The sequence below is a fragment of the Dipteris shenzhenensis genome, chromosome 1, assembly GCF_047967505.1.
Source record: "Dipteris shenzhenensis isolate YYH24624 ecotype China chromosome 1, Dip_SZ_1.0, whole genome shotgun sequence".
In the NCBI taxonomy this organism is placed as follows: domain Eukaryota; kingdom Viridiplantae; phylum Streptophyta; class Polypodiopsida; order Gleicheniales; family Dipteridaceae; genus Dipteris; species Dipteris shenzhenensis.
In genome coordinates this window covers 67,676,664-67,748,752 of record NC_141596.1, presented here as the reverse complement: position 1 = coordinate 67,748,752, position 72,089 = coordinate 67,676,664, and the positions used below count along the sequence as shown (strand labels likewise).

General features: G+C 42.0%; 2 protein-coding genes across 3 annotated transcripts; one reads left to right on the top strand and one right to left on the bottom strand.

Annotated features, from left to right (window-relative positions):
* Nucleotides 1-13,567: 13,567 nt before the first annotated feature.
* LOC147906265 (Tetrapyrrole (Corrin/Porphyrin) Methylase) lies at nt 13,568-44,401 on the bottom strand. The gene is made up of 9 exons (XM_087383862.1): nt 44,017-44,401; nt 28,281-28,348; nt 15,560-15,656; nt 15,229-15,357; nt 15,005-15,113; nt 14,709-14,853; nt 14,361-14,403; nt 14,111-14,284; nt 13,568-13,955 (listed from the first exon to the last, which is right to left on the bottom strand). The coding sequence occupies exons 1-9, from the start codon at nt 44,359-44,361 to the stop codon at nt 13,872-13,874; spliced, it is 1,194 nt and encodes a 397-aa protein (XP_087239988.1). The 5' UTR covers nt 44,362-44,401; the 3' UTR covers nt 13,568-13,871.
* Nucleotides 44,402-58,537: 14,136 nt separating this feature from the next.
* On the top strand, nt 58,538-67,184 carry LOC147906264 (ubinuclein-1-like). 2 transcript variants are annotated; one of them, XM_087377551.1, is made up of 13 exons: nt 58,538-59,122; nt 59,261-59,341; nt 59,423-59,518; nt 59,612-59,688; nt 63,123-63,723; nt 64,116-64,212; nt 64,343-64,443; nt 64,538-64,621; nt 65,698-65,823; nt 65,924-66,064; nt 66,177-66,224; nt 66,334-66,435; nt 66,547-67,184. In XM_087377551.1, the coding sequence occupies exons 1-13, from the start codon at nt 58,868-58,870 to the stop codon at nt 67,012-67,014; spliced, it is 2,277 nt and encodes a 758-aa protein (XP_087233677.1). In that variant the 5' UTR covers nt 58,538-58,867; the 3' UTR covers nt 67,015-67,184. The 2 variants fall into 2 exon arrangements, with proteins under 2 accessions (XP_087233677.1, XP_087233669.1); XM_087377543.1 differs by having other exon boundaries at nt 64,535-64,621.
* Nucleotides 67,185-72,089: the final 4,905 nt, after the last annotated feature.

Below are 72,089 nucleotides of genomic sequence, written 5' to 3'. Positions count from 1 at the left end.
GCACTCGGATTTCAAACCCAATGAATTTGATCAAGTTAATCCAAAATGTCATCCATTATGGGCTCTCATCCTTTGCTATGACCTTGTTCAAGCATTGGAAATCAACACAGAACTTGAATGTGTTATCCATTTTCATAACCAACTGAGGCTCAGGCCCATGGGCTTTTGGAATAGTTGATGATGTTTTCTTTCAACATCATTTCAACCTACTATTCTATTTCCTTGATTTGTGGGTGATTGCCACCACTGTGCCGTTGAAAATGGTCTTGTATCAACTATAGGGACCTCATGAATGAGGTTAACAATAGTGGCTGTTGGCATGCTTGTGGGTATTTTGCCAAAAGCTGGTTTTTTTCCCCCAAACCCACAAGTCTGACAATTGTTGGCTTAGAGAGCCGTCGAGAAGAAATCCACTCTATGGGCTGCAAATGTGGCATCAAAAGAACCCTGTTCTGGAAATCAATCTCAACTTTATTGGCATCCAACCAGTCACATCCAAGCTTGATTAGAACAACAAGTAGCATGACCCATCTACAATGGGTTAGAGAGCCTCTCCGTTGGGTCTCAAGGTGGGATTTTAAAATGTCTTGAATTGATTTTAGGACCTTGTAAGCACTACTTGCCTTGGCTCTATGCTTAGCTTACTCTATGCATGAGTATTTTATCTTGAGTACCTCTCACACTTATCACATGTACAATCTCTCTCTCTCTCTCTCTATACACACACACACACACACACACACACATATATGTACGTACATATGTATGTATGTATGTATGTATGTATGCATGTATGTGTGTAGGTATGTATATTATATTTATATCTATCTATCTATCTATCTACCACACACACACTCTCTCTCTCTTAGTGCACATATCATATTTCTCTCTTGATCACACACCCACGTGTGCTCTCTCTTCCTTGATTATCTTCCTTACATGCATATGCACATGAAAACTCAAACATATGAGATCCCTCCCCATTCTTCTCTTTCTCACGTACTGCCCACACATATGTGCACATAGTCTTGTTACATGCACACTCTTGTTACAAACACTCTCTCTCTCATACACAAAGAAATTCTCTCTTGTGAATACGCGTGCGTGCATGCATTCCAAGTAGGAGAGCTAAGACGTTCAATAGACATAATCTTTGTAAGTTATCAAAAAAGATTCCCAAAATTTGTGGAGCTTAAGCTCCTTCAAAGAGGACCTCTATACTCTAAGAGATGTGATCCTCCAAATATGTAAGAACTATAAGAAAGTTTATGGAAATGTAGGATGCCAGATTTATCCCCCTAAGGTGGGTATTGAATCAAACTATTACATAAGTATCTACTCCTTACCAAAGAAAAATTAGCTTAATTAATTTACCCATGCATCATGCTTTTTGAATTTATACTCTCACGGCACATTGGATTGAGATTGGGCTCCACCTAATTGAACCAATTTTTGAGTTTTTCCCACAATTTCCAAATGGATATTTCAACAATCCAGACCCTAATTTAAAAGAACCGAATAAATTCTTAAGGCTCATCTATCTATAGGTGATGTATAGAGGTCAACCTTCAACTTTAGATAGATGGGCTTTCCATATATATATATATATAAAGAGAGAGAGAGAGGGGGGGGGTTGTTATGCCTGAGGGTAAGGGGTGAAATTCTTTTTGCATCACCAGATTCATCAAATGTGTCCTAGTTAGAGCTAGTGTTGTTGGCAAGTTGTACGCTAATCTCCTACATGAAAACACATTCCCAATTGTAAGTGCCTTCATCATCTCACATCTTGCGTTTCCATAAATTTTAATATAGATCTTGTATTTTCACCTTACCATGATTTGATTTAGCCTAGCTTATCAATGTTGGGATACTCCTTGGGGAAGTATAACTTTGATCTCAAAAATCCATATAGCCTCCATTGGTATTGTGGCTACTTTGTTGCAAAGTCTTCGACCAAAAAAGCAAACACACTCATGAAATTAAATAATGATCTACTCCTTGACAACCTTTCTTAATTTTAGAGGGCACAATAAGTTCCATTTATACATTTAAAAACATTTTTTGATGTTATTGCTCATCACCTTGTCACATATTATTGTTCATTCCCCTCATGATTGGTGTTTTGCTAGAGGCATGCTGATTTGAGCCTCAGGATTTGTGGTGCTTTGGGTAGGATCACCTCATTACACATTTTCTATGATATTGCTCATCCCCCTCACAATTGGTGTATTGCTAGAGCATGTTGATTTGAGCCTGGGTGTGGTGGCAAAATTCACAGAGATAGGCACCATCCAATCCCCCAAGGCCTTGATTGAATCATTCCAACACGTGGTTCTTCCATGCAAGCTATCCTTGTCTAGCACCTAGGTGCTTGCATCCCTGTGCGTGGGAACAACAGTGCTCGAAAAAAAGTTTTCTTCATCCTTTAAAATTAAAGGTAGCATGAAGATTGAATCGAGTTGGAATTATAAAAGTACATAAAAGTTTATACTACTACCGAAATTTCAAACTAAAATATGTAAATCCTATCCCTTAAAATTAAAGGCAAGTCTGAATTCCAACTAGGATTTTTATGGCAGGCAGCCTAAGGGGAAGTTTTGGTCTTTTGAGCTCTCCTTAAGCCATGTGTACAATTGTAGGCCCTTGATCTTGGATAGATCTAAAGGCTTGAAGCTTTCCTTCCCTAAAAATCAATCCTTCCAAATTTGCAAAAGCCTAAGATTGATTTTTTGATTGTTGTGCTTTTTTCTTTCCTGTTTGTGATTTGTATCATATGCTCTTAGATCCCTGCAATCTCTCACTGATCATACATACGTACATATAGTTACAAATCAACTTAATTATGAATAGACATTTATGAAAAGTGAAGGGTTGAGAAATTTGAGAATACAAGTGCATGCAATGAAGATGACAAGTGGGGAAAAATGAGACATGCTCGCTCTTCTTATCATTGGCCTCACTCCCCCTAAAAGACGTTAAGGCAGACACACACACAGACATAGCCTCCGAATTGCTCAAAAACCTCCTTTAACAACGAGACTTTGCCACCTTTTGTGAGGACACAAATGATGAGGATGAGTATCATCACAAGTTGATCTCCATCTCGTACATTGAAGCTCCCATAGAATAATAGAATCAATGGGAAAATGAGGTCTCATCGACAATGAAGGTAGACGCGGTTGCCAAAGTGCAAGGCATCGAATGAGCAAGGATTGATTTTTCTTTATGTGGGAAAAAGTCCCAGATTTAGCAAACTGAATCTCTGCATTTATCTCCTCATGTTGTAGTTCTCTCTCTCATGAGGCAGTGCAGCATTCCTAGTCTACTTGATCTTCTGCATGGCCACCAGCAGCAGAGCAAGCACTAGAAATCTAGTGAGCTCCATGGTGGTTTGCTATATTCACTCCGTCGTAATTCAATACCACCTTCTTCCATGAAATTGTGTCACGATTTATCACTTACAAGGCCTGGATAAAGCACTGCATCAGGTGAGTTTGAAGTGGATTGACCTACCTCCTGGGACCAACCAATGGAGAGGATCCTATTTTGTTAGGATTGGCTATAATACTCCCTCATGGGGAGGTCTAAGGTTAGCACTCTACATGATGGTTGGCGGTTCTATGTTTGACGACGTGGAGACTATATATGTGATTGGGTCATTCAAGTGTTTGGCTAGCCTATGCATGAAGGCAATGTAGCACGGCGGTTTCAGGCAATGGCTTCTCATGACTTCTATAGGATACTAGGGAGCAAAGGATGTCGGTCCTTTTGTCCACTCCAACTCCATGAGAGTCATTAGTTGTGTTGTCTAGCATTTGAGAATAGAGTACCTACTGATACATGGTTATAGGGACTTATAGAGAGTCTTCATTGTCTTTGTAAATTTTGCTACAAACTCGGTAGGGGTATACGTAGCTTTTTGTCAATAAATTTCTATATTTTCGTGTTCTCTTGTCACATGTGATCTTGTGGTCTTTTTGTGCAACGTGTAATTTGTATGTAGCTTTGGTCTCTTCATGCAAAGGATTGGGTAATTTTATCATTAAATCAAGCACCAATGCCAACAATTGGTATCAGAGCAAAGAAGTGCCATGTTGTGAACCTTTGCACCAACGATCTAACTCTATCCTAGAAAACAAAGAGGCTGAGGACCAGTATTTGAAGACGTCTTAGGGGCTTGATAGAACTGCTAGCCGACGAGTGTGTTCTTTTCTTGGCTGCCCAGAACACATTTAGAAAAATGGATTTTATAAAGAATGACAAAGTTGGTTTGGGAACAATTGTGCAGTTCAATGGTCATAATTTTCCTTCCTGGTAGCAGTTAACAACACGTCTGTATCGAATGCAAAAAGGACTCTGGAGCATGGTAGCCACTAGTACAGCTAAGGGTGGAGGACATGAAGGTGAGAAGATTCTAGTCTGGGAAAATAAGAATGAGAAAGCCATTGGGATTATATGACAAGCACTGGGGACATAATATTTTCATCATATTGATGTTGGAAAGATTATAGCAGAGAACTGGGTTATTCTCAAAACACTGTCCAGTGTATGTATGAAACATTCGAAAGCCATGCTGAAGCAAGAGCTTTTTGATTTGAAAATGGAGGAAATAGAGAGCTTGGAAGTCTTTCTTCCACATGTAGTCTCTCTTGAAGCAAATCAACAATGTGGGGTCCAAAGTAGAAGATGAAGATAAGAAGGCCATTCTTCTAAAGAGCCAACCCTCTAAAATATCATGATACTATTAAGATTCTTTGATGAGATGATGATACAGACTATCTTGGTTGTGTGGCCATGCTGTTGAGTGAGGAGTCACTATATTCTCACTTGGTGAACATGCCTATGCCTTGAAAGGTAAGAGAAAGGAAGAACAAACTTGTAATTACTACGGTAAGCTAGGTCATTTTGAACGACAATGTTTCAAAAAGCAAAAGGATGAAGCACATAAGGCAAAAGACAAGGCATGTGTTGCAAATGAGACTCTATCAACATAAGAGGTAGCGGGTTTGTTATTTGATGATACTGTTGAAGACGACTGGGCATTCTAGAATCATGAACATGTTGTTAGGACCAGGAAATAGCCTTCCCTATACCAGCCAGGCCTTGGCTGCGCAGACCTCTTGGACCTGTGGCCTGCTACCTCGGTCGCGCTCCTTCTTTTTTCTCATTGTAAAGTTGTATCATAAAGGTTTATCAATCAAGATGCCTAACACAATGGGGTCTGGCTCAGAGGGAATAAAGGGGGCAATGGGATTTGCTTCTACAAATGTGAATTTGGGTGGCTAAGGGAAGATGGTATTAATATCCCAATTGGAGCATCTAGGTACATCCACAAATTTTCCTTACATTGCTCAATCACATGTACCACTTCCTCATGAATAATGTTGTTATGTGCAAATTTTAACTGCACCTATTTGCTGGCTACTTGACCAACATCTATCAATTGTAACCATATTGAGAAATCTATTTGAAGAGACTTGTGATGTATTTGGGCTACGGCTTTGATGTGGGCATCTCTAATGCTACAATGCACTCCATGATCACTTGCTACTCTTGCACCTACACTTGGCGAGGCACCTAGAGTGTGGTTATATGTTGCAAAGCCCACAATGCTCTAGATCCCTCGTTACTAATCTGGCCTCATGTCTCTTTGATTTGGCCTCGTTTGAGTTGTATTGGGTTGAAGTAGAATAGATGTTGCTCCTTCAGAACCTTTATATCATGCATGCAAATGCAACTATTGAGTCAACATAACTTGATCTTCATCTTGGTCACAATTGTGTAGATTTGTTCAAACGGTCTTGTATCAAGGGGTAGCTTAAGGAGCTTGATTTCCTTTACTTTGGAGGAGTTTTTGCTTCCCTTGGCCACTCTTAGACCAATTGGCTACTTGATTTGTCACTTTTGGGTATCTTTTCCTTGAATCTTATTGCCCAATTAGTCAAGCCACTAGTTTCTCTTTTGGAATCGAGGGCCACACTATGCTCAATGGGGGCCAAGGTTGTTCTATGCTCATTGTTGCTGGTAGGGGGTCTGGCTTAGGTCAAATGTCCTTGGTGCAGATCATGGGTGATGTAGGTTGGGGCATTGCTACCTGCTTCATCATGATCTTGTATTAAAGCATGGACAAATGCACTGCTAGTTTACATTGGGCCTACCCACATGCACATGCCCATATCTGAGTAATAAGTAAATATCCATTGTAGAATGGGCTGTTGTTATTGTTAAATATGTTAGCTCTAAACTCCTAACATTGAATTTGTGCTATGATATCACTTGGTGCTTTTCACAAAGGCCCTTTGTTGTAGAATCGGGTGGTGTTAATGTTGAATGTGTTAGCTCCAAACTCCTAACATTGAATGTGCACTATAGTATCACTTAGTGCTTGTCATGTAGACCCTTTGTTTGTCTAGGTGGTGGGGCAATTCGAGGTTTCCAAATGGGGAATGAGTGGCTTTTGATGGCAAGCATTTGTGAATGATGTGCAATGGATGCAAGTCATGGTGTGTAAGTAAAAAATGACTGAGTAAGAGAACGAGTGGTAGATAGTGTATATCCTTAAGTGCAAATTTTATTACATATGGCCAAGCTACTAGATATAGCAGCACATAGATGCACTCAATGGGCTCAAATCTTTATGCCAACATGATGGAACTCTCCTACTTTGAGTTGTGGACTATTTATATATAGGAAGATTCTAGCACTTAATTAACTAAGGTGGGAGGTACTACCTATCACCTTTTCAATGATTGAATATTGAATCTTAGACTCTAATATTTTCCACTTATGCAAGATCCAATTTCGTTGTCAAACCATCTACTCCATGGCTAACAACCTTCATTCAAGCATCGCATGCATTAGTTTTGTCTTACTACCACCATCCCTTGTCTTTATTATTTCTCGAGTGGTGCTCAATAGATGACATGGATTGGTGGGTTTGTTGTGCTCATTGCTTCACCCATTCCTTCATCCACTTGCTCGAGCATGTTATCTTGTGGGAACATTGTCTAGCCATTGGCTCCTTTCATCATTTGGTTAAAGAACCTGGATTCAGCTATGATGTTAGTTTAATATTGAGGATAAAAACTTGCCCCAACTTTATTTCAAGTTGCATCTTTGTGCTTTTGAGCTATGAGAGTTGTTGCCAGAAGAGATATGTGGTTTGACCATGGAACTGAGGGTACAATGGATCTTAGCATTCACAAAGCAGTAGCTAGAAAGATCTATCCACTTTGGCACTACAGAGCTTCATCACTTTTGTATAACAATCCCTTTGGATCTTTAGACTACTTATCCTTTTGTAATCTGTATGTATTAGCCTTTTGTCACCTTTGTTAGGGTGTCCCATAAGGGCAACCATTACTTTCTTGCAATTTCTCAAATCTTGAATGCTTTGTCAACCTTAACTTTATTGTGTCCTTCTAGGCCTATTCAACGGTCATGGGGATGGACAGTGTGATGGAAATGTTACTGTTATTGGTACTTCCCTCTATGCTTCTCGTTGGTCTTGAAGCCTCAAAATGAATGCGACAAGCTAAAAAGGGATCCCCAAAAGTGACTATTGCTGAACAATGACCATGGGGTCAAATGGCATAGCTCTGTATGTGTAGGCAGAGATTGCTAGGATGATGCTAGGCATAGTTCTATACATGTAGGCAAAGATTGGTAGGATGATGCCAGGCATATGTGATGGTAGCATGGGAAATGTGGGAGTGGGTGGCTAAGTGAGTTAAGGTAGGTTGGTGGCATGGAAAGCATGGGTAGTGGCATAAATATGTATAAAATGATATGACCCTCTCATTGTAAGGTTTCTTCTCTTGCTAGGAAATAAAGGAATAGATTCATGGAAACTGATGTTAACATTGCCTTTTAGTAGCCTGCATGTTTGTTTTACACTGCCATTTTGCACCATGCCTCTCTCTCTTTCTATCCTTAGCAATAGCAACACCTGTCCATGAATCTAGGATAAGGGGCCAAAAACTTGATTAAGAGAGATAAAAAAGATTGGGTATATATATATAGAGCCAGGAAAGGGGGATAACTTAGGGAGGAAGAAGAGGGAGAAAACATTAGTAGATTTTTTTTTAGGACAAGGGTAACTTTTAACCTTTTCTTGTGTATTTAGAAGATTCAAAGCAATAACAATGTGCATTATTCTTCCATGTGTGGCTTTACCTCCCATCACTTCAACCATAACCTTTTGATGCCTGGCTACGGCAGCGAGACTTCAACATGGTAGAAAGTAGAAGAGATAGATGTAATGGAATAGGCCACGCTATAGCACCATTGTTGCAATGAATAATTCTATATAGGAGCTTTAAAGGCAAAACAAGGATATTCATGATAAAGCCGATGCATTGGAATTGAAGCGACAAGCATTGGACTTGGAATGAGAAGAACTGCATTGGACTTGGAGCAATGTGAATTGGACTTGGAATGATAGGCACTACAAGAATCACTTTGTAAGCTAGTTGAGACCCAAAAGGTTTGAAAAGATGTATATATAGCCACGTTCAATGGGCCATAGAGAAGAAACCAAAGAAAGAAAAAGAATGAGTGCAAAAGATTAAGGGAACACATTTGGGCTTGAAGGATAGAAAAATACACTTACTATACATGGATGCATTGGCACCCACTAGTGGCGCTAGAAAGATGAGAATCCATGCTACAAGGTTGGTTCAACCTTTTGCCACATGGAAATTTGAGGATTATGAGGACATTAATTTGAGTTGATGATACTCAAGAAGGGGGTGTTTTACTAAATCATGCAGCCCCTCAAGTGACAAGATGTCCATCTTTAGCCATTTGTCATCCACACTCCACTTTCTTCATTCACCATCTCTATCACTTACACTTGTATTCATCTCTTACCCTTGCATCATTTTCATGGTTGTTTTCATCCCCCCCTTAGGTTTTATTACCCTCACTCCCATCTCTAGTCTAATCCGTTTTGCAGCCTATACTATACTCGTGATCATGGAGGAACATAGATCCCAAACTACATCATAAGAGGCACAGGGCACCTTCAAGGGTTGTGCCCCCTCATCCCATCACATACTTTTCAACAAATGATGTCATCAAGGGGATCCTGAAGCCCAACAAATTACTGAAGTTTGCTAAGCTTCCATGGGCAGAAGTCTGGAACAAGGCACTTGTGGATGAGATACTAGACTCCTATGATGAAGAAGACCACAGCATCACCATTCAAGATGTGCACATTCAGTTATTCATAACTTTGCTGGGGGAAGTATTCTAGCTGAAGACTCTGGTAGCACCAGGTCCATTGGTAGCAAACGAACACTGCCATGAGTATTTTGGGACAAACAACTACTCCTCCTCTCAGGGATACTTGGTTAATAAAGCCCTAGATGAAGGTCCCCAAGTGGTCTAATGTTTTTTGTTTTTGGTTTAAAGAAAAGTGTTGGTTATGTGCCTCGAAAACACATTGTGTGGATCATCACGATCTTCTATGATGATTAGGTAGATCATTTATCTACCTTTGATAGGACTTTTAAAACACAGCTTAAGGGGCTAAGCACACTATATATAAGCTTGCACCTCACTTGTGCATACTGCACCATCGGCTCACTTTGGGTGAAGTATAGCAGGCGAACACCATCCCCACATGGGTGGTGGAGTAGGGCCATCTAGTGCTAATAGTGGTGAGGAAGGAGGGAGTGACCAATGACCTGAGGAGAAGGGCAGTGTACAGGTGTCTAAGAAACACAACAAGCAAGATCAAGAGAAGGCCCAAAGTGGCAACAATGAGGACAGAGGCTCCTTCTCTCAAGATAAAATTTCTAAGTTAGCGTTTCAAATCGAGGGTCTTCTCTAAGAAAGATGATGGAGAAATAACCAACCCTCTTCATGAGCTTCTGGCATTGATGGGAATCGGGATAAAATAAGAAAATTGTGGACAGGACATGTTGCAAATTGCAAGGAATAGCTACGTGCATCCTTGAACAGATGATAGAGAAATGACCAACCCTCTTCATGAGCTTGTAACATTGATAGGCTAAATTAAGAAAATTGTGGACAGAACATGTTGCAAGGAATAGCTATGTCCATCCTTGACCAAATTTGTATACATTCTCTTTGGCCACATAGATGGCCGATCTATCGATAATACTAATAGGGCATGCCCAAAAGCAAGTCCCTATAATCCATTTCAACCATGTCAAACAAAGATTTATCTTGAAAAGTTGAGATAGCAAAACTTACCCAATATTTTTTATCATCTCCATTGTTGTACTTTTTGTTGTCCATCAAAAATCTTTACCAAGTTTGACAAGATTAAGTTCTTTTGACTTCCATTGTCAAAGATGATGGTCACCAATGTTTGCTTGACTTGTCCTCTAGTGATGGAGAATGCCTCGCTTAAATATGAAGGAAGATCAATTGGAGGAGAAAATCTATGGACATGTTAAGCTTGAGTCATCTATTCGAGACGAGTATTAACTTGATATTGATCTAGATAATGATATTTTATCTTCCATTCTTTCTCAAAGTGTCCTACCTTTTCTTTGTGAGTGCAAAAAAAATTTCTCTTACTCCGCATGGGGTCACCAATTGTTGGAGTCACCTCCAATTTGAGGAAAGTATTTTATATCTTTTCTGCATCTTGGAAGAGCTTGAGGGATAGGACTTGCAAGAATGGTCAAATTTAGGACCCAACTTCCTTGCTACTCTTTTTACCATCAAGCAACCTTCATTCAAAGCCTTGGAAGACAATAAATCCTTTTCTTTGTGAATGTGAGAAATGGACCTCCCACATGCTTGATGATGAGGCTTTCCTTAGAGTCTTCCACCCTTTTCTTCAAAAGGAGTTGCCCACCCCTTGTATAAAAATAATAATTAAATGAGTTTCCCACCCCTTGTATTAAAAATTTATGGAGTGCTTACACTTGTACCGCAAAGGTATACATTTCATGTTCATAGCTTCAACCATTGCCTCCCATGATAGGAGGATGAAGACCTATTCAAATCTTGCTTTGAACATGGCAACACCATTGGGTGGATCCCTTGGTGAGCTTAATGGAGCTAAGGTATAGCTTGTCTACCTCAACAAAAGGTCAAGACTTGAAGTAGAGAGAGAGCCTCTTCTCCCTTTGATCCAACTTATCGAGGTTCAAGGTGCAGTATAGTGCAAGGCTTTATTAACTTTGAAGAACTTGGCCAAGCTAGTTCCTTGAGAAGTTCAATGGGAGCCTCCAAGATGAGAGTATCCTCCTTGTAGTAAAGAGTTGCCATTGCCTTTGTTGAGAATGTCAACTCCACCATTGCTTGATCCATTTGGTACTTCATGAGAAAGGGAGAGCATGAGAGTTGAGTTTCACGTGAATTTTTTCTAGTCCCTCTTGTAATTGGGTTTCCAAAGAGTGAGCTAGCTAGTCCACCTGTTCACCCATCTCCTTCTTAAGGCAAGAGACTTGTTGTTGGAGAGCTAAATGCCCATCTTCAACTTAAATTTAGATGGATGCTTCATCAACATTGATTTCCTTGATATCAAGCTCCATCTTGGACACTCTTTTCTTGGGGGCCGTTTGAATATAAAAAAACACCTCAAGGGTGGAATGAAGGAGTTAGAGTGGCCTCAAGAGGAGTAGAATGATGTTTATATTGGATGAGATAAGGGGACCTATGAATCTTCCCTCCCTAGCTAGTCTTTGATACTAAATGATGTGTTATCTCCTCTCCATCACCTCCCTTACAGTCCAAAGCAGCCAAACTTCTCTCATCATACAAGAATGACCTCAAATAAGAGTTGCACTACATGATGAATGAGCAACTACAAGGTGAAGACCCCTAAAGACCCACTAAGGACCCTATCAAGAGGACAACCTTATAGTAAATGGTAATTGAAACACAATTTATTGAGCTCAAATGATGCTTGATAAGAGCCAAAATGACCCTTTGTATGCTAAGGTGGGCTTTACATCTTCCACCAATGGTTGTTTGTTAGTCCTAGGACCTACCTAGAATTTAGGATCGATTGTAAAGAATGATAAGTCATGAATATACATGATGTGGACAATCCCTCTAGTCAAGTTATGGTCACCATATGCTTAAATGCTATTCAGCTGTTTATTCCTCTAATATGTTGTTGCACTTGTTCTTGATGTTCATAAGTAAGTCGGTCACTGGGCAAATGGTCAAGGAGAGATATAAATCCTAATCAATGTTGTCTCACCACCATTGACATAGACCACTATAGAATCTTTACTAGATATAATGCATCCAAAATAAATAGACAGTTGGATTCTCTCACATACAATCTCTCATGTTTGAGTCTATTTGAGACTATCTTAAGTTGTTTTTTATGGTATTAAACAATGAATAAAAGAAAGGTCCTATGTTTTTGGCTAGGATGTCGTTCAATCTTCTGTCCCCAATATATAGGTAATCACTCCCCACAAGCTCCAAGGTGCCACTCCAAATGAAATGCACTCCAAGGTCAAGGAAAAAGTTATGTTTTCCACTCAAATTTAACTTACTCTTCTCTCGACTCAAGATTTTTCCAACATTTGGTGACTCTTGCCTAGCCAAGCTCATCTTGAGCTTCAAAATCCCAAATCATTGGTGCTATTGCAATCCATCAACTCCCTTTGTAGAGATGACTCTTCTCTACTCATGATTGCTAAAAGGCTATGAGTAGGTGTCCATCTTTAGTAATGAGGTTCCAATGTTTTCTTGCAATCCCATGCATTTGTACAAAAATCCAAGGCATCCTACAAGCAACCTCACTGATGTGGGCCATATTCCAAAGTCACCATTTGAGTACCAAAGTATTCCATTTGATTGACTTTGATTAGCACTAGTATGCATTAGTTCATGTAGCATGCATTGGAATTTCTACATGCATACTAAGAGGTTGCCATGGCCATTATGCAACCAATAGCGTAATGAACTATATAGCATTAAAGTATAAATTAGACTGACTTGGGTGTTGTATTAAGCATCTGTTCATTACATAATTATCATCTCTAACATCTAGGGTTGGAAACCTCATGTACACAAGATATCATGACATGCTCCACTTGGAGGCCTTGTCACGTGGGCATCATAATGAATCAGATCAATCCCACTTAGCCTCAATTATTTGTAGTTGTGAAGTGTATACTTGCTAGAGGTTACATGAATTGAAGGGCATTTTCTTAACATTAAGGGATTCCCTCTCTTCAATCCTAATTTTTACAAACTAAGCAATGCTAGAAAGTTTGTAAATTGGAGGTGCACTAACTCTAAATGCCACCATGGACCTCCCTGAATTCTTCATAAAAAATGAATTAAACATATTGAACACCATTGCTGGCCATGATAGACCTAGTAAGCCATTTGTAGTAGAGACATATGCCAATGATTTTTACTACAAAAACGGGAGACATTTACCTCGAAAAATTTACTTGAATTTCAGTTCGTCTGTTTCAAAGATCATTCTGAAGGTTGCAAAAGATCCATTTAGAACCATGTAAAAAACTACTTCATGTAATGACTTTGAATATTTCTTGCTTATCAACATTCCTCACAACAGGCTAATGTAAGGGAATAAGAGTAAAGAATCTATAGCATGTAGAGAGATTTGAGCTTCTTTAATTACAAAAGCACACAAGTAAAGCATCAACACCTAATCATACTTCAAACCAATAGATTATCCTTTACAGGTATGTGTCCAAATGCTGTCACATTTGTTTGCACCAATATTGAGATGCTTTCCATGCAATGGTATGGTCTTGAAAAACATCATGTACTGACCACCTGTTAGTTTGAAAGACTATTTACAAGTCCTCTCAACCAATCCAGCACTGTATGAACTAGATATATCCAACATGTTTCAAAACAGCGTTGACTGGCTTCTTCACAGATGTTCTTCATTATGCCTTTCCTGCTAATTTCAACATGAGCTCATAGACCCTTTTTTTCTTTGCAGACACCTTCTGTGCTACCAATTTGGCTGCCTGCAAGAGCACGATCAAAGTTGCACAAGCATCAAAAAGGCTGTGTGAAACCAAGCAAGTTTCTAGAGCTCTTGTGGATGTCTTGGAAAAGAACAATTCATTTAACTGTGGCTAAAAAACATGACTTTAAGTTCAGCAAAGTATATCTAATAAACCTCTGAGGCACTAATGCCATTTGCCAAGGCAGTCTCTAGTTCCAGCAGAAGCTCTTCATCCGTTGGTCCTCGCACGTCACTTGGCTGGAAGCCTTCTATGACCAGTGTGATTTCTCCACGTGGATTGCGACTTGAGAATTCAGCAATTGCCTCTTCTAATGTGCCACGCCAGAACTGTGAAAACAGAGCTTTAGTTCCAATTTGCATAGATAAAAATTTAGAATCGAAAAGCCATGCTGGATCATAGCACCTCTTCATGGATTTTTGTCATTTCTCTTGCTACCACGCAACGCCTGCATACAAGCCCACTCAATAAGAAAAGAGACTAGTCATATCATACAACAAATTGGTGGGCTCCAGAATGGCCTCCGTGAATGTTTAGCGACATACAACTCTCATGCTGTACAATCCGTAAGCCCTTCCCCCGGGACACATTATATAAGTGAACTAGTCTGGGAATTTCATACCACAATAATGGATATCTCTTCTTCGTTTCTTTAACAAGGAAATCTTAAGTTGACAAGTACATATATTGAAAGAGACAAATGTAAAAAGAAAGAAAAAGGAAAAGGATATTCAATCATGAATGCTTCTTCACCTAGAAGAGCCAAAAGCAGCTAAGCAGTCCTCCAGGACTCGACAAAGTTTGTGAGGAGGCACATAAAGGACCTGTGTGGCAGACTCACTGGAGGCAACTGTCAACCTGTTTCTCCTCTGGCTTTCTTGTGCAGGTAGAAATCCAACTGCAAAAAAGGAATGTCCATTGTCTTCTTTCCCAAGAAACACTGTGAAGGTGTTTGATGGCACAAGCAACTAAGAAACCAAGATTGAAGAAGACATGGGCAACTTAGTTCCAGGAAGAATTCATCAATCCATGCGAAGAAGAAAAGATACCAAATGAAAACTCAGTTGTTGGCAAGCCAGCTGCAACAAGAGCTGCAATAACTGCCGATGGTCCTGGGATAGGAAAAACACAAATTTTGGCGTCTACACAGGTCATGACCTGAAAACAAAGGATAGCGATCAAAGATGAATAATTCTTCCCTTTCACACACAATTTTGCATTACGACTCGGTCCATCTGTACTGCCAAAAACAAGCTCCAGATGAAAAGCTTACAAGCTCAGCACCAGGGTCACTAATACCCGGCATGCCAGCATCACTTATGAGAGCTAGAGCTCCACCATGCTGAAGGCGTTCGAGAGCAAACTTCGTCCTCCTCGTCTCATTAAATTTGTGGTAACTTACCTGCAAGTCTTTGCTGGTTTAATCAGAGATACGATAAAAATCATTTTGTCCATCAAAGAAACAAGAGCAAAAATAAGTAAAGTCTCAAGGGCTTCAGACAGATAAAAATAAACTAAACTACTTATCAAGGGTGCACTCAAAACGATGCTATCATGGGGAAGTCAAATATTACCCTACACAAAGGAGGTTATTGATAACCCACAGTGGGTGTGTGAATGTCATAGTGTTGTAATAGCTTTGCAGAATGTCGTGTATCCTCAGTCAGTATCAGATCTGCAGACTTCAACACTCGTAAAGCCCTGCATACAAAGCACAAAGTGGTTTTTCCCTATTTAGAGAGAAAGGTAAAGCCACTGACAACTCCTGCTAGGAGAAAGCAAATATCAACAATCATTTGGGAGAAGAGAAACTAGGGTGTTTGGGGAAAACCTTTGCTAATGTGTACAACTCCATTCAAGGCTACAACATAGTTCATCAATTTCACAAAGAGGACGCTGGAAGTTTGAGAACCGCAGGAGCTCATCAGCATCCCCAACAAAACTTCCATGGCATCTAAAAGACAATTTGGACGTGGGTTGAGTCCTACATCCCTGACATCTTAAATGTGACTTTGAGGCATATTCAAGTCCTAATAATGAGCCCTGACAACATATTACATAAATGATAATAGGGTGCAAGACCAAACAAGTTACTCAGCCTTCAAATCTAGGTGCAATCTTCAGATTCAGATCCCAATGAATCTGCAAGAATCTATGTGCAAGCCGAAACCGTTTTCTTTGGCTTCAAGTCCCAACCAATCCGAAAGAGATCTACGGTGCCAGACAGTAACTGTATGCGAGGAATCACTCTCTGAGTGAGCCTGGAAGAGTTATCATTACCTTGGTTTAGGCCAGAGATCACATTTAGCAGCTATACTCATATTCAGAGAGGCCTTACCAGCAATTATCTCACCTCCACATTGGTATTTGAGGAATTAAGTTCGAATAGAAAACGTGGACCACCCACATCTCTAGTCTGCAGAAATGCTGATTTTACCACTCTCAATCACAGTTGAATTCAGCTACTTTACAGAAAAGAGAGCTAGTCCCTGGAACATCAACTGTAATGCGCCCACCAAGCCCCATACACTCAAGAAGTAGAGACAGGTTTTCATTAAAAATAAACATAGGGAGAGGGAAATGAATATTGCAATATCCCAGGTACAAGCTTTCCACACTGTCATGAAGTTAACCAGGATTAAATTGCCACAGCCATTGCACTGTTGATCCTTCATCAAAGCCCAAAGAAGCAAACTATATATATACCTTTGTAAGACTAGAATATATCTAATCGTATAAATTTAGAAATTTTGTTGTTCTAAATTCCAAAGGTCTACACAGAAAATAAAAGAGAAAACGAAAGAGAAGAAAAAAGCGGTAACAAAATTTTTTGAAAAACAAAAGGAAGACATACTTAGCAAGCAAAGCAACTATTATGTCATCATCAGTGCCCGAGCATAAGCAGCTATACTGGATTTCTAAAGACCCGCGGAGTCTCTTGGGCAAATCTAGTGCTTACTAAAATACATCAAATAAACAAAAGAGAGAAAATAAGAAATAAATAAGAAAGGACGAAGGTGACTAAGTTAAAATAAACAAGCAAATCAAGAAAAAAACAGGAATAAAATCTCTCTCTCTCTCTGTCTCTCTCTCTCTCTCTCTCTCATGTAGGAATGAAAGAAAGAATTTACAGAATGAATAAAACATAAAAAACAAAATGAACCCCTTGCACTTATGTACCACTTCCTACAAAGATGCAAAATTACATTCCTAACTTACTCAATCAAACTCCCTTTTGAAATTAAAAGAAAAACGGGCTTTTCAACACCCCACTTTTTGTTTTCAGCTTATGTTCAATCATTCTAAACATACCTAAGGCCGATACACCGTAGATAAAAGACTTCATATCTAAGATTGTGTTCATTATTTTTCTTGGATTATACCTCTTGTGTATTGGTAAAGTGATCAAATTACTACATTGAGTGATAAAAGACTCCTTAGTTGTACAAAGGCAGAAAAGGAGAACTATGCCTATTCTTAGAGGAGTGTATGACACAAAAGGAGAACTCAAAGTAATGATCAGCTGATCAAATTGTAAAGTTTTCCCTTAGAGGATCCCTTGTTTACAACAGCATCCCAAGATACAATGAGTTAACTATATGGAGTCCTCAACAGAGACCCTTCTTTTCCGTTTCAAAGTCTTCCAAATTATACCTACAAGCTCTTCCCAAGCTGACCATAGAGAGAAAACAGGTCCAAGCCTTTGAGTTTACATTAGTACATTCCAAACACTGAAGCGATAAAAGTGACGACCAAATAGAACAAGAAATCCAATGTTGACTTTTTGAAAAAGACCCAGCATGCTGACTTTTAGGTCAACATAACATGTTGGCAATTGACGAACTTGGTCATGATACCAATTGACCAATAGGCATGGACGACTTTAAAATGAGCCCCTAAGCCGCTCTCATTCTACATTTGCCACATGAGCATTCATGCCCTTTGAGATGAGATTGGCCCAAAAAATGAGGATGAAGATTTGCTCTTCGAAGATGAATACGTCTAGATGGAGGAAGAAAACTCATGACCGCAGACAGTAGAAGCATGATCAGAGCAGCAAAAAGACTACTAAAGCATGGGCATAAGCACTAAAGACGAGACAAGTTGGAATACAATATAGGCCAGGCTACGCATGACGAGTTGGTGCAGCCTGGTGCCTCTTGTAGGGAAGGTAAATGGGGAAGGGGGAAGAATGCCATGGAGGGCTGCGGGAGAAAGAGAATAGGCGGAGACAGGATGATGGACAGGATTTTCCGAAATCATCGGGATTATGTTGGCACATTTTTTGATGATATCATTGTGTACTCCAAGAGTGAAGCAGAGCATGAGAAGCATTTGGCCGCAGTTTTCGAATAGCTGCGCAAGCACAAGCTGGTTTATAAATGCCATGGCTAAAATTCACTTCTTAGGCCACATTATCTTAGCAGATGGAGTGAGGATGGATCTTGCTAAGGTAGAAGCCATCAGAAATTGGCCACCTTTGAGGAATATCCATGAAGTACGAAGCTTTCTTGGCTTATGCTCGCACTACAAGCGGTTTATCCGTTATTTTGCTGAGATAGCATCACCTTTGTATGCCTTACAAAAGAAAGGGGTCATCTTCAGATGGAAGGATCGGGAAATTGCAGCCTTTGAGGAGCTCAAAGAGAAGTTATGCTCAGACCCCGTGATTATTCTACCAAAGCTACAAAAACCATTTGTTGTCCATTGTGATGCTTGTGGACATAGCATTGGGGGTGTGCTTATGCAGAATGGAAGAGTTGTGGCATATGAGAGCAGGGTTCTCAGTGATACATAGTACCACATGCACGTTTATGAACAGGAAATGTTGGTTGTTATTCATGCACTTACCACATGAAGGTTTATGAACAAGAGATGTTGGCTGTTATTCATGCACTTACCACATGGAAGCACTATCTTTTGGGTGCTGATTTCTATGTGCAGACAAACCATCAGTCCCTGAGGTACTTCCTCACTTAGAGGAAGCTGTCCGAGAAGCACATGCGGTGGGCCAATTTTCTTTCTATGTTCCATTTTCAGATTGTGCATGTGCCGGGCAATAAAAATGTGGTCGCAAATGCTCTTTCGAGGAGGCCACATCCAGATGCAGTGTCTAGAAAGCCTCTAGTTTCAACAATGACCATTTCATATCACAATGAATTGGATGACATGGTAGATCAGTACTGATTTTCATGGGTACATGAACAGCTTGTGGCTGGGCAGAAGCATGACCATTATGCCCTCAAGAATGGTTTTATGATGATGCATGGGAGACTCTGCGTCACCATGCAACTTAGGAATAAGGTTCTCACAGAAAGTCATGCTCCGCCATACGCTGGTCATAGAGGTATTGAGGCTACAGCTAAGGCTGTGGAACATTATTTTTACTGGCCTACGTTGAAAAAGGATGTGGGTGCCTATGTCAGGACATGTATCACTTGCCAGGAAGTGAAATATGATAGGCAAAAGCCAACGGGGCTGTTGCATCCTTTGCCTATTCCAGATAGGCCCTGGAAGAGTATTGCCATGGATTTCATATTTGATTTGCCTTGTACATCCAGTGGACATGTTGGGATATGGATATAATTTGCAGATTCAGTAAACAAGCCCATTTCATTCCAGTAAGGAAAAAGATTACAGTAGATCAAATGGCAAGACTTTTTATGTCACATGTGTTCAAACTTCAAACATCATGGGATGCCTCAATCAATTGTCAGTGACAGAGATCCCAGGATGACTAGTCTTTTCTGGAGAGGTATTTTCGAAAACATGGGTACATCTTTGAATTTTTCGTCCTCTTTTCATCCAAATTCAGATGGGCAATCCGAAGAGGCGAATTCCACTGCCCTAGATCTCCTCAAGTGCTATGTTTCAGATCAGCAATCAAAATGGGAGCAGTTTTTGCCACTTGTCAAGTTTGCATACAACAATACGGTGCATTCTTCCACAAGAAAAGCACCCTTTGAAATTGTGGCCGGGGAATGCAAGGTTCCACCCATTTTGCATACGACGGAGAAGATTTTTGAAGCGGACAGGTTTGTGGAAAGTCTGGATGTTGCCTATCAAAAGGTCAAATCAGCCCTCCAGAAAAGCCAAGATAAGCACAAAAGGGCAGCAAATAAGCACCGCCGTGAAATGATCATGAAAGAAGGAGATTGGGTACTGCTGCATTTTCAGAAAGCACAACTAAAGAAGATGAAAGGCAAGGATAAAGTGTACACAAAGTTGAAGATGCGGTACTATGGTCCTTTCCAAGTTTTGGCATCCATAAATGATGTAGATTACAGGTTGAAGCTACCGGATCACTAGACCATTCATAATGCCTTTCATGTTAGTTTATTGAAACCTTTTCAAGGTGAAGTGCCAGATGATATGCTCCATGAGGATCAGCCCGAGGTTGAAGAGCTTGATGAGGTACTTGTTCCTGAGCAGATTTTGGCACACTCTGACAGGAAAGTACGGCATCGCATTCAACGTCGCTACTTGGTAATGTTTAAGAATTATTCAGCGCTAGATGTGAAGTGGTTGGAGGAAGGTGAACTAGCAGATGTGATCACCTAAGCTAGTGAGGCTATATTTGGGTGCATTCCAGCTTATGCCGACTACGGTCGAGGGACATACAAGTTCAGCTGAGCATCGGTCTGGAGCCAGTACCTGGTGCTCGCGAGGGGGTTCATGCCTCCACCTCCTCAATACGGACAGCTCATAGGGTATCATAGGGTCGCTTGGTGGTAGTCACTCCAGTTGGTTATGCCTAGACTTATGGATGGTGGATTCACGTGCTCTCCTAGACCATATGTTCATGGCCAGTTGTATATCATTGGATGGGTTATTCATGCCCTACTTCTTGCATTGTTATTTGCTGTAATTTGGAGCAGCAAACCATTATGTTTGCTGTTTCAAGTGGGGGTTATGTCACGGGGACGTGAATTTTGTCAGCAAATAATCTATGACTAAGTTTATAACCAGTTTGGCCATGGGGGACTAGCCTAGAGGAGCAGTCAGTTCCTGAAAGACCCTAGTGTTAACATCTAACACACTGGCTAGACCTAACTGTTAGAATCAAGGCATGGCATCACGTTGACCTCGCGGAGGGGTGCGACAGAGCTAGGAAGTTTACCCCCAGATAGATTCCCGAAGTTTCATGTGGGAAGAGGGGTTAAAAAGGATCGAAAGGTTGCCCCTAGATAGTACCAATGTTTGTCATTGGTTAGTGGGGTTAGAGCCTTTAAAAGTTACCCCTAGGAAACCAACGTTTCCTTGGTATACGGGGTTAGGGGCATTAATGTGCCACGTGTCACGCATGCAGCCCATCAGCTCCAATTTTAGCATCTCCCTCCTATTAGGGCAGCTGGCATCCAATTCTAGAGCCTGTTCCAAAATTCGCCATCTCCTTCTTCTCTTGTTTGCTCCAGGCTGCTGGTTGCTATCTAGTCGTCGTTTTCCATCGTTCCCTTGCTTTCCAGTCCTGTGCACGCAGTCCAAGCCAGGGAGCACCATCTGCAAATCGCTGGAGCCCTTCCTGCTGTTGGCCTCCTGTACGACGGATTTTTCAGGCTGTACAGACTGACATGCAGTCCGTACAAATTGTACAAAATCTCTCCAGGCTGCAGGAACTGTGTACGGACTGTACGGTTGGGCCATACAGCCTGTACAAACCTTGTTGCATGCGTTTTGCACTTGCACGCAGCCCGAGGCAGACTTTTGTTGCTGCGAATTAGGGTTTTTTGCTGCGAATCTCTGTTTTGAGGTCTTTGGCGGGGTTCTGGATACCACGAGAACCTGTTCTAGTGTGGGGCAGGTGTTTTTGGTTGCAGCCCGTGCTGTGGGCGCACAATCCCGGAGTTCCAGCCCAGTTTCTCTTTCCTTGTCTTTGTTTCTAGTTCTCTATTTGAGATTCTCTACAAGATTCCTTGGGTCTATTGCAATCACCCAGTTACAGAGGGTGAACCCAAGTTGATACCAGGTTGTTGAGGTCAAAGGATGCCTATGCCTATGCCTTGCTCTAGCAATTGGGATGCACAGTTTGCCAGTTTGATGCAGTGGCGGATTGATGATTTATAATGCCTCCTATGGGTGTCGTGGTTTATGCTTAAGATTGGATCTTGTTACATGTTTGGCTAACCTTGGATTTCGTAGCTAGCCCTACGGTGAGGGAGATTCTAGATGGTGAGGCTGTGAGCCTAGGCTCATAGTGGTGGCATACCTAGCTAGAGTTTTGGGACAGGTTTTGTAATGTACCTCTACCTATGTCATCTTTAGATCTAGAAGTATCCTCTATCTACTTGTGTGCACACGTGTAAAGCGAGATAGATTGTGTATTAGTATCCTAGCAATTATCTTGTGCATTAGATAACCTGTGCTCAAGGTTGGTGAATGATGCGGGAAATCATGATAGGACCATGCGTATGTGTATGGACTAAAATGAAATCGTTTAGACTTCACAAGCAGTTGTAGCTTGAATGAAGAGATTTTGGACTACATTTTGATTAGCCTTCTCCTTTAGTGCTAGCCTTTGTCATGGCTGAGTTTGCCCTTCACTTCTGGACTGCCGACAGAAACTCAGTACAAAGACTTTGTATAAATGGATTGTAACCGGCCTTCGGAACCCCAAAGGGCGGTAAACCTCAACTATCTCTGATCACGCCGTAAATTACAGCCACTTAGCACCCAATTAAACACACCACATCAAATAGCATAAAAGAAAATACAGGTGAGGCTAGAATGCCCGTGCTCAATGATCATACAACGACATCGATTGGCCCCAAACACTTGGCGCCCCTTGCGGTATTTCTTAATTCTTCTTTAGGAAAAAGTAATAGCAAAATTACAACCAGGGCACACCCTGAACCGATCCCATTGGCTATCACTGTTCACCGGCCCAGCCTGACACACACAGAATACCAAGCCACACTCCTACAATCAAACAGTGCACACCCACGAGGCTACAGTTTCAGCTAAACTAGTAACCTCCACCACAATATTGGACTTGAAAAAGTAAAAAGCTAATTAACCTACCAATCAATAGTTAAGAGGGCACCTTTCTTTTATAAGGGGCATGTGAGATAGTCGACTATGCATGTAATGCACAACAATGGAAGCAACCGTTAAATAAGAATAGTTCACACATCAAAGATATATAGAAGAGACAATGTGGATCTAAATAAGCACAACCCAACCGCCTGAAATCTGAAGCTCCATCATAGGAGACCACATTCTCCTCTAATGGATGTCACTATCCTTCCTTGCGCAACTCCTAAGACAGGAGGTGAAGGAACAATGTGCCACACTTGAAAAGACCTATGAGTGTGTGACGGAGACTGAAAGTGCAATTCTCACTTGTAGAACCCATGCAATGGGCCCAACCCTAGGCCAAAATCAACCAACAACCAACTTTATCCAGGCTTGTAGCCAACCTAGCGACCTGAACATGGGAGTTGTACCACTGGATTGTCCAGATCATCGCAGTGCCTGACACGCTACTGCTGCATCAACATCCATATAGTCTATGTGGGCCATATGCTAAGTCAGCACAACCTGAACTGCCACATGGGAGTTGTACCACTGGATTGTCCAGATCATCGCAGTGCCTGACACGCTACTGCTGCATCAACATCCATATAGTCTATGTGGGCCATATGCTAAGTCAGCACACCATATTGATTGCTACTCATTCTATACTGTTCCACGTGACCTACGAGCCATGTCAACAAGCATGGACAGCCTAAAGCTGTTCTACTACATGCAGCCCCACTAGTCTTGATGACGAATGGCTGCTCAATGATGAACATGCACCCCAACTTCACATAAGCTATCATGTGCATGGATTCTCCTCATTTGGGGGCCGTACAAGTGAGCAACTAAGCTATGGTGAAGAGTATGGGGAGTGGAGGATTGACCTCCAACACCCCCTTGCCAGTGTCCACATTATGGACTATTGCTCCTGCTAAGAAGCTTGAACATGTACGCGTGAGTCTCACAACTAAGTGCCTTCAAAAAGACATCTAAAGCGTTCTCCTTGGCTAGACAATACAAGATAATAATCTCTTTGGTGATGATCTCTGTCAAACAAAATAGTATTGAAATTCCATATGCTTTGTCCGAGCATAAAATACTTGGTTCTTTGCAATTGCTACGCAACCCTCATTGTCATAGTGAAGGATGGAAAATCATCCTACCCAGAACCCACGTCATCTAGCATCCATCTAAGCCATACCGCTTTGCATATCAAAAATGTCTTCTATTCTCAAGGCAGAGAGAGAATCTTCTGCTTGAAGCTCCCATAGCACGAGCTCAGCAATGGTTACCACAGTGTGTGGCTCCTTGCACAAACGCTCCACTAGGTATTCTACATAAAAAGGCATGCATTCCCCATACAACATCCATCGTGGAGCTGCAAAGCAATGTCGAACATCGATCTCGATGCCATCTCTCTTCCAATGGAATAGTACTTTTCCCACTTTACAAAGCAAGCCTCTTCTAGCTTCCTATCTTTCTCAAGTACCACTATTCCCCCCATGACAGCCTTGCGTTCACCTCCATTGGTCTTGCTGCACGTATACACTCTTTCAGCTGATAAACCTCCGGAACCTCTATGGTGTACTTCTATGAGATAAAGATGCCATCCTCATCTTCATGCACCTCGATTCCGAGAAAGTGACATCAAAATCCAAGATCCATAATCTTGAACTACTCCTTCAAGAGCCCTTGGATTTCTTTGATCTCCTCCTCCTGAAGATTACATCATCAATATACAAAATAAGGAGGACTCTCTTTACTCCTTCCCAGAGAAGGTATAATTTGGCATTTGAACTTCAAAGTACTTTCGAAGAATCTGATATCTTTGAAGTACTCATCAATGTGTGTGCACCATGTCCTCAAGGCTTGTTTCAGCCCATAGAGTGCCTTCTGCTCCTTGGAAGCTGAAACCGTCAAGGCTATTATATATAAACTTCTTCCTAAAGTCTCCATTAGAAAGGCTAATTTCATGACCCTTTGAAGCACTAGCTATCTATGATGTGAAGCACTAGCTATCTATGATGTGAAGCAATAGCAAGAACTACTTTGATGATACTCATTCTTTCTATCAGAGCAAAAGTTTCAGACAATCCGAATTCTTATGCCTGAGCATATCCCTTGGCTACTAATCAAGTTGTGCTCGTCTCATAAGCCATCAGAATTGTACTTGACTTTGAAGACCCATGTGCTATGACCTTCCTCTTTGCAAGCTAGCTACTCCCAAGTATGATTTCAGGGTATGGATTTCATATCAACCTTCATAGCTTCCTCCCAATTTGGATCTTCCTCCACTTCATTAAATGTATTTGGCTATCAAGTTAAAGTCTACCAAATTGACTTGGACTTTATGATACATGCCGAAATTAGGGTTATATCCTATGTACTAGCTCCGTAGTCTACATGTGCATTGAAGAAGTCTCATAGGTGTCCTTTGTAGCGGCTTCTGAAAATGCAATGGCTCGACCTTTACTTCTTTATCATTCACTATCCATTGGGTGAATACTCTAAAGGCTCGTGTCTCTCTACTGGACACTAAACCAATGCTTTCTTGCCCATCATGCAAGAACCTTCTGATGTGGCTTTGACTATCTTGATCTTGTAGAGACCATAAACTGATACTCCAAGTCCAACGACCTTCCTCTTCTCATCAAGGATCCTAACACCCTAATGATCAAACTCTAACTTCATTCCACTCTTGGTAACGAGAATGGAGAGAAGGTTCTTGTAGAGTTGAGTCTGCATGTGCATCAAAGAAGTCTCATAGGTGTCCTTTGTAGCGGCTTCTGAAAATGCAATGGCTCGACCTTGACTTCTTTATCATTCACTATCCATTGGGTGAATACTCTGAAGGCTCATGTCTCTATACTGGACACTACACCAATGTTTTCTTGACCATCATGCAAGAACCTTCTTATGTGACTTTGACTATATTGATCTTGTAGAGACCCTTGACTGACACTCCAAGTCCTTCGACTTTCCTCTTCTCATCAAGGATCCTAACACCCTAATGATCAAACTCTAACTTCATTCCCCTCTTGGTAACAACGAGAATGGAGAGAAGGTTCTTGTAGATTTTAGGAAATAAAAGCAAATCTTTAAGTGCTTTAGTCTCACCTTTTTTAGTGATGGAATGAAGACTGGCTATTCCCTCCACTAGACACTTTGAGTTGTCACAAATTGTGATTGAATATCTAGGATCCACTGGTCTGAGTGAGCTATACCGCTCACTCTTGTTAGTCATCTATCAATGACACCACTATCAGAGTACCAACATCTTCTAGTTGATACCACACTAGCTATCAATGTTATCTCCTTAAAGATGATGAACAATTCTTCGATGACGACATTACTATTGTTCTTGGTCTCATCCTTGGGATTCTCATTGTCGTCCTTCTTGTCTATTGCTTTCTTTCTATTTAGTTGGCATAGTTGCTATAGAAGCACTTGACCTCCTTATTCTTATAGAGATCATAGGTTTCCTCTGCCGTTGCCTTTGCTTGTGCATTGAGGGCCTTGTCAGTGTCCGAGCCATCATACATCTTCATCAGAAGCTCTTCCTCAAGGACCATGACCGGAGTTCCTCAGACATAATTACGATGCTCCTCTAACCCGTTGTCAATGCCGTGACAAAGTCTTGGTAGCTCCGAGGTAGCTTGCTCCGTACAAGCCTTGCCAAGTTCTTGGTATACATCTAGCTAGTCCCAAACCACCTTGATCTTACTAAGGAACTCCTTGACCACTTCAACCTTTACCAGCTTCAACACATAGAGGTGGTTCAAGATCCTTGTTCAGTTATCAGTCTTGTATCAATTCTTCGAGTAATTTGATTAGTTGCTTTTTGCATTGCAATGTATGCCTTTGCTTTTGTGTGCACTCCCTATTTTTGTAAACCAAGACGATGAACTCCAACTACACTAATTGGGATTTCAAGTTGAATACAATGCAATGGGACTATCGATTCGCATATCTCCATGCTATAGTCCCCTTAAAAAGTAGAGTTATTTTCTCTTTCAAAAAGCAAAGATTCTAAAAGAGTAGGGCGCGACAATGGTTTTTACTACAATCCTAATGCTCTATAGTAGAAAGATGTCACAAGTGAAATAGCATCTGCCTTAAAGTATAACCCTATTCCATCATTAATGGTCATCCAAACTTGAAGTATGTGTAATTTATATGTTGGGCGAGATACCAAACACATAAGAAGACTTGATAAAGGCTATCTAGAACGCTGTTTGGATAATTGGATACAGCTTATGGAAATAGACAAGACCATGAGGACCTTTTAATTAGACACACCTAGAAAACCAAACAAAGACCATTCAAATAGATGCATTAAGAAGACAGGCCAATAAAAGCAAGCCTACATTGCCAGGTGCAAATAAAGAGAATACAAAATCACCCCACGTCATACTTCGTGTCATGTGCCTTTTCAAATACAATTGACTTACCATGCCATCATTAGCTGGGGGAAATGCAAAATAGGAAACATTGTATGGGTCTCATGGTTAGGAGGTCAGTCAGCCAGTATGCCCTTTTTGGTGTTCTAGTCGTTTTGCAACAGAACTGTGACCTTCTTGGCACTCAGATCCTACCCCATTTTTTATTGAAGAACAAAGCTGGACCACAATATGAAGAGTTTTGCCTAGAAACAAGTGTAATTAATATATGTAAAATAATCAGAAGATAATGAGGAGGACTGGCCGGCTTTCCACAGTCCAAAACAGCCAGCCCGGGCTGCAGCCTGCAAACGTTTCCAAGAGCGTCCAAGGATACCAAATGAGGCCCAAGGAATGGAGAGTCAAGGAAAGGGATGAGGGTGGAGAGGCAAGCAAAGGAGAGAAAGAGAGCTCAACCAAGTAAGCAGCAAGGAGTAGGCGGGAATTGATGAGCAGAGAAAGAGAGCTCAACCAAGTAAGCAGCAAGGAGTAGGCGGGAATTGATGAGCAGCAAAGAGAGCTCAACCAAGTAAGCAGCAAGGAGTAGGCGGGAATTGATGAGCAGAGAAAGAGAGCTCAACCAAGTAAGCAGCAAGGAGTAGGCGGGAATTGATGAGCAGCAGGCACAATATTACCCATAAGGCTACGGGCACCCGTACAAATTTTTACCCAAAACCCTAATTTTTGAGTTTCACCATAAATTACCTGTTTCGGCAAAACGTTTCGAAACGTTTCAGGGTCATGAAATGGGTTTTCTGGTGACCCTGACATGGAGTCATGGCAACTGTATTCACCCTGCAAACTTGTAGATCCACACAGCCCACAAGAAAGCACAAACTCGACAAATCCAAGTAGCATAATAATAACTTACCTTAAAGTTATATCCTCCAAGTTGCCAATAGGAGTTGCAACAAGATAAAGTCCACTTTGCAGCTGCCCCTGCAAAAATAAACATACAAACAATAACTCAAGATCTACAAGATCTCCACCAGCCATACAAAATGCAGCAGACTATTCTAAAGAAATTGGAACCGATACAGATGTCATACCAGTCCTGCAAAAGTATAATGTGATATATTGAACACTGCATTGCCCAGAATACACAGTTTTTTACATGAAGAAAGTTTGACTGGTCAAACATACACCACCTGTCACTTGTTCTTACCCAAAATATCAGAGCTTCAAAGGGCACCCACATATACTGTAACACCTCCCTCCATGAGCCCATCAATAGATGCAGATCATATACAGAAAAAATCTAAGCTACCCAGCTTTCCTATGTGTCACAAATACATGAACTGTTTAACCTGGAAAAGCAAATACAGCAACCTGCAACTTCAACAGAGAACAACACGTGAAGGCAACACACCTGCAGCAAAGTGCTGCCTACAGGGCTGACAAAAGGCTAGACGCTGCTGCTAACACTTCTGCAGCCTTGGCAACGCCACTGTTATGCAAATATAGGGCACAAATCTGCAGATCACGTAGTAGGAATGCCCCAAGAACAGTTAAGCGAATGGGATCACCTAAGCTAGATGAAAGGAATTGCCTCGTAGCCAGAGAAGGACAAACATCCAAAGTAACACAAGGTTGAAGTCAAGCACTGGAAAGACCATATCATAATCATGTGGTCAAATTTATGCACATCTGTTGCATGTAAATTGAAGATTGCTTAAACCTGATGTTAATTTTCCCACTTGTGCGTATCAACCCTTTCAAGTATAATGACAATACCATCCTCTACCTGTAAGTGACATGCTTTCTAATGCATGTTGGCTACTCTTGCACTCAGGATCTCCATCCTTCCCAAATAAGGTCAAGGTTTGTGTTGATGAGTAAACACAAACAGAGAAGAAGAAGAGATACTTTCATCGGTACCTCAACAAACTGCAAACAATCTTTGTGAAAAACACAAGGCGCAAAATCAGAACAAATTAAACAATAGCCAGACTATCCAATCTTTGCAGGCTTACAGATTTGCCAATGTATAACGAGATGGATGCTCAAACTCATGATGTAAAAGAATATCAAAAAGCACAGTTTCGAAACATAAAGACAGACAAAATACCATCGACAACATCATGCATAGCAGAAACTAGCTGCTATAACATCCCACCTATTGTGAGAATTCGCCATGGATGTAATACACAAAATTGGAAGCGATCTTTTACCAAGAGAGACAGATAGAAGAGAGAAAGGAGATCTTTATACACATCCCAATCAGGCTGAAAATGAAGCTCCACCACAAGTACAATTCCCAAAAGCACGATCTCCTCTACCGCATGTCAGTAGCCTTCCTTGCACACCTCCTAAGAGAAAGTGAAAAAACAAAGTGCAAGTTGCACTTTGCATGTGCACTCTTGCTCCCTTCAAGGGATGAAGAGGGAAGAGACAAGTGAATGTGAAGGAGAGTGGAGAGGAACTGAAACCGGCCTCTAATCATTCAGAGGGCAGTGGAACTAAACCTTTAATCACTTCAACACTTATTTACAGCTCACAAAGCATATATCACAACCATTAACCATTGCATGATCACCATTTGGCATTTACCCATTTGTTCACAAACAAAACCACTGAAAAAGGGATGGAGGCTAGAATGCCCCTGCTCAACAGACATAGACAAGTGCACCCGATTGGCCCCAAACACCGTGGCGCCCCTTTCGGTATTTCTTTATATTTCACAATGAAATGATTACAAGTTGCATCTGGGAGACCTTTCCTGCAACTGAGCACGCAGCCCCAATTCACTAAGCCTTCACAAGGCTTTCAAGCATAGAACACCATCACATAAGTGCACTTGACCCATAGGCTCAACCCAAAGGCATTCTCTTTTCCGAGTGCAATTCCATTGGCTGTCCAGATGCAATCACACTGCACCCCAGCTGCACTCTCTTTGAGTGGTTTCCAGATGGCATTCACAAAGCTTTTCAAAGCTCCAAAATAAAATCAGCAAAGTACCCAACCAAAGAATGACTCATGTAGCACTGCCTGGGCACCTGTGAGCCAAGAAAGAGGCGGCACACGAATAGCTTATGGCAAAAAGAAATTGGAGCAGCAAAATCACAACTCACCAAGCCTTGAAAACTCGAACCAAGTCCTCAATCGCCAAGAGGACATAGTAGCCAATGCCCAATTGCATTCTCAGCCAAAGAGGAGAGCAAAGGCATGAAGAAAGAGCATTTACAAGAGCCGACCAGCAAGAATTCCACTGAAAAATGCAAAAAGAAGCACTTCTATCGCGAAGAAGTGGGAGTTCTTGGGCTCAAAAGAAGCGTGCTTCAGAGAGGGATGCATTGAGAGAAGTTTCATCGCCGGAAAGTCCTCCAAAACTGAGAAAAACCAGTCAACCAGCGCATGGGACCACTCAAAATTCAACAGAAAGCTGTAGCTTTGCAAGAGGAGAGGCCCAGGAGGCGGTAGAAGCAAAAAGGTCCAAAAAAAGCCACTTTGCAAACAAACGACAGTTTGCTGCCCCAAAACACAGAGGCGAGCATGAAATATAGCATAAAAGAGTATACAAGAAAGCTGCAGCTATAGTATACAGAGACAGTGAAAATATGGCTAGGAGAGGCATGCATCCATCCATATACACTGCTCAAAATCTATGTGATCCTCGGCGATCAATAGTCAAGATGCATCAATATCATGAGGTCTCACAGTAGAAATACTGTCACCTCAGTATCTCGGATGAAACATATAGTGTCATCAAGCGACCTCATGAAATCACAGTGAGCCCGTCTGTACTAAGGGAGTGGAGGTGCTACCCCCCTCTCGAACACCAGGTAATGCTCCAGACGCTCGCTCTGCTGAACTACTTGTAGGAGCCCGAACCGCAGTCGGCTCTAATTGGAAAGCATCAAGGTAAAGCTGCAATATCCCAGGTGAATCTGCCAGTTCACCTTCCTCCATCCATTTCGCATCAAGTGATGGGTAATTTTGAAATTTTACCAAGTAGCAACGGATAACTTTACCCTTGAGCTTTCTATCTCTGTGTGCCAGAATCTGCTCTGGGACCAGAAGTTCATCCTGTTCTTCCACTTCAGGCTGCACCTCATCAGGTAAATCCTCGGGAATATCTACATGATATTGCTTTAATAAGCTCACATGAAAGGCATTATGTATCTTCCAATGCGGAGGCAACTTCAGCCTGTAAGCTACCTCGTTTATCTTTTCAGAAACCTGGAAAGGACCATAGTAACGCATGTTCAGCTTTGTGTACAACCTTTCCTTGCCTTTCTTATTTTTCAGCCTTGCCTTCTAAAAACGCAGCAAAACCCAATCACCTTCTGTGAATACCAATTCCCTGCGGTGCTTATCTGCTGCTCTTTTCTGCTTGTCCTGACTTCTTTGCAAGGCATATTTGATCTTCTTGTAAGCCTCTTCAAGGCTTTCCACAAAACGATCAGCTTCGAAGATTTTCTCTTCTGTATGCAAAATGGGAGGTATCTTCCTGGCACCTTCCACTATTTCAAAAGGTGCTTTACCTGTGGATGTGTGCACCGTATTATTGTAAGCATATTCCAGCAAAGGCAAATAATGCTCCCATTTGCTTTTGTGGTCTGAGACATAGCATTTAAACATATCCAAGATGGTAGAGTTTTCCTGCTCTGATTGTCCATCAGACTGAGGGTGAAAAGATGACGAAAAATTCAGCGTAGTGCCCATATTTTCAAACAGTCCTCTCCAAAAGAGGCTAGTCATCCTCGGATCTCTATCACTGATTATGGGTTCAGGCATCCCATGATACTTAAAGACATGCTACAAAAACAATTTGGCCATTTGATCTGCTGTAATTTTCTTTCTTACTGGCACAAAGTGGGCTTGTTTGCTAAACCTGCAAATTATTGTCCACAATCCATCATGTCCAGTAGGAGTACGTGGAAGATCAAACACAAAATCCATAGCTATGCTTTGCCATGGTCTATCCGGAATTGGCAAAGGGTGTAACAACCCAGGTGCCTTCTGCCTGTCAAACTTTACTTTCTGACAAACCATGCATGTTCTCACATATTCTTCCACATCTTTCCTCAAAGATGGCCAATAAAAGTATTGCTACACTGCTGCAATTGTTGCAGTAATTCCCCTATGTCCTGCATATGGAGGAGCATGACTTTCCATTATGACTTTCTGTCGCATCTGATCAGTGACACAGAGTCGTCCATGCATCAAAATGAAACCCTCTTTCAACATATAGTGATCATGCCTTTGACCATCAGAAAGCTGATCATAAATAGTTGAAAAATCAGCATCATTAACATACTGATCTTTCATCACATCTAACACATTGTTGTAAGCAATGCTCACTGCTGAAACACTGGGTTTCTTGGAGACTGCTTCTGGCTGTGGTTTCCTGGAAAGTGCATCAGCCACGACATTTTTGTTACCCGGCACATGTACAATTTGAAAATGAAACATTGAGAGGAAGTTAGCCCATCTCATGTGCTTTTCAGATAATTTTCTCTGCGTGAGAAAATATCTAAGTGACTGATGATCTGTCTGCACATAAAAATCAGCTCCAAGAAGGTAATGTTTCCATGTGGTCAAAGCATGTATCACTGCTAACATTTCCTTCTCGTATGTCTGCAAGTACAATTCAGCATCTTTGAGAACTCTACTCTCATATGCAACCACTCTGCAATCCTGCATCAAAGTGCCTCCTATGCTGTTCCCACATGCATCACAAGTTACAGCAAAGGGTTTTGCAAGATCCGGCAAGATAATAACGGGTGCAGAACACAACTTTTGCTTCAGCTCTTCAAAAGCTGCATTTTCCTTTGGTCCCCACTGAAACGGTACAGCTTTCTTTTGTAAAGCATGCAAGGGAGAAGCAATTTCTGCAAAGTACTTTATAAACCTCCGATAGTATGAACACAACCCAAGAAAGCTTCTGACTTCATGCAGATTTTTCAAAATTGGCCAACTCCTTATGGCCTCAACTTTTGCAGGATCCATCTTGACTCCATCCTTTGACACTATATGACCGAGAAAATGAATCTCATGCATAAAGAACTCACTTTTCTTGGTGTTTATTAATAGCTTGTGTCTTTTAAACTCTTGAAACACAATAGTGAGGTGTTTCCTGTGCTCCTACTCATTTTTATAGAACACAATGATGTCATCGAAGAAAGTGCCCACAAACTTTCTATGTGCTCTAAAAATTCTGTCCATCATTCTATTGAAAGTGACAGGTGCATTACTCAAACCAAAAGGCATCACAAGGAACTCATATAAGCCAAATGAAGTGCGGAAGGCAATCTTGTAGACATCTTCACGCCGTATCCTTATCTGATGGTATCCACTTTTAAGGTCAATACGACTGAACATTTAGGAACCTTCCAACCGATCCAATATATCATCAATGCGTGGAATTGGAAAACGGTTCTTAATTGTGACTTTATTCAAAGCCCTATAATCAATACACATTCTCCAACTGCCATCCTTCTTTTACACAAGCAACACAGGGAAACAGTAAGGAGAATTACTTGGCTGAATTAATTCCTTTTCCAAGAGTTCCTTCACTTGTGACATTATCTCTTCCTGTTGTGCCTTACTGACACAATAGGGAGGTATATTAGGGGGTGAGCTTCTTGGAATTATATCAATATGATGATCCTTGGGCCTCTTGGGAGGTAATTCTTGAGGAAGTGCATCTGAGAAACAATCCTGAAAATCTGAAATAAAAGCAGCCCTTTCTCTATCTAAAGCAGAAAGAGTAGAGCCTTCCTAAACTGGTTGGCTGTCCTCTTTGACAAAAATCAAGTACGCTGAAATATGACGCTTTATTACATTGGAAATACAAGAAGCTGAAACTATAGGGATGGACTCCCCTTTCAACTTTACATCAAGTACATGATTTTTGCCTCTATGAGTTAAAGAAATCTTCTTGTTTCTCATCTGCACATCAGCCCCCACCCTGTACATCCAAGGCATCCCAAGCAAAGCATCACACTCTGGCAAAGGCATAATGTAGAAGTCCTATGCATCCTGATATCCCTGGATATGCATCCTCAACTTGCCAATGATAGAAGTGACAGGTGTGTTGAGTTCAAGGTTGGCCATATCACACATATGACTCAATTAATTGAGAATGCAAGGACAGCATATGCATGGATGCAGGAGAAGAATTTGGGCTTTATGGACAGCAAGAAAGAAGACAACAAACGGGCTGCCAAACACCAGCATAAGGACATTAAATCTGAAAATAAAAATTATGGCAAACAACCGTTTCAAAAGGGAGGAAAAGCCCAATTCAAAGCTGGTCAAAGGCGTGGACAGCCTAATAAACAGCCCCGTACCAAGTTATCTGATGAAGAGAAAAAGTCACTCATGGAGCAAAACAAATGTTTTATATGCAAAGGAGAGGGACACCGCTCTTATGATTGCCCATTTAAGAAAAGAGACAGGTCAGATGATGATAAGAATGGTGATAAACAGGCTGATCGGAAGGGCACCGCTCTTATGATTGCCCATTCAAGAAAAGAGACAGGTCAGATGATGATAAGAATGGTGATAAACAGGCTGATCGGAAGGGCAAAATGCCTAAACCTTCCGCAGGACTTTTCCTCAGGCTTGATGGCAAGCCTTCCTGCCATATCAGGAGTTATGAAATTTGCCTTTGCCCCAGAATCAAAGAAAAACAAACAATTCTGATTTCTGATTTTTCCCCATGCTCTGCACATCTCAGTCTTTTTCATTTCCTCTTCATCATGTGCATGTGGCAAACTCCCAATCACATCTCGAAGAAGTCCTGCGGAAGGTTTAGGCATTTTGCCCTTCCGATCAGCCTGTTTATCACCATTCTTATCATCATCTGACCTGTCTCTTTTCTTGAATGGGCAATCATAAGAGCGGTGCCCTTCCGATCAGCCTGTTTATCACCATTCTTATCATCATCTGACCTGTCTCTTTTCTTAAATGGGCAATCATAAGAGCGGTGTCCCTCTCCTTTGCATATAAAACATTTGTTTTGCTCCATGAGTGACTTTTTCTCTTCATCAGATAACTTGGTACGGGGCTGTTTATTAGGCTGTCCACGCCTTTGACCAGCTTTGAATTGGGCTTTTCCTCCCTTTTGAAACGGTTGTTTGCCATAATTTTTATTTTCAGATTTAATGTCCTTATGCTGGTGTTTGGCAGCCCGTTTGTTGTCTTCTTTCTTGCTGTCCATAAAGCCCAAATTCTTCTCCTGCATCCATGCATATGCTGTCCTTGCATTCTCAATTAATTGAGTCATAGAACCCACCTTGGTTTTGATGCAATAATCACGTAGCTCACTAGGCAATCCACAACAGTACCTCTCTATTTGCTCTTTCAAAGAAACATGCCTGTAAGAGATCAATGGCAGCAAAACATCCCAAAACCTCTAGGTGTAATCATCAAGATTCTTGCAAAGTTTGTATGACAAGTCATGCCAGTGTGAAAGTACTTCAACTTCAAAAGTTGGAGTAAGCTAAGTAGAAGAGAACACTTGCTTAAATTCCAGCCAAGTAGCAGATGCATCTCCTTGAAGCATAAGGTTGGTGTACCACTTAAGTGCATTGCCTTTCAAAAATGTGGCAACCTTCCTCATCTTGGATGCTTCTGTAAATAAACCCCCAAGAAATGCAGCATCAAACTGTTGAAGGAATGTGAGGGCTTTGTACCTGTCCTGTACTCCATTATATGTATCAAACTTGACATGAGAACCACCATCCTTATATACATTTGATATTGGCTGTCCCAAAGATGGCTGTATATTTGCAACATTCCCTTCACTAGGGAGAGCCATGCTTGGCTGAACATTAGGCATGGGAGCATATGATGTGGCTTGCATGCCTGGCTGCATTCCCACATTGTCATACATGGCTTGCTTTCTATGCCCAATTGGCGGTGAAATCAACATAGCATCAAAGATAGAATCTGTACCAAAATATTCAGGTTGCTGCCTCAAATATGGCTGAGGTGGTTGAGCCACATTTATGGACTGCACATTATTATTTTGAGGAGTAGAAGTACCCAAACCAAGGCCTTGTGCTGGCTGCTCATACTGTTGCACTGGCTGTACTTTTTGTACCTCTTTCTCAAGTGCTCTTTTGGGTGATTCCTCTCTCTTGGAAGTCACTTTCTGAGTCATTTTTTATGGCTGTCCCTCATGAGAAACTGATGCATGAGTGTGTGGTCCGCCATGAGAAGCTGATGCATGTGTGTACTCACTCTTTCCGTGCTTGTGCTTTCTTGATTTCTTCTTCTTCTTGGCATTTGTTTGCACAATCTGAGCCAAATTTTGAGCCAGCTGAGTCAAAGCAGTCACTGCACTTGCAAGCTGTGCATTCAACATAGTAGCGTCATTTGACTCACTGCTAGAACTAGTATCACCATTGAGCTCAGTTGTAGCTTCATGTGTGGCCTGCTCAAAAGGCATTTGTTGTGCTCCCTGCAGCTGTACACTAGCTGGATCATTAAGGCTTTCCTGCCTTCTCCTTTGAGGAGTTGTGGAGCTCTCTTGCTCATGGGTACTCACCATGTTTATGGTTGTAATATTCAGCTGTCAAAAAGTGCAGCAAAGATATCCTTCCACCAAACTACCGAGGCCCACCCCTTGAGAAAGAGTGTGTGGTATCCCGGCAATGGAACCAATGAAACCGGCCTCTAATCACTCAGAGGGCAGTGGAACTAAACCTTTAATCACTTCAACACTTATTTACAGCTCACAAAGCATATATCACAACCATTAACCATTGCATGATCACCATTTGGCATTTACCCATTTGTTCACAAACAAAACCACTGAAAAAGGGATGGAGGCTAGAATGCCCCTGCTCAACAGACATAGACAAGTGCACCCGATTGGCCCCAAACACCGTGGCGCTCCTTTCGGTATTTCTTTATATTTCACAATGAAATGATTACAAGTTGCATCTGGGAGACCTTTCCTGCAACTGAGCACGCAGCCCCAATTCACTAAGCCTTCACAAGGCTTTCAAGCATAGAACACCATCACATAAGTGCACTTGACCCATAGGCTCAACCCAAAGGCATTCTCTTTTCCGAGTGCAATTCCATTGGCTGTCCAGATGCAATCACACTATGCAATCACACTGCACCCCAGCTGCACTCTCTTTGAGTGGTTTCCAGATGGCATTCACAAAGCTTTTCAAAGCTCCAAAATAAAATCAGCAAAGTACCCAACCAAAGAATGACTCATGTAGCACTGCCTGGGCACCTGTGAGCCAAGAAAGAGGCGGCACACGAATAGCTTATGGCAAAAAGAAATTGGAGCAACAAAATCACAACTCACCAAGCCCTGAAAACTCGAACCAAGTCCTCAATCGCCAAGAGGACATAGTAGCCAATGCCCAATTGCATTCTCAGCCAAAGAGGAGTGCAAAGGCGTGAAGAAAGAGCATTTACAAGAGCCGACCAGCAAGAATTCCACTGAAAAATGCAAAAAGAAGCACTTCTGTCGCAAAGAAGTGGGAGTTCTTGGGCTCAAAAGAAGCATGCTTCAGAGAGGAATGCATTGAGAAGGTTTTGGAGAAGTTTCATCGCCGGAAAGTCCTCCAAAACTGAGAAAAACCAGTCAATTAGTGCATGGGACCACTCGAAATTCAACAGAAAGCTGTAGCTTTGCAAGAGGAGAGGCCCAGGAGGCGGTAGAAGCAAAAAGGTCCAGAAAAAGCCACTTTTGCAAATTCGACCAGCAAAAGAAGTGCTCAGCTCTGCCCATTCTACCAAACGCACGGAGGGAAAAGCATATCACTACGAAGGGGAGGCAAAGGGGAAGCCATCGGGCCAAACAGAAGTCGAGGAATCCAAACGGGTGAGGAGTTATGAAGAAAAACGGAATTCAGCTGAAGGAGGCTGAAAAACCAGTCCAAAATCTCAACAAAGGGAGAAGATGAGAGAGAAAACCACACATGTGAAGTTTAGAACGCCCAAGAAGGTCCAGGAATGGCAAAGGAGCATGTAGAAGGCACTAGAGCCACCTGGAACTCTAGGGGGGCAACTGAAGGTACATGGCCCTCTAGGAGGCCCATTAAAAATGCCACATCATCATTTCCCAACAACCACTCTTTAATTCCTTGGAATGCCTTTGGGCCTAGGGATTAATTACGCTTATGTGCTAGGCACCATGCCGCGTTCAATTACACATTATTAAGCCCACGCTTGGACTTTTAAAACCAAAGTTGTCACGGTCTTGTAGTACATTAAAGTACTTAGAATTTAATGCCCCCGTGACAGGAACTCCCACTTATGTAACCCATCGATGGGCAAGGCACAACAGCTCATCCACTCCAAAGCAAGCATTGCTTCTGAATTCTTTATCTTTCTCGGTATCAATGAACTCATCCACTCCTGATAAGATCCACTTGTAAGGGGTTCCTTTTCTCCTCCCTTCACAAGATTGAAGGGTAGCGCAATATGCACATACTCATGGAAGGAAAATAGATTACCACTATCACAAATCATGTCAAAAGTAAACAAATCGATGCTTGGAATTTCAGAAGACATACTTGGCATAGAAACTTCCGCAATATCAATTCACCCCGTTCATGATTTTCTCGGGGCCACGAAATTGCAGTCCTTAGTGATGTGACCCGCCTTGTGGCACTTGAAGCAGAGGGATTGCTTCGTGTCCTTTACCGAGTTTCAGATGGTGTAAGCTTATGCAGGATTTTAATCTTGAAATCCAATACAAAAGGGTGCCACTAATGTGGTGGGGTTGATGCATTAAGTAGTATCGGTTTTGTGGACTTTATCAGTTTCACTAAGATCCATACTGAGCTTTTGCACTCCCTGGGAGCTGCCATGTGCCCTCCCTAAAACAGATGTACTAGACGGTTTTTTGCTGTCCCATAGTGTTGGTCTTCCATGGACATTGATAGACTCTTCTTTTCTTTTCTTTTCTTTTTTCTCTCTTAAAGGCCTGTATGAGCATGATCACTATTTGTGCCATATATGGCAACAAGTTCACGTTGGGGTATGCCAAGATGAACCAGGTGGTTCAAGTTTAGTGTAACAAAGGGGCTAGTTGTAGGCTATTTAGTTAGCTACTTAGTAGGCTTTTAATAGTCCTTTTAATAGGCTGCTGAGTTATTGCCACGTGGCAATGGGAGATCTATCCCATAAGCAATCTTGTAATTTGCAACCAGCCCTGGAACTATAAAGGGATAAGCAATCTTGGATTTGCAACCAGCCCTGGAACTATAAATAGGCTGCTGTAGTTCATTTGTACATATCATTAATCATACATCTTTCATTAATGTGATTCTAACAGCCACGTACTTGCTCAAGCTGAACTCTAAGAAGGAGATCACTCACAAGTTCCTGTTGGCAGGTCCAGCCCCTGGCCTCCATTCTTTTGAACTAATAAAGGTATTTCTTACTATGCTGTCCTGGACTAGCTGGTTGTGCATTTCTCTCCAGTTCAGTTTCTGCCAGTTACTGTTATCTAGTTAGGTATTGCTAAGGGAATAGTTCAGTCCTAGGCCGAACTAGTAACATTAGCTAGCCCAGGGCCAATCCTGTTGCATTGGTATCAGAGCCTAAAAATCGTGCGAAAGTGTGGGAAAATCATGTCCTTTTTGTCTGAGAATTAAAGCATGTGTTCATGAGCCTGTGATACACCTCTATGCAAATTTTGGTCATAGAAAAGTGCCCCAATATTTGTATGCCACGTCTCAGCCTGCAAACAGGCCCAAACATCAAAGTTATCAGATTTGAGTTTTTTCTACATCAATTTGATCGCCTTGCCATCGTGGCCATTGGATTCAAAATCTGGTCTGAGCTACATTTTGGCCCTGGAAGTTGACATAGGCAGAAGCCTTTATTTGTTGCAATCTCTTGGAGCAAGGCTTTGGAGTGCATTCTAATTTGACAATCTGAATCGGAATCCATCTTTTAGAGGATGCACCAAGGATTGAAGCAATCCTCCTGTCTATTTTCTCTGACTTTTAGCGGATATTCAGTAACTTTTGGGGTTTTCCTATTCTACCCTGTAAGAAATCCTAGATTTCATATTATTAGAAATGTGCTTAGGAGCAGAAAGGAGACTAAAGATATCAAAGAACAAGGAATAGTTGTATTGCTTGAGTGTCTGGAGTGTGTCATCCATACAGTTGGGCCTCTTTGAATCGGAATCCATCTTTTAGAGGATGCACCAAGGATTGAAGCAATCCTCCTGTCTATTTTCTCTGACTTTTAGCGGATATTCAGTAACTTTTGGGGTTTTCCTATTCTACCCTGTAAGAAATCCTAGATTTCATATTATTAGAAATGTGCTTAGGAGCAGAAAGGAGACTAAAGATATCAAAGAACAAGGAATAGTTGTATTGCTTGAGTGTCTGGAGTGTGTCATCCATACAGTTGGGCCTCTTTGATATAGAGGGTGAAGAGCCACACATGAACCAAAAGGTATGTGCATGAAGAGGTGTGTACCCCTTGTGAAGGGTGTGACCCTTGATGAGAGGGTACATTACAATAATACAAGTTGTAGTCCTCTTCATATGAATATGTCTCTTGTAAAGGGTTGTGCCTCAAGGGAAGTCTCCCATCGAAAAGGGCATACCCTCCACAAGTGTCCGTTCATCCCACCATCCATAGATCTAATATATAAGGAAAGGAAATACATCACAGATCGTGGCATCCCCTCCCACTCGAAATGAGACCTTGGCAGAGAAAATGAACCAGTGTAGAAAATATCATGTTAAATGTTGCTGTAATATGTCAGGGTACTTCTCCACATCTTCTCATCAGATTTCCAAGTAGCTTTGGTATCGTCCAAATCAGCCAAAGCACAAGGAATTCCGTGATGAGTCGATGTCGAGTCTCTCGCTGTCGATGGTCCAAAAATACCATCAGTCAAACCATTTATCTCCAGCACCAATGTGGTGAAATGGGTGATGTAGGAAGACAGGGAGCCAGTTTGCTCCAACTGTTGAAGTTTTGAGCGTGCTTGGAAGTCTGCATTGGCAGGTATAAACTGCTTACAAAGCACGTGTTCAAAACGTTCCCAAGTTAGCATAATTTTACCATCCTTTAAGCGTCATTGCCACAAAGAATGTTGTATCCTTGGAAAGGAAGGCAATCAATGCAATCTTCTCACCTTCAGTGAGGTCCACAGTGTCAAAATACATGTGCATTTTGGGGAGCCACTGGTCAACTGTTCGGCAATCCCGTTGACCAATGTAGGCTTCTGGTAATTTTCTGACAGGTCTTTTTGTTTTTGAAGCTTGACGTAAATAGTAGAGGGCACAAAGTTCAACGTTTTCTATCTCTGGTGGAATCGTATCCGCATAGTCGTCGGGTAGCGCCGCATCATCCTCTGGGTGTGAGCTATTGTAAGAATCTTGAAGTAGAGTCACTTCAAGGGACTTGTTAGGATTCAATTCGCTAACCACTAGAGAGGCTGGACACGAGCAGTTCGACATGTCTAAGGTTCCTATGAGGAGAGCACAACAATATTGTGCTCTAGTTTGTACCATATCTTGAGGAAGTTCTGGGCTGCTCCCTGAAATTTCTCATGGTGAATGGGGCAAGGAAGGCAGGATTGAACCACCCTTGGAAATATGGCAGAAGGAGCCCTGAAGAAGGTAACACAGGTGATGCCAAAGTGGGTGTTCCTGCTCTCAAGAGGATAGGGTGTAGCTGCAGATTCCACAGATCCAAAGGGGGTATGGAGCTGCTGTCGGAAGAGAGGGATATCCAGGAGAGGGAGAGCCTTTGGAATGGGGCTGAAGGTGGAAGCTGAGGGATAAAAGTCTCTCCAACGATGGACAACGAACTTGTCACGGGGACGTCAAAAGTGATGTTAAGTATCTTTGTAACTCAACCCACGCTTAACCCAAGGTTAACCATGGGTAAGTGTAGTATTGGTTTGGTCGTCAAGAATTGGCTAGAGGAAGTGCACACTTCCTAGAAGTTCCTAGGGGCAAAGTCTAGGTGCACCACTAGGTCTTAGGGGCAAGGCAAAGGCTTTAAAAAGGGGTCTAAAGGTTGGGCCCAAGGACAACCAACGTTGTCCTTGGTATGGGGGTTAGAGCTTTAATGAAGGGCCAAGTGGCATGCATGTGTGTGCATGTCTCTTCCCCCAACCTACCATCCCTCCCAAGCTCTCCCAGGAGCTTTGCAGGCTTGCAAAAGCTTCTCCTGACTGCTCTTCCACGGTAGAAGGGTACATTACAATAGGAATGTCTCTTCATTAGAATGTCTCTTGTGAAGGGTTATGCCTCATTAGGAAGTGTCCCGTCGAAAGGGCAAGTGTCCCGTCGAAAGGGCATACCCTTCCACAAGTGTCCATTCATTAAACCATCCATAAGTCTAGAAAGAGAAAGGAATACGTCACAGATCGTGACAGGATTGACGAGATTAATGGCCACCACCCCAAAGGCTTGGCGAAAGGGGCTTCCAACGAGGATTGCAAGTGCCATGAAAGTAATTGAAATATATCATTTTTTAAGGTATGAGTCCTTCTCACAACCCTCTTCTGAACTATCACGTCCAACAATATAATTTTGGACTTCCTTGAGTGACGAGAGATCAAAGTTGTGGAACTGTCGGGCAAGATATTAGCTATCGATCCTAGCCTAGGTAGGAAGGAGTACATCTAATGGAGTCAATGCCTCTAGGAGGAGAGTCCCTTGAGAGAAGGGCAACGGTATCCAAGAGAGTGGTTTTGGCCATTAGGATGGGGCAATTTGAGAGAAGAAAGCAGGTTTCCTTTTTCTCCTACACCACCCACATGTTCAAACCCTTGTAAATGAGAATGCCCCCCTCTAGGGAATAATGAGAGAGGCATTACCTGAAGCAATAGGTGCCGCCCAAGGTTTTGAGTACGATCTAGTAGTGCTTGTAGAGTAGCCTCCAGCCAAGGAGGATCTCATACTTCTTTTGTAAAAGGCCTAGTGGTACTTGTTACTTCTTTGCAGCTGCGTGCACATTGCCTAGGGAGCTGCCCCTCACCCCAAAGGATTTGGCGTACTCCGTCATATTGTCTAGAGGTGGTAGCAAAATTCAGCCATGGTATGACTGCCTGGCTTCTAGAGTAGAGGCATGCCTTTTCTATAAATATGATCTCCCAAGCCTATTTGGTAGATTGGGAGCGAGCCATGAGCCAAGAGATCTAGGATTCGGAGCCTCTTTTGAGTTATTGTTTCTTGCGAAAGGATATGTTTGGGAGCATCACTACTTGGACCCCTAGGTCGTGCAATGCAACTTGGTGATGGGAGACAGCACCTTTGTCCTGCTGCCACCCTCGTCAATATTTAACTTGTAAGCCATTTGGAAGCAAGGTGCAAGGTGCAGATGATTCCATGAAGCCAATCGTGAGGCGGGTGCGTTTCTGCAAGGTTTGACCTACAAGCATTTTCTCTATATTTACACATCGAGGAAGCCATTGGTTGTATAGTCCCCCAGACTAGTTGCCGGCCCCTGCTTCTTGGCTGGCTATCCGTTGTATTGTTTTCATTGCTTCACTAGCTAAATCCATGTTCTTATAGTTTCCCGTTTCGATCAACTTGAGGCTTGTAGATTAACTGCAGCGTGAAAATTAACTAATCTATATTGAATTGATGAATAACAACGCAACATATTTCTTCCTTTGATGAAGAATTCACAGGGAACAGGGTGACCTTCGGAACAGCTATGTAACGATCCTCTTCAGAAGACTCTGCTTCGGGTTGATCAGCGCGCGCAACACTTTCGCTCGTGCCGGTATCAATATCAGGGTCACCTTTGGAACTCCAAACTTCAGAATCATAGCTCTGCCCCACATGGAAGCGAGCAGAGCGTTCTAGGCCAGCGTCGATCAGACCTTTGAAGGAAACAAAGCGCCAACTCAGCAGGCGACTCGTCTTAGGGTGCACAAGCGAGGGAACTTGCAAAAGATAGGCTCCGAGCGAACGACGATTATGGACAAGATGGGTCGAATGTGAGGCTGTGGCCGTTCTCGCAAAACCAGCCCTCAAGCTAGCCATGCTCTGTTGCCGATGGAGCTCGTTTTACATAACGCCTCTGAACACGCTAATGTAATTTGTTCCTTTTATACTTTGTAGTAAAATTGTTTTGCACCCAAATGGAGCTTGGGTTGGGCTTCTTGAAAAGTTGGTTGGACTGAAGATGTACTCGAAGCTCTTGACAAGAGTTCTTATGTTTATGGCAATGTCACTAAAATGTGGCGTGATAATGTTCTTAGCAAGCACTCACGCCTTCTTTATGGAAGAATGCTCTTCCCTTTAGGATATTATTGCATTTGTAATATGTGGCTACATCAAGGCCTTGTGTCTCGCAAACCGTGCTAGAAGCTGGCAATATGTGTCATCCATCGATGTTGTGTGCAGCTCTTGCAAGCAAAGTAGATTTGTAGAGAGCATGCTTTTGCATGAGGCAATGTCAACTTTGTGTGCATGGAAAGATCTCGTGTTTAATGATTGCAAGGAAAATATAGTGGCATGCATTGTGCAGAAGTCTAGCTGTTGCATTTGCCATGCACACGTGTTGCGAGGCATTCAATTTCTTCCACGCCTATTGTGTCCACTTTTATGTTCTTTGGTTCCAAGGCACGTGCCAAGTAGAGCTACATCGGGTGACGAATCTATGATAGTGCTATGTACACGAGGCCATGTGTTTTGATGCCAAGCAAGGGAGGCCTTGTGCTCCATGTTTTGTTCTTACCGCAATAAGCTATATTGGGAAGTGCTAGCGGCACATTGTATTTAGGTAAAATCAAAGTCTAAGCATTGGAATGCCTTCTTTGTAAAGAAAATAATGTATATAAGCATGTGTTTCCCACATTTTTCTAGTGGAAACTCATGGTCCTCTATGTGGAACACTTAGTGCATGTAAGAAGAAAAGGCAAATGTTATTGTCTTTGCCACAAGCAAGTTTTACTTTCTTCATATGATGTTAGAATGGTGTGGAGCATAAAGAGGAACAAGATGGGTCTACTCATCTAGGGTTACAATAGACAAAATTCCTTTTTATATAGTAAATATGTATACCTTTGAGATTGAAAACCATGGAGGCAAGCTTCAAATATCTATGTCAAATATGATTTGCTTGGTTAGGTCCCATGCCTCATGTAGCCCCATGAGTAGCAAATTCTCTCTCTTTCTCTCTCTCTCTCTCTATATATATATATATATATGTATGTATGTATGTATGTATGTATGTATGTATGTGTGTACAACATACAAAATTTATTTCTATAGTAAATATGTATACATTTGAGATTGACTCTCTCTCTCTCTCTCTCTCTCTCTCTCTCTCTACACACACACACACACACACACACACACACAAATTTAGCTTAATAAATTATCTCACTTTCACTCATGCGCACACACACATTAATTTCGAACATATTGATTTGTTTTTGGCCAACACACACACACACACACACACACACACAAAGATGCATGCATTCACAATTACTCAATATTTTAGTTTTCCCCCCTCCCTTATGCTCTGCCTAATTATTAATGAATTAATTTTTCTTTATCCTCCCCTCCCACACACACACACACCCCACACACACACACATGCACACACAATTTTCCCTTACCCTCATTTATGTGCTTTAGTAAACCCCCATTCGTCTCCCATGTCTTCACCCTTTTTTTTCCAAAACCCCCTTGTAATTCCCCAGCCTCTCCTTTGTATTTTTCTAATAATTTCCATTTTAATTCTGCTAATCCCACATTTAATGTTTCCTTAATCCCCTGCCCCATATTTGTACTCTCGGTTTGTTTGCATTTTATTCCAACCCTCCTTTTTGTGGATATACTTATTAATGCAAAGGTGTTTTACTAAGTGCTAGGAAATTTCATAATGTTGGAAGTGGGACTTTTTGATTAAGAAAAACCTAAGAATCATTAAATTTATAAAATATGCCTTCTAAATAATTTACTTCAAGTAATACTTTTTATTGTATATATATATATACTTATTTATTTATTTTCTTGTTGTTATATCAGCCCCCTAACCCACTAAATCCTATACTTGCAGACCTACTTAACCAGCCCTTGTACCAAACCCTTATTCCATGTACACTTTTTTTTTTTGGTGGAATCTTTTAGTCATATATTACAAAGAAGCTATCCTAGAAAAGGAAAGCTATAATACATCAAGAGAAAATCTCACTGTAGGACAAATATACATCATGATTAAAGACACGAGATTGCAGGAAATCAAAAAGCGATTGCTGCAAAGTGTCTGAAGAAAGAGAAAATGGAAAAAATAGGATCACCAAAGACCCTATGGTTGCGAACCTTCTAGAGAGTCCAGAGTACTGAACCTAAACAAAAAAGAAATCAAACTCTTGTCTGGGTATCCAGATGTACATTGTAGGACAAATATACATCATGATCAAAGACACGAGATTACAGGCAATCAAAATGTGATTGCTGTGCAAAGAGTGTCTGAAGAAATAGAAAATGGAAAAAACAGGATCACCAAAGACCCTATGGTTGCAATCCTTCCAGAGAGTCCAGAGTACCGAACCCAAACAAAAAAGAAATCAAACTCCTGTCTAGGTGGATGTACACCAAAGAGCCAGAAGAACTTGCCAAAAGCAGGCTGAGAAAACCGAGCTCTCAAAATCTACCCAAGGAAGTCCAAGAAAGCACGAGAGGAAGGACAATGCCAAAAGAGATGAGGCATAGTCTCTCTCAGAGTTAGATATATGCGACAAATAGAGGAAGTAATATGTTGTTGTGTCAAGAGCTATCCATGAGGAAGAACACCCAACAAAGCTCTCCACAAGAAAACATGCTGACGGAGAGACCAATGTATACTTTCAGCTCTGAAAGAGTTGCCCTACAAGGAACCACTGCCATGCCAATCCATGGGAAAGGATATGTTTCCAATCCATTGACAAATGGGAAACCAAAGGACAGCCAGGTATTTTGCCTATCAGGAAACCAAAAAGAAACTCCTACTGGGAAAGTTGCCAATGGCCAAATGCTGGAGATTCAACATGCAAGAGTAAATGACGAATCATGGCAGCCCATGGTTGAGAGTCTTGCAAAAACTATAGCATGAGTTTCCCCTTATGTGCAAGAATGTGCAAATGGATATTGAGAATATTAAGACCTCCATGCATCTTTGGAGAACAAAGCTGCTATACTTGAAGCAAAGACAAGCTTTTTTTTCCATGACGAGAACACCAAAAGCTTTCTAGCACCTCAAACATAAAAGAGGCAAGATCAGCCTTGCTGAACATAATAAGAGGCAAGTAGAATTGAATATACGCCATCAGAATAGATTGCACAATTCGAAGATGAACATGCAGAGGCCAAGTTGCAAATTTCCAATACTCTAGCTTTTTCTTGAGAGCTGCAAATATCCAATTAGATTGTTGACGAGGAGGAAGTGTCCAACTCAAAGGATAACTAAGATGGTGAACCAATTGAGTTGAGTGCCATTCCTTGGAATGCAAAGGCAAAAATTTTGATTTCTAAAAATTGACATGAAGCCTAGCAGCTAAACCATATAAAGAAAGAGCTTGCATCAGCTCAAAAAGATCCTGCTCTATATTGCAAGGAGTGAAAAAAGAATTATCTGCATAAGCTTGAGTAAGCAATGGTTTACTGTCATGAATTTCCAAACCATGTAGCTTATCCATAGCTATGAGATGATCCATCTAGTGAAGCATGGGGTGCATGGCTATAGCATACAAGAGAGCACTAAGTGGACAGCCTTGACACACACCGAGCAACGAAGAGTCCATGATTCAGAGATATCCGTAGAAAGAATACAAGCAGCTTGACTGTCACTATAAAGCCAGCATATGATATGCTGCAATTTTGGCCCAAATCCCAAAGCATGCATTGTCTGAGAGATGAAGTCCCATTGAACAGTATCAAAAGCCTTGGCAATATCAACTTGTAGTAAAAGAACATCCTGCTCTGTGTATTTGGCATACTCAATTCCAACATAAGCATTTGCAATATTATCAGTGATATGCCTGCGAGGAGCAAAACCATATTGTGCAAGATGTAAACCATCATGCAAGTATCCTTTAATACGATCAACCACCATTTTGGTGATGATTTTATAAATGATAGGCATAAGAGTAATGGGTCTCCAATCAGCCAATGATTCACAAATCTGCTTTTTGGGAAGAAGCTTTACTAGCCCTTTTTTCCAAGAAAGTAGCATAAGTTGTTATTCCTGGGCATGGTTGATCACACGCAACAAAATAGGCTTGAGCTGATCCCAGTATGCAAAAAAAAATTCCACTGTAAGGCCATCCCATCCCAGAGATTTCCATTTACCACATGATCCACACACACACACACACACACACATCGTCCCCTATCCTCGACATAAATAAATTAATGAGGCTTTCACATTTTAATGTGACACACACACACACACTCCCAACATGCCTTTCGTATGTTTGTGTGAAATCTCCCCCCCCCCACACACACATCGAGGCATATGCACATACACCCATCATCCTTTACGCACTTACTCTCCTAGTTGGGTAATTCTTTTTGAGGTATTTGGCACATAGTGGACCTTTATTCCCTTTTAGGCACTAACTCCTATGTGCTAACTTTACCCCCCTTGTTTTACAAGGCTTTTTTTTATTGAAAAACACCCCTTTAAGTTAATTTTTCTATCACAACCCTATCTAACCCCATCTCTAATCACCCCTCAACCCTATATCTTAATGAATGACTTAGTAGTTGAAATTGTAACCCTTGAGATGTCAATCACTTTTGTCCCCCCCCTTCCTTTACCCACTAATTCCTCTTTTTTTTTTTGGGTGGATTTTTTCCTTTGCTTACACCGTCTATCTCCAACTTATAAGTTATACTCCCCCCACCCACCCCTTTCCTAATGTCTCCTTAACCTTTAAACCCTTTTTACCTAACCACCCCTACCTTTGCTCCCTTGACCGCCCAAGTTCACTATTGCTTGTCACCCATAGTGGTGTTTTCCATCGCCATGCACACGATGCTTCTTGGAACACCTTCCTTCTTGTTTAAATGTCTTTCCTTGTTCCCTTTTCTCTTTACTTCTCTATCTCACCTTGCCTTCAATTCCCACGTTGGCTTTCAATGCTCTTGGTCCTCCTCTTGCCCTTCATATTTTGCAAGCTACACAAAAATCTATAATGATACCTTTTTAAGTCTTGGATGACCAAGTCCCCTTTTTTGCTCTTCTTTTCGCACCCTCTAAGGTTCTTGTCATCATTCTCTTGCCTCACACCTCTAAGTTTTGGCGTGCATTCCTCTACATGGTGTTGTAATTCCCAACGTGCTGGCATTCACATAGAGCTCCGCATGTTGTTGCATTTTTCCCATAAAATTGTTGCCTCTCTCATTTTTGGCTCCTTGCAAATTATCTGCTCTTCTCTCATAGGTATTCCTCTAGCCTGGCTCTTTTCTCCACTTTGACTTTGTCTTTGTAAGACTCCCTTCTCTTTCGATTTGTGTGCATTCTCTTTTTCACCTCTCTAACCCTCTTGGCACATCATTAACTTAGTTACATGTTTTTCCTCTCAATCTATTAGTCTCGCCAACTCTTCAATGGAGTTTTTCACAAGTGAGGATGGGTTTAAAAGGTGCCATTTCTCGTCTTCTCTAGCTTCTTGTAGTTCCTTCCCTCAATTGTTCATTCAGAAAACTCCCCTTCCCGAGTAGCAAGCTTACTTCCACAGTGATGGAAATTGACTACAGTAGCGTGGCTCCTTTGCTGACTGCACTGAGGATTGATTATCATGATCATACCTACAAAATTTCTTTGTGCTAATGCAATTCCCTCTGCCTCATTGCTCCAAGCTACCATCGGGATTAGCTTGTGCTTTTTCGAGTTTCTAGTGTATGTGGGAGCTTTCCTTGCCTACTCTTTCTTAGGTGGTTGCTCCCTCCCTTCTCGTGCTGGTTGTGAGACTCTTCCTTGAGCTCTCTTCTCTTGCAGTTATATCATAGATGGAGTAGAAGCAACTCCTCTCTTGGGCCGTGTTGGTTATGGAGCTCACCTACAACTTTTGTTGCCTTGCTGATGGAGCTAGCTACTGCTAGATCTACTTGCTTCTTCTTTTTCTCCATGTTTCTCTCTTCCCTCGTGGCCTTTTCTTTGACTTTGCCCACCTTGACAGTTCCTTTGACTGTGATCTCGTGGTTATGTTGCTTGCTACGATGCATGCTTCTTTTAGTAATTCTTTATTGCATTATGTTATACTTATATGTATATATATATATATGTGTGTGTGCGTGTGTGCGTGTGTGTGTGTGTGTGTGTATACATGTATATACATACATGTATGTATATAATACCATGTATATATTATATACATGTATATACATATGTATATACATGTATATATATATATATATATAACACATTTATACTACACTACAGTCAAGCTTTCGGGTTATAAAACTGACCCAAGCTTATTTCAATGTTTATATTATATATATATATATATATATATATATATATAATCACTTAACCCTTGTATAGAATTGTTAATCCCTTTAAGCCCCACTTTAAATCATTTTTCTCCACTTTATTGCCTTTAATCCCTTGCTTGTGGCTCTTGAGGTTTCTTGTTTTATGTATTTTGTTAGATATCAATGCTCCACTCTCGTGTAACTATGCGGGAACCAGCTAACTCTACTTGTAAGCCTCCCATATGAGGAGAAGCCATTTGAGTAGCTCGGTTATCCGGTCCTGGTTTGGACACCAGATGGGGGCCATGTGTGGCCTGATGGCTGGACGGCTTCAGATAGAGTTGGCACACCGCCAACTAGGCTACATGCAAGTGCGGGAAGGCATCCCTTGACTGACTCCACTGAGGGTAGACGAAGCATTTCCTGGGGCAGCCCACTCTCGGGTTGCGGGGCCCGTTTGGAGCCTCAGATGATCTCGGATGGCTCTGGGCCGAACGGGGACTGTAGGTTAGTTGCTTTGTTTTGCGCACCGGTTTTATCGTATGGTCGGTGGCCTATTCGGACTATTTTGGGCGGACTGGGTCGGTCACCCAATTGAGCCTAACTGACTACGACTAGTGGCTATATAAGAGCAAGCCCATGAAGCCCATTTCATCATTGGCTACAGCAACCCTGATTCCTTAGCATCCAGCCTCTGTCTTCTACTGTTTCCAACACGCCATTGAAGCTTCTTTCACAAGAGCGCACGGTTGGGAGGCGACGCCATCTATTGTATCAGTTCTACAATAATCAAATTTTTTATTCTCCATACTATCTTGTTTTCTCTCTTGCGTACGAGATCCTGTTACCTGTTGAGCACAGACGTTGTATTATTTTCTTACATATTTTCCATATATATAAAGATATATATATATATATATATATATATATATATATATATATATATATATATATATATATATATAAGACAGTTATTGACACACACACACATATATGTATATCCATAACTGTCTTATATATATATAAGATGTTTATTGATATACATAGTTATAAACATTTAGTGGTCTCTTGTTGTTTTGTCGAGGAAATTTATATTTTTCCCTTATTAATTTACTATTTATGTATAAAATTTCCCTATATGAATAATTGCTTTTTCTAGAGTAATTTGTTCATTAACTTTTTGCATTCATATATAGCCAGCTTTATTTTCATTAGATTCATTTTTTACATGTAAATCGATCATTTTTTTACACACACATGCACACCCATAATTCACATATATATATATCCTCTTTCTAATGTTATGTAAGTTTTTTCCTTTGATGAGTAATAATAAAAAAATTTTATTATTCATTATTCTTTTGCTTTTTGGGTGCGGACCACCCCCCATTTTACAATAAATTCCATTAATATATTTCTGGAGGTGGAATACCCCCTTGTGTAAATTTAAAAAAAAGAAAAGAATCTAATTATCTTTTGTATTGATGCAAGATCCTCCCTTGTTAAATTTAATTTTTGATGCCCCATCTTGTGAAATCATTTTTGAATCTTGATATGTGTCTTGCTCTGTGGTATAAGCAATAACAAGCTGGGGTTTACAAGCATTACTTGTCTTCCCTCACAAAAACTATGATGTTCCAACACATTGTTTTGTCTGGATGGTGGCACGTAAGTGGACCCTGACCTCGGAGCCTGGACTACCTAACAGACTCAAAACTTTTGTACTAATTCTTTGCTTAAGTTTGCAAACTCAATATAAAGAAAAATTATTTTGGATTGCAATGTTGTCAAAAGTTACTTCAACATTAGCTTTCTTATAAAACTTGTCAATCCATTTCTCAAATAATTATCCAAATGATTGAATTAATTGTATGGTTCATTTATTGATGGGATTATTAAATCTAAACGTACACACTGATCTCCCAACTAGCCTTTGGTCGCGCTAGTACCATACAATTAATTCATAATCATAGGATAATTTTAAGCATGGTTAAATCTTTGTCATTGGAGATATTTTGAGTCCCTTCCCTTTGTTTATTGATGATTACTTTTTATGTGCAGAAATATTGATTCCAAAAACTGGATAATGCATCTACGAATGGCATCACATTTATATCACTTTTGACACTTATCATAATGATCCATTTTTCTGGCATTTACTATTAGGTGGGGAGTAAGTTCCACATGGTGGGCTTACTCCCCACCATGTGGTCTTACCTCTGGGATGGAGGTAGGACACACACACATACACACAAATTTAGCTTAATAAATTATCTCACTTTCACTCGTGCACACACACACACACATTAATGTCGAACATATTGATTTGTTTTTGGCCAACACACACACACACACATTCAATTACTCAATATTTTAGTTTTCCCCCCCTCCCTTATGCTCTACCTAATTATTAATTAATTATTTTTTCTTTATCGTCCCCCCCCCCCCCCCACACACACACACACCCACCCCCACACACACACATACATATATAGACACAATTTTCCCTTACCCTCACTTATGTGCTTTAATAAACCCCCATTTGTCTCCCACATCTTCACCCTTTTTTTCCCAAACCCCCCTTGTAATTCCCCTAACCTCTCCTTTGTATTTTTCTAATAATTTCCCATTTTAACTCCCCTAACCCCACATTTAATGTTTCCTTAATCCCCTACCCCCTATTTGTACTCTTGGTTTGTTTGCATTTTATTCCAGCCCTCCTTTTTGTGGATATACTTATTAATGCAAAGGTGTTTTACTAAGTGTTGGAAATTTCATAATGTTGGAAGTGGACTTTTTGATTAAGAAAAACCTAAGAATCGTTAATTTTGTAAAATATGTCTTCTAAATAATTTACTTCAAGTAATACTTTTTATTTTATATATATATATATTCTTATTATTATATCACCCCCCCTAACTCCCTAAATCCTATACTTGTTGCAGACCTACTTAACCACCCCTTGTACCAAACCCTTTTCCCATGTACACACACACACACACATCATCCCATATCCTCAATATAAATAAATTAATGAGGCTTTCACATTTTAATGTCACACACACACACACAGCCTTTCGTATGTTTGTGCGAAATCTTCCCCCCCCCCCCACACACACATCAGGGTGTACACACATACACCCACCATCCTTTATGCACTTACCCTTCTAGTTGGGTAATCCTCCTCGAGGTATTTGGCACATCGTGGACCTTTTTTCCCCTTTTAGGCATTCCTATGTGCTAACTTTACCCCCCTTGTTTTACAAGGCTTTTTTATTGAAAAACACCCCTTTAGGTTAATTTTTCTATCACAACCCTATCTAACCCCATCTCTAATCACCCCTTAACCCTATACCTTAATGAATGACTTAGTAGTTGAAATTGTAACCCTTGAGATGTCAATCACTTTTGTCCCCCCCTCTTCCTTTACCCACCACTAATTCTTCATTTTTTGGGGGTAGATTTTTTCCTTTGCTTACCCAGTCTATCTCCAACTTATAAGTTACACTCCCCCCCCCCCCTTTCCTAACATCTCCTTAACCTTTAAACCCTTTTTACCTAACCACCCCTACCTTTGCTCCCTTGGCCGCCCAAGTTCACTATTGCTTGCCACCCATAGTGGCGTTTTCCATCGCCATGCACACGATGCTTCTTGGAACGCCTTCCTTCTTGTTGAAATGTATTTCCTTGTTCCCTTTGCTCTTTACTTCTCTGCCTCACCTTGCCTTCAATTCTCGCATTGGCTTTCAATGCTCTTGGTCCTCCTCTTGCCCTTCATATTTCGCAAGCTACCCCAAAAAATGCAATAATACCTTTTTAAGTCCTGGATGACCAAGTCCCCTGTTTTACTCTTCTTTTCGCACCTTTAAGGTATTCTCTTGCCTCACACCTCTTAGTTTTGGCATGCATTCCTTTGCATGTTTTTATATTTCCCAATGTGTTGGCATTCACATAGAGCTCCGAATGTTGTTACATTTTCCCCATAAAATTGTTGCTTCTCTCATTTTTGGCTCCTTGCAAACTGTTTGCTCTTCTCTCAAAGGTATTTCTCCAGCCCGGCTCTTTTCTACACTCTGACTTTGTCTTTGCAAGACTCCCTCCTCTTTTGATTTGCAATCTTTCTCTTTTTCACCTCTCTGACCCTGTTGGTGCATCGTTAACTTAGTTACGTGTTTTTCCTCTTGATCTATTAGTCTCGCCAACTCTTTAATGGAGCCTTTCATCCCTGCACTTTCTTTGTTCGATCGAAAACTTTAACAAAGTTAACAAGCGAGGATGGGTTTTAAAGGGGCCATTTCTCATCTTCTCTAGCTTCTTGTAGTTCTTTCCCTCAAATGTTCATTCAGAACTCCCCTTCCCAAGCAACAAGCTTACTTCCACGGTGATGGAAATTGACTACAGTAGCATGGCTCCTTTGCTGACTGCACTGAGGATTGATATTCATGATCATACCTATGAAATTTCTTTGTGCTAATGCAATTCCCTCTGCCTCATTGCTCCAAGCTATCATCAGGATTAGCTTATGCTTTTTTGAGTTTCTAGTGTATGTGGGAGCTTGCCTTGTCTGCTCTTTCTCAGGTGGTTGCTCCCTTCCTTAATACTCGCACTCGCTGTACGACTCTTACTTGAAGTCTCTTCTCTTGCAATTATATGATTGATGGAGTAGAAGTAACTCCTCTCTTGGGCCATGTTGGTTATGGAGCTCACCTACAACTTTTGTTACCTTGCTGATGGAGCTGGCTACTCCTAGATCTGTTTGCTTCTCCTTTTTCTCCATGTTTTTCTCTTCACTCGTGGCCCATGCTCTGACTTTGCCCACCCTGATGGCTCCTTTGATCGCTATCTCGCGGTTGCGTTGCTTGCTATGATGCATCCTTCTTTTAGCAATTCTTTATTGCATTATGTTATACTTATATATATATAACATTTATACTATACTACAGTCAAGCTTTTGGGTTTATAACTGACCCAAGTTTATTTCAATGTTTATATATATAAAATCACTTAACCCTTTTATAGAGTTATTAATCCCTTTAAGCCCTACTTTAAATCCTTTTTTCTCCACTTTACTGCCTTTAGCCCCTTGCTTCTGGCTCTTGAAGTGTCTTGTTTTTATATTTTCCATATATATATATATATATATATATATATGTATATAAGACATTTATTGATATACATAGTTATAAACATTTAGTGGTCTCTTGTTGTTTTGTCGAGGAAATTTATATTTTTCCCTTATTAATTTACTATTTATGTATAAAATTTCTCTTTATGAATAATTGCTTTTTCTAGAGTAATTAGTTCAATAACTTTTTGCATTCATATATAGCTAGTTTTATTTTCATTAGATTCATTTTTCACATGTAAATCTATCATTGTTTTACACACACACGCACACCCATAATTCAGATATATATATAGCCTCTTTCTAATGTTATGTAAGTTTTTTCCTTTGATGAGTAATAATAAACTTTTTTTATTATTCATTATTCTTTTGCATGGATGCAAGATCCTCCCTTGTTAAATTTAATTTTTGATGCCCCATCTTGTGAAATGATTTTTGAATCTTGATAGGCGTCTTGCTCTATGGTATAAGCGATAACAAGCTGGGGTTTAGAGGCATTACATGTCTTCCCTCACAAAAACTATGATGTTCTAACACATTGTTTTATTTGGATGGTGGTAGGTAAAAGTTTTCCTTACTTATTAAAGCATGTGGTGGTTTGGGAGGAAGAGCAGGAGGAGCCTGGCAAAGGAAAGGAGCTTATGCAATCTGATGCTGACATCACAGACAGGGCAGTGGACTATTGCCATAGGAATGGGTTTCCTGCATTGGCTGCATTTGTCAAATCAAATCAGGCGCTTTCAGGGAAACATGATCTACGGGAGGTCTATGAGTTCAGCAAGCGAACCCAGGAAGACCACTTGGCAAAGTTTCTGGTGACCATGAAGAGCTTCTTAGAGAAGGATGAAGCAAGTCAGCAGTCCCTTGTAGCTGGGTGCAAGAGACCGGGGCTTATGATGCTTTTGCATCATGCAGCTCCTTAGTTAATATGCAGAAATCACTACAGAGAGTCAGTTATTATGACCACCTTTACTTTGACGTGAGAGTACAGTTGTTTCTAATAAGCAATTCACATTGTGATGGCGGGGCCCAAGGAGAAGACACGGTGATCGTGGATGTCGGGGAGATTAAATCTGCCTTGGACTATTCACATGTGGTGCTGCAGCTTGGAGTGCGGATCACAGCGCTCCAATTCACCACGCAGCTGCTCACAGCATCGAGGCAGATTAAGGCGAGGGGCTTTGGGCGATTGTTTGTTCCCAGGTCAGCCAAGGCAGATAAGCTGATGGTAGATTTTCAGCAACGAGGCAGAGCCATGCAGTATGGATACTCATTATCCTTGCATCCACTCTAGTTGCATACTGGATTTCCATTTTTGTGTATTGGATATCGTCATTGTGATTTGAGAACGTGGGGTTAGCATAAAGTGGCAGAAAATGATTGGACAAGAAGGGGATGAGGGATTAGCACCGAGGCTTGTAAAGGTTCAAATCTAAAGAATGGAAGATAGGGGGATTTTGATTTTGGGAAGTGCTTTGTTTTGTTGCCTAGGCAGGACATAATGTTCAATATGTATAATCATTTATCATAAAGATTAACTTTGACTCAAACTACCTCTCACTAGAATTGAAGCACCAATGTTACAAAGGGCACTTGTTTGAGTGAGATGGGGTGTGTTATAATATTGAGAAAATTGGCATGTTTGACTGAGTCAAGGTTGGCCAAGCAATGAGTGTTAATTTGCCCATGTTTACAAAATCACAATGAACCTTCGAATTTGGTACCTTACCTCAATGCCTAAACTAATAGAATAAGGTAACCACCCTACCTTGTTTCATTTTAGGACGGAGAGTGCTAATTAAAGTCTTTTGTTTGGAATCTTATTCAACTAAATGTATTTGTTTGAAATTCAAGTTAAAGTTTCCTATTTTCTCATTGTATTTAGCAATGCAATTTTGATTAGATTTACACACTAACAATCCAACCTTTTCGAGCTAGCTTAGATGGCTTATTCTTTAACCCTTCTAGCATCTTCATCCTTGTATGGCATATTGTGGTTTGCCAATTATTACTTTCAGGACGGTTTTCCTTCCTTTCTTTTATTATATATATATATATATATTCCCAGGCAGGTAGCATTGTGGGATGAAATAGAAATATGAGGAGTCTCTTAAACTCTATTAGCAATAGATGTGCTTTCTTGAAATTAGTTAAAAGCAATTCTGTTTTGGGTTGATAGTGTTTGATAAGATTAAATTTTTGACTTTAGGACAAGATGGATTTGGGGGAAGAGGAAGGAACGCCACCTTTATAGGCATGGGCGTATTTAGGTCGAGGGTACACTATATCCGATTCTCACGTCGGCCCAAAAAAAGAGTAACTCTAGATCCTTCATAGAGTAAATCGAGGGGGGTGATTTCCATGTCACCTCAGATCGACAGAGGAGGGGCAGCCTTTGGGGAGATCAACGGAGGGGGAGTATTCCACGTCAGGCTACGACATTCCACGTGGAAGTGCCGCAAAAGGGGTGGGTAGCCACGTCATTGAGGGGCCGTACTGCGCACGTGGACAATTAGGCTACGGTGTTATACGGTAGTGGGTTAGTTGGTATGTACGCCAAGATTGTAATCGTAGGCGGGATCGTATGTCTTCTTCTCTGTCTCTGTCTCTGTTTCTCTCTCTGTTTATCTCTGTGTTGGGAGGTAAGGCAGGCTGCTCCATCGCCAGCCATCGCCATAGCCAATTCTCTGTCTCGATTTGCATCCCTGCACTCCCGCCACTTGCCCCCTCTCTCCCAATTCCATCCTTAATTTTGGCGGATTGCTCCCCCCGAAACGTGCTTTTCATCCCTTCCCTTTTGCTTTCTCCTCGCATACTTCCGATTTCGGCTCTGCGTTATCTCGAAGCTTCTGCATTATACCGCAAGATCTGTAAAGCACGCTCTTTTCTTCGCGAAGAATGTGGCACAGGGAATGTAAGTGCCGAGTCTCTGAGAGAATTTGATCAGTCAGGATGCTTGAGGATAGAGGAGGCAGCAATCCTTCCGCGTCCGGTTTCCCTATCGGAGGAATAGCACTTTTTCCTCCCTTCCAAGCTGCAGCAAAGATGCCTTCGAGGGAGCGCTTTTACGTCGAGCTTAAGCCCGGGGAGACAACCTTTGTATCTTGGAAAAAACTAATAAAGGAGGCCCAAAAGGCGGGCCCGTCATCGTCCTCGGAGGCTCCTGCTGGTGCTCATCCTGCCCTTGAAGCTCGCATCGCTCCCGAGGTAGGGTGCGTGCCTTTGTTTCATGAATAGAGAAGGTCTAGAGGGAAGTTCAAGACATTGCTATCAGAGCAATTTCTGATACGAAAGAAAATAAATGAATTTGCGAGTCTGACATTTCGAGATTTTCAAATGTTGTAGGTCGTGTCACAGAGGGATCCGCTTCCTCCGCCTCCTAACCGCTTCAACTCAGTCATAGAAAAGATCGAGCGGATTTACAAGGTTAGTCTTGCAAGAAAGCTGATGGACTCTTCGTATTTCGTGTGGTATCCACTCTCACCAATTTACTTTAAACTCTTGCAGGGAGGTAATAGCAGTGATGAGAATGAAATTCTCAGCGATTCTCCCGATGATGACCAATACGACACACAGGATTCTTTCATCGACGATGAAGAACTGGTACAAATTTCAGGCTTCTCAAGCTGCAACAATATCTTGGAATGGATTTACCGGTTAATTTCTTATTCTTTGGAACGTCTGCATGTTTTGCAGAACGAGTACTTCTCGGTGGACAAGTCCAGAACAAAGCACAAAGGGTTTTTCGTGAATAGGGGAAAGTTGGAACGAGAGTAAGTCAAGCACGAACTTTCTTAGCACTTGTGGCTCTTTTGGGTTTAGCAATGTGGCTCAGATCGCTGATTTGTTTAGGGATTCTGTTGGTCTTCTTGACATATCAACATGAGGTTTTTGCCTTGTTGATCATCTTTCCATAACTGGGGACGAGTCCTTATGTCAACATTTAGTTGTTAATTCCCATTCTCATTGGCTCATCACACTATGCCCATGTCCATCTCATAGTGCACAGGCTGGAAAAGATAACACACGTCATGCATTATGGAGATGTGGCTTGCGCTTTTGTTTTCCACAAACAACCAAGTCAACGCATTGGATGTGATTTTTTCAGACTACATCTTGGTTTAGAGGGGGTTTTTTGTTCAAGGCCCAGGGGTTACTTTGGGTGTGGGAATGGCTCTTTGATTTCTTCTTACTTTGCCCTGGGTCAAAGCATGTTGTACCTTGAGGGGTTATCAACCACAATTAGATTGTGAGATGTAAATGAATGTTTAGATGGAAGCAAACGAATAAGCATCAGGATGTACCTCTTCCAAGTAAAAACCGAGTTCATTTTTCTAAAAGATCTATTTAATCAGGCTACCACAAATTAAATTTCCCTTAGCTGCTGAACAATATTTGTTTTCTTGGGGTGCTTGCAAAGTCAGGAAAAGCACCTTTGTAGGTGCTGACGGACGATGGGGTGTTGCTTGTATGGGCATGTTCCTGGATTCATCTAGATATATGTTGCTTGTATGTTTAAATGGAGGCAAACCAAGCATCAGAATGTACCTCTTCTAAGTATGAAACGAGTTCAATTTTCCAAAAGATCTATTAATCAGGCTACATGAGATTAGAGCAGCATTTATCTTCTTGGAGTCCAACCCAGAGCTTGCAAAGCCATAAAATATCTCCTTCGTTTTTTGGTAGGAAAAAACAGACCATGGGTGTTAGCTCAGAGAACGAGATGCTGAAACTTGTAGTTCAAGTGCAAAGCTGAAGCCCTCCAAAATAGCTGGGGAGCACTTCCTGGACTGAAAGGACATTTGAAGTGGCAATGTTTACTGGGCAATACTTCTATACGGTCTTAAGACCCTTCGAGCTCTGTATGACTATTCTATTCAAATGGAATGAAGCTTCTAAACCTTAGGGCCTTTCTCAATAGTAACCCCTCGCACCAAGTAAAATGGACAATTATCCCTGCCAAAAGGAATTTGGTAAAATTAGCACAGTGATAGCAGCGTTTGTTGAACGGGCTTTTGTTCATAGGGGAATTCTGGCTTCCTGGGAGTGTTGTAGGAAGGGCTTATCTTTTCATAAGTGTTTATGCATGATTCGATCCTTAAGTATTAAGGCTTGGAGGGGCTTTAAGTTATGGATTGTGACCACCCCTCTGGCTCAAAATAAGAGCCAGGTGAAAACTGAATCCGCAAATCAATAAAGCTGCCGGAGTTCTTGGATCTTGTTGCATGACGTGGCCCGGCATCTGTTCAGGCATACTGAAGAGCACGGTGCTGAAATTCTCATCATTAGCATATTGTCTACTGAAGGGAGAAGGAATTTATAACCGTGATAGAAGCCAGGAGTCTTAAAGCATCATCGACTAGATTGCATGGCCCTTGAATGTATTTGAGTATGAAAATTTGCGAAGACTTGAACCCATCTTGGTTGTTAGTCGGTCTCGCGTGAAAATATACCAATGAAGATATATTGACAATCCACATTCGAAAGGCATGAAAAATGGCCAGAATTCTGTCATACAATAAGTGCCACGTGCATACTTGTGACAAGCCAATTACACATCCTTGTTGCATAAGCACAGCTCCAATAGCAATGTCTAACACATCTATAATAACTCAAAGGGGAGGTTTGGATCTATGATTGGTGCTCCAAAGTTGCCATTGGAAGGACCTGTTCCATTAAGAATCTCTGTAAGAAATGCGGCAATTTCTGAGTATTTTTAAATTTTGGTATGTTATAGGAATCGGTCATTCTTTGACGACATGATTTTCTGTGGATCTACGTAGATGCTATATACTGAAATAATATACTAAGACCCTTGCAGTATGCTGAGTGCTATAACTAGAAAAGTCAAAATCATACTAGAACTGAAACTGCCGCAATGAGCATACGAAGGCCCTGAAGTTAAGCACTAAGTGTCCAGGGGGATACAGAAGAACTTCCCTGGTGTGTAGAGCTATGGTGGGATGCGATCTGGCGGTCACCCTTGAGCAGAGCCTAAACAGTCTCGCCGTGCGTGTCCTAGTCTGTTTTTGCTCTGCACTTGTCTCTGTGGCTCCGGCTCTCGTCTCCTCTTCCCACTATCCACTCTGCCCTCATCCCCCTCCTCTTCTCCATGTCCTGGTGCTGGCTCAAATGCATAGAAGTCTGGGACATGCATAGAAGTCTCTTCTCCATGTCCTGGTGCTGGCTCAAATGCATAGAAGTCTGTGACATGCATGTGTCAGATCCCTTGCTCCCTCGTGTTGTATGATCTATCTTAGTAGGGTCTCTTTGTGTCTCTGAATCTCTCTCAAGTATACAAAATGGATCATCTGTTAGAGATTAATGCACCCACCTGCTGTGAGCTCCCTAGTGTGGTGACAAAGGGGCATTGGATTATAGGGAGATATGACTGAGAGGGGGAAAATCTAAGGGACCAATTATGGGCTGCATGACAGCAGCAAACCAGGTCTAGAGGGAGGCCAGACCATGCAGGGCATCAAGCCCTTGTCAACCAGCTCCTTTTATAGGCTGCCCAGGGGGGGCTGATTTGGACACATAAAGGGCCGACTGGCAGGTTGGCCTGCCAGTCCAGGAGCCAACTCAAAAGTCGGCCTGTTTCAGGTCTCCCGTCCCCCTATAAAGGGGCTCCTTGCCCCCCTCATTTGGCATCAGCCACAGCAACCACTGAAGCCCTCAAGAGGCAGCGCGGAGCAGGGGTAGTCTACTAGGAGAGTTCCAGAACTTGGCCATCCCATTGCTGGATATCTTGTGCTCACCCTGCGCTAGCTTTTGCCCACTATTTGGCGGAGGAATACATCTGAGCTCTCTCTCATTTTCTCTCTCTTGTATATGCTGGGTCAGTGATCTAAAACCAAGCCCCTTGTGAAAGAGGCAGTGATATCTTCCACATATCGCATTAATATACCGCGCGTCTACACATGAAGTGCTCCTCCATCTCCATCCCCTTAGTTTGTAAAGTTTATATATCCTGTGTGCTCTGGGTATGCCTGCTGCCCTCCCTGCCTCAATCCCCAGCTAGTAGGGTGATACCTGCAGCTGCCCAATGGCAATCCTCAATGCATGCGACACTTGCCTATCCTCCAGGTGCTGCCTTTGTGTGTGTGTGTGTGTGTGTGTGTGTGAGAGAGAGAGAGAGAGAGAGAGAGAGAGAGAGAGAGAAGTTTGTGATTTGTAAATGGGAATAATTTAATGACTTGTCTTTCAGGGCTGAACTAGCCGCTTCACCTGTAGCTGGCCCCAAGAAAAGAAAAAGAAGAGATATCAAGAAGTTGAGTAGCGAGACTAAGGATGATATGTCGGAGAAGTTGCTAAAGTCAGGCGTAAGGCTGAAAGCTGCTGCCAGGAAGCTTCCTTTGTCAAGTGTTGGGATGCCAGCTTCAAACCAGCAGACAACGCAAAAGGAGAGGAAAGAAGTTTGTGATCCTCTGCCAGGACATGGGGCTAGAAAAGGTATAGAAGGAAGCGCCTTTGAGAGTGACCCTGTTAATATGGGGGTAAACAACGTGACTGTACCTCAGTATAAAGAGGAAGCTGTCAGAGATGGACCAGAAGGTAGAGAAATTCCAAAAGATGCTGTTGTGGAAAGGCCCGTGGACCACCCTGCGTGTGTGATTATGACAAAGTTGCAAGCTACCGAGAAAGCTGAGACAAATGGCTTCTCGAAAAAAGATTATTTTGTCCAGTCAGTGCAGAAAGAAGCACGAGTCACAAACTTGGCCAAAGTAAAAGCTACGCAAAAAGGTGTTAAAGAGGAGGATTCAAAGGAGACAATGGGTGTTGCAGGCAAACTTCACTCTGTCCATGCTGTAAATTTCGAACTCATGACATTCCACAGAGTGAAGTTTGCCATGTACTTTCTGCAGCTTATGCTTCAACTGATGCAATTTCTGTATGGAGTCCTTGCAAGTCTTGCTTAAATGCAACATGTTGTCTTTATTATGCCATGCGTTGAATTATAAAGTTTGCCTTTGACAACTTGTTTCAAACAAACTAAAGTTTGTGATTTTGTTCTATAAAGTTTGCCTCTGGCGAAGTGTTTCAAATGAACTAAAGTTTGTGATTCCCTTTTGAAGCTCTATCATGATAGGAATTTGATTCATAGATCTCATGAATCTCTTTGCTAATTTTACGCTGTCTGACCACAAAATGTTTACACGAATTTATGAGCAGCTTTCCCATTTTTGTGACTGATCTGCAGAAGTTATCTCCCACGGGAAAAGAAGTGAGTCCAGGGCGTCCTAAAGGCACTGTTCTAGAGAGAGCATTTCAAGACTTGGAAAGGGGAGTTGCACAATGTGAGTTTTTGTTGACATTTTCTAAATCCTCCTTTTCCCCTGTAGCAATGGGAGTTTTGGTCGGCATTTTCTAACCCCTCCTTTGCAGCACTCAATTCTTATGTTCCCAGTTTTATCTGGATGATGGCAGTGTGTCCTCCTGCATTGGTTGTCAGGGAACCTGAGCAAGGCAAAAGGAATCGGTTACCTAGAGATATAAAGCAGAAGTTGGCGAAAGTCGCAAGATTAGCGGTAAAAAATTTATATGTTTCATGCATTTTTTTCAAGAATTCATTATGGTTTTGAGCAGACCATTAACTACTTATGGTTGTGTTGGTTGCAGCAGGCCAAACAGGGTAAAATTACAGATGAGCTGATTGACCGCCTCATGGGCATTCTGGGCCACGTAATGCGTGTGAAAACATTAAAGGTGCAGCAAATTTACCTTTTCTCCAGTATGATGGCTTATCTTCAATTCATTAAAAAATGTGTCATATCTTGGAGATGTAGTGTAGATATTTGTCATGTATGCTTCAGACACTTCCCTGACTCATTTAGTATGCACGTTTTGTGAGCCAAGAGACTTCCATTTGGATGAAACTAGTCTTTCCAAATTTACTTAAGATTTAGTTTTTTAAAATGCTGTTTCAGCACAGTGCTGCTTTGCCTATTTTAGTGTTGTGGCCTGCTGCAGGGTGGGTTATAGGGTTGCTGCTGCTGTTTTGTTGCCCCTTGCTGCTCTCTGCCTGCTTAATATGTTATTGCCTGGTGCATTCATGAAATCTGACTGTATTTTGATCAGAGTTGAGGACATGTGTTCGAATGTGTGGCAGATGACACACTGGCATGTGCACTTGCGATCTTTTAGAAGAATATTCCCCTTTGCCCTTTTCTAAAAAAAGACTGATCTCTGGGCAAATTTGACTGTTCCAAACCTTCAAAAGATTTGTTTTTCAGATGTGGAATGGTACCTACTGGGCCTGTTGTAGTGGGTTCCTTTATCACTTTGAGGCACCTTTTTGGGTTGGCAAATGCCTTAGATAGCTTGTTTCGGAGTTGGGCATGCCAATTATTGAAAACAGATCCATTTGAATAACAACCGCACCTCTTTTGGAAGCGTCTAATTTATGTAAATAAGTTTTTGAAAAATTTTAATGTTTAATTTTTTAGTATTTACAATTTTCTACTTAGCTTGGATATTGAAGCCTAGGCTCTACTGTGTAGGTTGATGATTGATCAATGATGGTAACTGGTTAATAATACGATGTTCATTGAATCATTGTTTCCTTTATATGAGTTCATGTACATGTCTTGTGCATCTATGATAGTTTTAAGTCTAGTGTACATATAAAAGTCTAATGCCTTTTACACCTCAAAAATTTAAGAGTCTTTAGAGTCTCATACCTTAAGCTCCTCTTATGTCGGGCCTCTTACACCTCTTACCACTATGGTAATAACAAAGCTAAAGAATGACTGGAGGCCTTGTCTTTGGGGAAATATCTACAGAGGAATTTGAAAGCGATGATTGAGATGGGGTTATCGGCAATGCAAGAGAAGGAGGGCCGTTTGCAAGACATTAAACGAGAGGTTACAGAAATGGTTAAATCTAGGGTCCATACCCTCCAAGCGCAGGTATTTTACCATGCCATTGTCATTCTGTCCAGAGCTTAATGTATTTTCAGAATTCCTGTTCATCAACTCCTGCCATATTCAGACATCGTTTGCTTTTCAGGATATAGAGCATCTGGAAGTGTCCTATGATGATTTTCAGCCACTAGCGAGCTCTGCTGAGAAAGCAAGTAGTGAAGGGCAATACCAGTGGGATCAAGCAACAGAGGATAAGATCTGTGATTTGTATGAGCAGTATATAGAGGTTGCCATTTTTAAACTATGTAGTTCCATCAGCATCTATGAAGCATCCTTGTCAGATTAACATTGTTTGGCTTGTGTTGTAGTGTTAAAATTTTGCATCTCATTTTTGACAGGGCATGGATGAACATAGAGGTCCACAAATAAGGAAACTTTATGCAGAGGTCTGTTTATTAGTTCCGACTTCTTTTGTGTGTGGACTAATTTTTTGGTTTGGATGTATGACATATGGCTTTTTCCTCATCTGATTTCTTTGGCCTCGAGTATCCTCAGCTTGCAGAGCTCTGGCCAGAGGGATGGATGGACAATATTGGCATTAAGCATGCAGTACATCGGGCTAAAGAACGGAAGAAGAAGCTAATCAAGGCTACCAATGTATGTTGGGCTCTACTTATCTTAGAGAAAAAAAAACTCTAGCGGGTTAAGTGCTCAGGACACCTACTGACAAATTTTGTACATCCTTGTTTCATACTTTGAAATATTCAGAGTGGAGAGGAATCCAGAAAGAGACGGAGGTCTACGGGGAAGCAACGCATGGAGGAGTTGGGCACTGAAAGAGTGTCGTTACTAGATTTGAATGCACCAAGCCAAGACCAGTTTCAGTATGATAAAATCAGCAGTCATGATTTTCTTGAAAACGAGATCCGCCTGAACTATGGAGGTGAACCGCGCCTGTCTAATGGGGAGAAAAGAAAATATTGCAGAAAATCTCCAGGAAAAGGCTTAGGCAGCCTGGAGAAAAAGAGAAAGAAAATAGAGGGCAGTCCCATACTGAAAAAAAAGATAAAGAGAAAGCTAGAGAAAGGTGTGGCGGACATGACGACTATTGTACCAAAAAAGAGTTTATCAACTTATGCTGCTTTAGTAACCTCTGCTACAAATGAAAAGCCACCTGAATGTCCTCTGTGGAATGTGGGCATGCAACCAGGGGCAGCATTACCTGTAACAGAATGAATGACTAGTGGTGAAGCTTATGCCATTGATAGATTTGTGTTTTTCCTGAGGTGATTTTGCTTCAATCTGTATATTTTGTTCTGTTCACGGCAGCAGGGATCGTTGCAAATTGCAGGCATCCATCCTTAGCACTATTTTTTAAGCTTCATTTTGAGCTTCAATCAAGGCAGTCCCCTTCCAATCAAAGTGCTCGTATATTTGCTCAATCCATTAGGTTTATTGTTATGATCATTGGAATTGTGTAGAGTTACTCTATGAAGTGTGATGTTTCTGCGCATGCAAATGATTGCTTGTGTGATCCTTGCACCACATGTGGTTATTACAAGTCCAATTTCATAGTTTACATGGAGGTTCAATTTCTCTACTGCAAAACTTGCAGAATGATAGCCTTTGCATATGGAACAAGTCAACTGTTCTTTTGAGGACTTGTGTATGGAGGGGCAAGCATGCACAGTAAACAGAAGCAAATTCATATTGGGGCTACGTCTTAGAGAGCAGGAATATTAGTTGTATTAACATTGTCCTCCCTTTTTTGTGTGAAAACATGATAGTATGAATGCTCATCTGCACTACCTCGTTGTCCATTAGGGAAATAGAGACATGCTATAGGGAGCTCGAAGTCATTGCCCAAGCACAACCCTCTATACCGAGATGGAGCTAACAAAATTTGTTGTGTATGGACATAATCTTGGAAAATAAGTAATGCTGCAATGGTCTGTATTTCATGCAGATGGATGATTGTAGTAGGCTTTAAAGTTAATTGTCACGAGTATGATTTAGAAGGTTTGTCATGCGCACATTTGCCAGATACATGGTTTGTCAAGCATATCATTATGGATCAGCAGAGATGGAGGGCGCTGCTGCTCCTGCGCTCCTGCGCTCCTGCCTGAGCCCCCTCACACCTCCTTCCGCCTCAGCCTCCACCCTCTCACCTCTTGCCTCTTGCCTCCCCCCTCCTTCCGCCTCCTTCCCGCATCCTCTCCACCCCGCCTCCTCCCTCCTCTTACCCCGCCTCCTCCCGCCTGCAGCCCACCTCCACCCCTCCTTCCGCCCACCCCACATCCTCCCTCTTGCAGCCCACCTCCATCCCGCTCGCCGCCTCCCCACCTCCTCTCGCCTTCTCCTCCCCGCCTCTATCTACCTCTCTCCCCTCTACCCTCACCCCACCTCCACCTTGCCTCCACCTTGGCCCCGTCACCTTAGACCCTTCGCCTCCATCTCGCCTCCGACCGTCCCCTCTTCGCCTCCTCTTCATGTTTCTCCTCTGTGAGGGCCCTCTCCATTTGCAACCAACTGTAGGGGTGTGTAGCATTGGGGCCGCTCCCCCGCAGCTTACCCTTGGGTTTTTTCCATCCTTTCCTTTGGGTAGGGGTGAGCGACTTGTTTGTCTTGAGAAAGAATTTCTTGGTGGTGACCCTTGGTCTGGCCAGAGGGACTCCCAAAGCCATTAAGATTCTTCTTTCCCCAGCCAACAAACGTGGGAGTAGTTCATCTTCACGATTAGTGGCAGAGACCTGTGGCGAGAGCCAGAGTTCAGCGGGGTATCTAGCAGCCTCCTCTTCTCATTCGGCCAGAGGAGACATAATGGATTCCTTGAGAGATTGGATTGCTTCTACGTTAGGGACTGGGCACTCCATAGAGGTGGCTCTATAGGGATTCTAGCAGGCACCATGATGTCATACCACACTCTACCTAGAGCATCCCCATCAGGGTCTTTCTTGAAAGGGGGTCAGCATTCCAGAGGACCTCCTGCAGGATGAGAAGGTTTAGTAGGTTATGGCAGATATTTCGCAGCAACCAGAGTCAATACGCTGCTAGGGCTGGGCTTCATGGGTGGTAGATGCGATTCAAAGTAGCAGTGAGGAGTTGTAGTCTCACGTCCTTAGACGGAGGAGGGCTTTTCAGAAGCGCGAGTGTGCATTGCAATGAGACCTCGCTTCCATAGAGAGGCTTAGGGAGCAAGACTCAGAATCCCAGTGGCTGTGATAGATATGAGAGCGCACGCCTTGAGCTCCAGGACATGGAGGTTCGGTAGGCTGAGTTCTCCTACTACTCCACCCAGGCCTTCAGTCCTACCCATGAAATCTGACAAGTGTATGCTAGATGGCCATTTATATGTATATGATAAACATGTTCTTCAAGGCCTTTCCTAAAAGTTTGAACATTGAATACCTCATGTTTTTTGCATTGAAGGACCATTCCTTGAGTAACAATTGCTTTCATTTCAAGAGAGAGTTGGGTATAGTAGGGGGATAGGATGACGAAGCAGTTCTTTCATACCACTGGGCCTCAATCGGCAGGCATACAATTACACGTTTACGAGATCTGCAGGGCATTATGCACACCGATCCACAGGAGATTCTAGGGTTGACCACGGTTTTCTATAGCTAGCTCTTTTAGGCGGAGAGGGTGACTCCAGCTTGTTGCCCAATGCCTTGTGGCCCGTGAGCTAGTTTGAGACCACATTTTGACGGTAGTCTTGCGGGAGTTATGCAAGAGTCTAGAGGAGCCTTTCACAGATGAGGAGTTTTGGGAAGCCCTCAAGGCCCTGTGAAGATGGCTTGACTCCAGAATTCTTCCATAACTTCTGGGAGATCATTTCCACCCCTTTTGGCTTAGGCTGCCAGAAGATACTTTGACATGGGATCCCTTCCTCAGTCCCTGAGCAAGGGGTGGATTTGTTTGATCCCGAAAGGGGGAGATAGGTCAAACATTCGGTAGTGTAGACCGATCACCCCACTTGACACCGAATACAAGATCCTTGCTAAGGTCTCGAGTTTGCGGTTGCGGTCCCATCTCATCGACATCATCCATGACACGTAGAGTGTAGCATCCTGGACAACATTTTCACACTTTGGGTGGTAGTGGATTGCCAATCAACTGGTTCATTCCATACTCCTGTAGAGGGGGAATCATGAAGAAACTCAAAGAGAATGCTGAGGTCTACTGTCAATTTTCCCACAGGAAAATGCTGGGGTTGCCAAGGATGGGAGTAGGATTCCCCATCAAGCTCTAGAGAGGCTTATCCGGGATTTATTCCTGGCAAAGGGTGAAGAAAGCTTTGCAGGTAACCACTAGAGTTTACGGGAGAGGGATTTGAACCCATGTGGCTAGGGAGGGGTCATCCTTCTCTTGGATTTTGAGAAGGCTTACGACAGGGTGGGGTGGTCTTTCTTGGAGGGCACTATGCAGAGATTGGGTTTCTCAGATAGATGGATTAGAGGAGTCTCTACGCTTTATGCGGGGAGCTCTAGTCAGATGCTTGTTGATGGACACACGTGCGAGGCATTTCTGCTCTCTCGCTCGGTCTGTTAGGGATGTCTTCTAGCTCCCTTCCTTTTCCTTTTTGTGGCTGAGGCATTGGGCTACTACTTGAGATCGCAGGTGGCGGGCCTCATAGAGTTGAGGCACCTAATGAGACAGGAGGAGTTGCTAGACTCAGAGTTTGTAGATGACACAGCCTTGTACATAGAGGGCACCACAGTGAGCTTGGAGAGAGTCAGGGGAGCCCTTGCTATCTACTCCATGTATCAACTAGACAAAATCCATCGGTTTCTTCACAGGCTCTGAGGAGAGGAGACATTGGAGATTCAAGAGTGGGGGAGTGCCTTTGGCTTTTGCTGGATACCACGGGGTTAGACATCGAGATACCTCGGTTGCCAGGTGGGTATTGATATTACAGCAGTAGATCGCCCCAGTCCTCCAGAGTGTCAGGTGGGTATTGATATTACAGTAAAGCAGCAAATCGCCCCGGTCCTTGAGAGTGTCCGAAGCAAGCTTCTCTATTGGAGCTCAATCAAACTCCCCCTAGCGGGCCGTGCCTTAGTGGCAAACCGAGTCTTTCTTGCCACGGCCTGGTACATTGCCTCCTACTGGTGTTTTCACCACAGAGGGTGCATTAAACAGCTCTGACATTTGGTTTAGAATTTCCTTTGGGCATGATTGGATGGCACGATGAATACTAGATTCAAGTTGCTTGGCAGACGGTGATCATACCGCAGGTATTGGAAGGTTTGGGTATCATTGATTTGGAGATGCAGAGTAGAGCCCTCTTGGGCAAGTTGGTTGTGCGCGGCCTTACCCCTTGTGCAGAGTCTTGGAAGCAGGGCTTCTCAGGAACACCCCACGCACTAGGGGGTAGTGGCAATATTCACACATATGGATCTTTTCAGAGGCCCCCCTTATAAGGAAGGGTTCTCCCATGATGAGGAGTCTCCATAGGGTTTGGTAGAGATTAGCAAGGGGCCTCATCCACACTCAACCCCGTTGTGCAGAGAGGAGTTCGAGTGCCAGCCCCTTATTTGGCACTCGGAGATCAGGGATCAAGATGGACATATGCTTGGGTAGTGGACTCACATTGGTGGATGGGCACAGTGGGACAGTGGCCTGGATTTCTCTTTTGGCAGATGGAGTAGATTACCCATGGAGGTAGAGGCGAGGCTTGGAGAGCCATAGCGCATATACAAGGGGAAGGGCAGTGCATGCAGGAGATTGACCTAGCCATCCTTGAGTCTTGGTGGGAGGGACTCCGCATGTGGATGGATAGCAGATGGTTGGGCCAGTTTTCTCGAACTGGGGTCCCTTGAGGATGATGATTTAGCAAGGCAGCACACAACCTAGTTTCTTCCGTGTAGGGCCTAGAGGCCAACTTCAGGCACTCATTGAGAGAGACCTCTACAAACTGGATGGGACTCATTGGCAGATGATCAAAGTTGTGTGCTGATTGGGAAAGGAGTGGCACATCGATCCTCCCAACATCCAAGAGTAGGATGCCCCCAAATGGCACCTTTGGCTTTGGGAAGGTAGGCCCTTGAGCGAGGTCCAGTGGGATTCGGGAGAGTGGTTTTGGCCTTCTAGGATTGGCCTCGCCGAGTAGGTGGACAAGGTGCCTTTCTTTTCCTAAATCACTCGATTGGCAAGAGGCTTCAGATGGACTCTGCAACTTGGACCCCTTCGAGGGACAGGCATTGGGTGGCCCAAAGGGTTCCCCAAGAGGTCCCTTCCAGGTTTTGGACGTGTCTATGGTCCAGTTTGCGGCCAAGGAAGATCTCCTACTTCTTCTAGCTAGCTGTCCA

Coding starts and splice junctions, on each gene's coding strand:
- LOC147906265 (XM_087383862.1), bottom strand. CDS start 44,361: ATGGCTAGCTTGAGGGCTGGTTTTGCGAGAACGGCCACAGCCTCACAT. Junction 14,285..14,360: donor TGACAAAAATCCATGAAGAG/GTGCTATGATCC, acceptor CTGTTTTCACAG/TTCTGGCGTGGCACATTAGA. Junction 13,956..14,110: donor ATGGCATTAGTGCCTCAGAG/GTTTATTAGATA, acceptor GTGCTCTTGCAG/GCAGCCAAATTGGTAGCACA.
- LOC147906264 (XM_087377543.1), top strand. CDS start 58,868: ATGCTTGAGGATAGAGGAGGCAGCAATCCTTCCGCGTCCGGTTTCCCT. Junction 59,342..59,422: donor AGATCGAGCGGATTTACAAG/GTTAGTCTTGCA, acceptor AAACTCTTGCAG/GGAGGTAATAGCAGTGATGA. Junction 66,225..66,333: donor TAAGGAAACTTTATGCAGAG/GTCTGTTTATTA, acceptor GAGTATCCTCAG/CTTGCAGAGCTCTGGCCAGA.